Here is a 72,089-nt window from a genome sequence, read left to right as displayed (position 1 = left end):
CATGCCCCATGTGCATTATAACTTTTACATCAGTCTTGGTGCTTTGAAGCCTACAGGCTGAGAGAGGCCAATAACCTTTGACTCGATGGAAGGATTTTGTTGTTATATTTTCTAAACCAAATGTTTGTCAAGGGCCTCCCCAAACAGGAAATGTTGGGAACAATTTGTTAACAAATAAAAGTTTATTAGGAAAACATGAAAACACCATTTTCAGCCTATCCCCTTTAATGTTCTTATAGAGAAAAAGTGCAGGGCAGATTTGGACCATATAAGAAACAGTTTGGAAATGGTTCCATTGATATACCGGGAGAAGCCGCAAATGCAAGAGTCCTAAATGCTATTTTGGAGGAGGAAAAAGATGCCATCAAACTTTGGAATGAACTCTGCATAACCTTAAATAGTCTGATAACATTCTCGACTTCAGAAAGAAACTCAAAACTCTTCTGTTTATGTAGTCACTCCTACGGGAACATTCATTGTTTTAACAACACTGATTAGATGGCAAGGCGCTATATAAATACCAATAGCAATAGCAATCACATCAGGTTAGAGGTCGGAAGTGGGAGAGAAGACACCATGTGAAGTTGGGGATTTGGGGGTGGGTTTGGGAGCCAGTTATGGATAAACATTTTTGGTTTATCAGGGGAAGTTGGCGGGAATCTCACAACATTACAGCAGCAACGTCGCAAAATGAGCTCAGAAAACATGTGTGTCACACAAAGCGATAGGTGATCGGGGCTAATGGAAGAGGGTTAGGGAAGGAAAATGCAATTGAGTGGAGTGAGAGGCCATGGAAAAAGGAAAGTGGCACATGTTGAGTGCCTCTAAGGATGTGTACGAATTTTGAATTATGAGCGATTTGTCCCGTTATCATGAGAATCGGCAACCCGCTACTCCACCACTGGAATTTCTGTTATTGGAAATGATTACTGTGAAATTATTGCAGGAGTAAGGAGTTAGAAAAACATGTTTAACATATGCAGTGCCTACAACTACTGGGCAGGTGGCAGTGGCTATGTCTAATGGGACCTGAAGAAACTATGCAACATGTTCGGCCATGGCCACTGGCCATGGCTAGTGAGCACGAAAGAAAATATTTGGTAGAACATACGCAGTGGCCATGGCCAAAGTTCATGTCTAGTGGGCCCTGAGAAAACCAAGGGATAGCAAAATCCTTGAAATTCAGTGAAAAACCATTTGTTAAGAAACAGTTAAGGTGATAAGATTTAATGCAATAAAAACCCTGTTATTCAGCACTCACATTTCAATCAAGTCCACCTCAGGGAAGAAAATGTGTCATATGAACCATTCAGTGATAGGGGGTAATGGCCAGGAGAGGGCTTGGAAGAGAAAAAGCAATTGAGGGGAATGGAAGAGGGCGTGGAAAAGGTCATTTGGTCAGTGCATGTGAGGACAAGGAAGAGTTTTGGATTTTCAAGCATTATCAGGGGTATAGCAGGGAAATCCTGTGGGCATGGGTAGTTAAATTCCGCTGTATGTGTAGTTTGTTGCCATTATTGGGGGAATGAAGGAGGAACCCCACAGTAATGCGGAGACAGTAAAACAAGTAGTTGTACACCTTCAGTTATCACATATCCTAGGCTGGGGGTTACGGATCCCTATGCCCAAGGGCATGGCTGGAGGCCCCAAAGCAAACTATTGGTGAAATATATACAGAGGCCACAGCCAAAGCCATGGCTAATGGTCACCAATGAAACCTATCGGTGCAACATATACAGTGGCCATGGCCAAAGGCCATGGCTAGTGGGCTCCCAAGATACCTACTGTCGCAACATGTACAGTTCGACAGCTGAAGGCCATGGCTACTGTTCATGGCCAAAGCCCATGGCTATTGGGCCCCAAAGAAACCTATTGGTGCAACATGTACAGTGGCCAAATCTAAAGGCCATGGATAGTGGGCCCGAAGAAACCAATTGGTGCATCACGTAGAGTAGCCATTGCTAGTAGGCCCCAAAGAAACTATAGTATAACAAACCCCTTGAAATTCAGTGAAAAACCTTTAGTTAGGAGAGAATTAAAGTGATCAAATTTAATGTGAAAAATACATAGCAACAAAACCTTCAAAATTCAGTGAAAAGAACCTTGGTTAAGAGAGAGTTAAGATGATCAGATTTATTGCAACAAAACCCCTGAAATTCAGCAATTAAATTTCAAGCAAGTCCACCTTAACTATACGCCCTTGTTGTGCAGCGTATGACCAAAATGATGACATCACAGATGACATCACTGATGTCATCACTTATTACATCATACATGACATCATTGATGGCATCTCTAATGACACCATACATGACTTCACTGATGAGATCAATAATAATTTGGTTGACCTTTAGAGACATATTTTAATTTAATATACTTAACGAAAATAACATGACATGGAACAATACACTGACACAGAAGTCTTGCATGATTGTGTGTGGAGAATTCATTTGTAGGACTTATCAACTTATAAAATTGAAAACAAAGATATGTACGGTTATACAAATGGTTGGAATTTTAGCATTAATAAGCAATTACAATACGTCATTGCAGGAAAGTACCTGATTCAGGTAAATCTTGTCAGGTGTTCCAAACATAATATAATAAGTATATATGGTAGTACAAAAAACGAATACATAGAAGTAGAACCATGTTTTATAGTAAGTGATATGAAAATAGTTAAGGTAAGGTTTACACTGAAATTTGCAATTCCCCTACTGCAAAAATATTGCATGAACATAACCTTTTCAAAATGAATAGATTCATTTTTAAAAATCCCGTATAAAAGAAAGTATGTGCCCGTGCGCAATGTGACAGTATAGAATGTAAGAATTTGAATATTGTTTAATTTACCAAAAAGCAATCACTTACTTATACTACATAATTGTGTACTGTACACCACATTTAAAGAAACAAAAGTTGAATACAATGAACTTTATGAGTATGAAATATGTACAGATATGTTATGTAACAAAACAAAGTTGGCATATTTCAAAATGTAATTAATCAAACCACTGATATCAGGGATGTCATTAGTGACAACATCAGTGATGTCATCAGTAATGCCATATATGATCAAATTAGTGATGGCACCTGTGATGTCATCTATGATGTCCTCATCACCCAGTTCAAACCTAGTCAACAGAAGTTAAGATTGTTTTCTATTTTCAATCTAATACCACTCATTTTCAAAGTGGGGAACAGAATAAACAGTAATCTCATAAACATGTAGGCCCAATTTTTGTTAGGTAACTTTATTAAATATTGAGGTAAAATATGCAAATCTTTTTCTTCCATATGTATGTAAATGAACAGTTTGTACTTGGATATTGTATCCCTAGTAGTGACCCAGTCATACATCCACACTATTTACTTGATCTCATGTGGGTTCAACATCAAATTACTTGGGGATGTCTTCAATATAATTAATACCTGTTTGCATTCAATTCATTCCATCTGGGAAACAGTCCTACCCAGGAAGACCTCAACGAGGTGATACTTCCACTGTGTCCGCTTACTGGAACAGGTCTTTGTGAATTTCTATTCTGTGTGAGGGTGTGTGTGGGTGTGGTTTCATGTGGCTTACTGCAGTTTGTATTCATTTGATTCCATATTGTTGAATCCCCCCTTCTATACTTCACCCTCTCTCCATCCCACTCCCTCTCAGCTTCTATCACATTCTACCTTTTTTACCATCTTACCTCTCTCTCTCTACCGCATGCCCTGTATCAACCACACGCCATCTCTCTCTCTCTACTACACTACACTCTCCCTCTACCGTACTCACCCTTTCTATCTAAAACACTTCCACTCACCCCTACAAAAAACGACTTCTCCTTCTGCCATACTCCTTCTATACCAACTTCTCTCTACCTGTACCACATTTCCAAACTCTCCCCATCAAACTCCCTGTCTCTTTATCTTCCACATTCCATCTCTCTTCCAAGCCCCCTCTCTCTAGCACTCCCCCATATCTGTCATTCTACCACACCCCTCTCTCTTTATCACAATTCCCTTCCTCCACATTCTCCCTCTCTCTTTTCCACACTGCAAAACTAAATCTCTCTCTCTAATCCACTCACTCTCTACCACATTTGCCCTCTTTCTATATGTCACTCTTTTTCTACTGCCTCCCTCTTTCACTCTACTACCACTATTCCCCTTTTACCACACTGCCCACTCACTCTAGTACACCCACTTTGCCTCTCCTGTTTATCTGCCATACCCCACCCGCTCTCTTCTACACCTCCTTTTTTCTACCATACTTACTCCCTGCACACTCACTCTCTGTCACCTTCCCTGTCTACATCACCCCTATCCCTTAACCACAACCTCCTGCTCATTCTCTTGATCCACACTCCCCCTTTCTGTCTCCATGCCGCCTCTATTTACCTGACTCTCTTTTTTTAGCAGTGTTTCTGCCACACTCCCTCATTTGCTTTACCCCTCTCACACCCTTTCTACCACAATCCCTCGGTCTTTCTCACTAGCACACCCATGCCCACCCTCTCTACTAGATTACCTCATTCTCTCACTAGCATAGTTCCTTTCTCTCCCTCCAACACACCACCTCCCTGTGTCTACCACTCTACATTTCTCTGCCACAAACCTTCTCTCCATGGCACACTTCCTCCCACTCATCCTCTCTCCACTACACTGTCATGATTGTTATCATATACTGCTTGCCAGAGTCTAACCTCCTCCCCATAGGTTCACAGCACCTCAAGCTTTGCCACCCTCATTGTAGGTATGCTACAGAGCTCTTTGGAGGGCCCATGTACTGCATTGCTATTTCCTTTTAATTTCTCACCACATCAGCTATCTCACCAACACCCCACCTAAAGACCCCAACACTCCATTTCTACACTCCAACCCACCACTTCATGCCAACACTCCACAAATCCACCAGAACACCCCAACAGGTCTACACCCACACAGCAGAGTACACCTTCACACTGTTCCACACCTATTTGACACTCCAGACCATCAAAATGCTACATCATTGCACCATGATAGCACCACAACCCCATGAAACTACAATTCCACAACTCTCCACCTTCATACAACTCCACATCAGCGCTCCACACCACCATCAACACAACCTCACACCACCACATCGGTACTGCCACACTTCCATGCTCCTCCTCCCCTTCACCTAAGCACCCCAAAACTCCACCACTCCATATCACCACCATACCACTCCACATTACCACTGCATAACTCCACACTACACCACTCCAGACCACCACAAACATCCAAAGTACCACTCCACACCACGGCCAAACCGCTACACCACCACACCCAAACACCTCCACACCAAAACCATCACACGCCAACCACTACACGACCACTACACATCACCAGTTCACATCACCACCCCACACCACCACTCTAGACAACAATTCCTTTCCACCATGCCACACAACTAAGCCACACCACCACTACACTCCTCACCACACCAACAGCACACCAATACCACACCCCTATATCTCACACATCTACACATGCACACCCCTAACCATCACAACACAACTTCACCCTTCCATTTTTCATCAACAATCCACAACGCCACTACACGCCTACACCTCTGCATGACTCCAACTCCAAACCACTATTCCACAACACCACTCCTAAACACACCACACTACCACATACCACCACTCTACACCAACTCCAATGTGCAACAGGACCACTCAGCACCACAACTCTGTACCTCAACTCCACTACACCACTTCCCCACTCTACAACACCACACCACCTATAAACCATCAACCACCACACCACCACTTCAAAATGTCATGCTACCATTCCATGACAATACTCCCCACACATCAAAACAATGCCATCACTCCACCACACCGCTCTACTCCCACCCCCCACTTGAAGTACTGCTCCACTCTACACTCAGCAGTGCCAACTGTACCCTGTCAGCTAGGCTCTACTCCTACTCACACTCTTCCCTCATGCATAATGACCCATTTCTGCTCCCCTCCATGCTTTTGTTCCACTCTCGAGTCCACCACACTGTACCCCCATCACGCATAAGCTCCCACTATACCTTACTTCTCTCTACTCACCCACCCTACACCGCTTCTTTTTTCATACCCTCCACCCACCATACCAAACTCATTCTATCTGAATTCCACACCAGTCACCCACTCCTCGCCTTACCTACTCACCCGTAAACATCTATTCTACCATACTCACCAACACATCCTCCCCCACCCATCCACACCAATGCAGCCACACTAGATCACCTCTTTCTACCGCCATTCATACTAGCACATGCATCTCTACCATGCTCACCCCTGCCTACCATCTCATCTCAAACGTTTTCCCATAGCTCTTTCATACCCCACCAATCTAGCTCACACTAAACGTCGCAATGCATACCTTAAAAGTTCCAAACATATGTGCAAATGGGTTCTATATAAATAAGTCATCAAAGTCTAGTGCTACTGGGCCCATTGGCCTTACAAATCAAATCGTATGGTCTGATAAGGATCTTTGGTCTAATATTTTGGCACTGCTCTTTGGGGACACTATACAAAATAGACAAACCCCTGACACTTGGAATATTTCGATTACTGTCACCATCTATAGGAAGAGTGGTCAGAGTAATCCAGCTATCTATAGGCCAGTCGTCCTTCTGGATGCGGATAGTAAGATTTTTCCAGCAATGTTATTGAATGAGCTGGAGGCTTGGGCATTGAAATTAGGATTGCTGCAGAAATATCAAACCACTGTCAGAATGCGCATGTGTATGAGTTTAAATGGCCTTGTGATACATTGGGTGCAAGCAAATTCATGGAGAAAAGGTAATCCGCATATTTATGTTCCTCTTATAGATTTTACACAGGCATTTGACACCACAAATAGGGGTCGTTTATGGCGCAAGCTGGAAAGTTAGGGTCTACCTCTGTTGGCGATCATCAAATATCTCCACTATGATGCAAGGGTGCAGATAATTCTGGACAGAGGGGTTGACCTGATGAGCCCAATATCACTCATAGATGGATTTGTCAGGGCTATATCTTGGCACCTGTGCCTTTTTAATCTGTATCTAGCTGATATCAGGGATTTTACAGAGGAAGCAGCCTTTGTCACACCTAAGATCGGTGGGTCAAAGGTTTCCTTGCAGGGCCATGCTGACAATGTTGTTTTGGTAGATGTTACTCCGATAGGCCTCCAATTCCCTTTGAATGCCTTGGTTTTTATGCTTCTGCCAATGACCTTGTTATTAATGCAAAACCATCATACACCATCTGTTTTACCAAAAATATGAGAAATTGACATGGTTTTAGGTGGTTTCTCTAATCAATGGAAACAATTCCTTTCAAAGAGGTGTCCTACTTTGGTTTTGAGATTACTGCCCAATCAAACCAGAAATCGATTGTGTTAAGACTGCAATGGCAAATGTAGAGAATTGTGCCTAAATTCTGCAGGTTTTCAATTAAGCCACTAATCTATTTTTATAAAGCAAAGATGGTTTGCAGTACACAGTGGTGTATGGTTTGGAAATCGAGGAACCGGTTTACGACTCAAATTGGTTCTGCCACGCGGGAAAAGTTAGGAAGAAGGTTTGTAACTTCCACCCAGGCCTCCCGATGGCTGCCTTGCACTTTGAGATGGGATTAGTTTTGTGAAAAGCCTGGTTTAAGTAAAGGATGTTGTCATTGTATGGTAATGTCTCTCCTGCAGATTCTTCACTGAATGCAGATCTAAGAGTTGCAATGGAAGGGGCTAAAGTAACATCATTAATGAAATTTAAAACTTTGGCGGATCCACTTCTGAGAAACTGTTATCGTACATTAGATGATCTATAAAGTAATCCAGGGTCAGTAAAAAAGTCAGTTTGGGATATTTATTGGACCAGCACATTTGACAAAATGCATAATTGCTCTCTTTTTTGTTCATTTATCAAAATCGATTAAAGCACTTGAAATACTGCCTAAATATTTATATAGATTTCCCAATGATTCTTGCCAAAATCAATTTTTAAGATTTCGCTTGAATTTATTTCACACCAATGAAATCCTTGCTATGTCCAGAACGAAATCAAGCATTGGCAATGCCAACAGTTTGAGCTTTTGTGTGCAAGTACCTGGAGATCACATAGCAGTACCTGGCAAAAGCTTAAAACAAATGCACAGGACAACAATGCTTGTTTCAAATACGACTTCACAAACTAACGTACAGAATGCTTATGAATCAAGTGGCTGAAGGCAGGCCTGGTAAAGACATTTTTCACTACACCAGTAGCGTGTTTACAACTCCAATTAAGTCATTAACTTTCAGAAGACTCCTTTGAACAAACATTAGCAGGCACTTTGAATATAACGCCTTATGGTAAGGCTTGTTTAAAGCAAGCTGAAAGAGTTCCCAGAAATGAAAAGGAAAAAGCAAGGTGGGGGACATGGACTCTTCAGAGAGATCTGTAGCATACCTACAATGAGGGTGGCAGAGCTTGAGGTTGTGTCCACCTTTGGGGAGGAAGTTAGGCTCTGCCAAGCAGGATATTGGTGGGCGGAGGCAGAAATGGGTGGGAATGGCCCAAACTAAAAATAAAGAAAAGTGCAGGACTTCGGCACCAATGAAGTCCTCTTTCTTAGTCTCCCACAATAATGCTATAAAGGTTCTACCCTGTGCCAAGAGTACTTTCTCTAAGTTTACTATATATAGATGAACGGGCCAGGGAGGATAAAGGAGTGCAGGGCGCAGAAAGGGTTGGGGAAAGTCTGCAGGTAAGAAGAGAGAAGGAAATAATTTATGTCGTTCACAAAGAGGAAAGGAACAAGGAGAGAACTGGACACATTAGCAAGACCCAGATGCAATAAGAGCAGTCATGGTGCATTCATATCTCAGAGTGCAGAAAGGCAACAACTTTGAGATGACTAAGAAAAGCTGTTGCTAACAGCATGTGATACATCAAGGCTAACCAAGCAAGCGCTGCACAACATACATCTTTTATAAACAGTTGCATAGCGTTATGGAGTCCTGAAGAGGTTGAGGGGTTTACCTTTGGTAAAATGAAAACATGTAAAGATGAATTATAAGATTACTTGTTTCGTTTATCAACGATTGCAAACTGACAGAGACGTACACACACATACATGAGCAGACATGCAATCTCACACACACGATCACGGCGAGGCAGAGGTACAGGAGATTAACACCCAGACACATGAAAAATAGCAGAAATTAGAAACACGCATGGCACACTTACAAATACACATGCACAGTCAGCAACGCACATAAACACACACGCACGGGAGAAAAGGGCACACACCTGCACATAAATGTACAACTACAAACAAAGACACGTGAATATATCCACCCTCACAGAAACCACCACAGGCACAGCCACACACAAACACAGGGAAGAGCATTTAGACACATTCCTGACAAGGCTAAACATACACATAGAAGTGTGCACAAATCAACACAATCATTAACAACTGTACTGATACGCCGAAACATGCACACGCAATTGGGAAATACACTAATAGGGAAGAACATGCACACTGACACACCCGGACACATCGACACTAAATACACACACATGCGGAAATCGCAAGCAAGAACATAAATACAGAAATGCATGCATTAAATGCATATATCACTCACTTGGACAGAGGCATATATACACACATGTTATAGGCACAGACAGGGGCAGAGACATTAACACAAATACACGCGCTGTCATCCAAGTTAAACAAAAAAGACAAATATTGTTGCAAAACTATAGTCCACCTGACATGGCTGACATGCAGCACACACCCTTCTTGGCGGGAGATGCGCCTGCCATGAAGTCAGGCGACCTGACAGAAGTGGCAGCCAACCACGGCGATGCTGTGCCTGGCTGCCACTTCCGTCGGTCATAGTAACTGCCTCTGGTGACCCCTCGCGCGGGGATCACCAGATGCAGTTACTGTCCCTTTGTTTCCCCAGGTCGCTGAGGCGTCTTTAACCCTCGTCAAACCTGGGGATTCCTCGACATTTTTGAGATTTATAAAAGATGGCTTGAATAGTACACAATTAAAACCATCTATTATAAAGCTTTGCCGATGGACAATTTTGTCCGTAGTCAAAGCTTTATAAATGATGGCTTGGATTGTGTACTTTCAAAGCCATCTTTTATAAACCCGAAATGTTTAAAAAGATGGCCTGAAAACTAGGAAAACCGTAAGGTATGCACACAAATATATATACATGTTATATACTGTGTGCGTACCTTACTATGGTTTGTGTACTTTGCAAGCCATCCTTTCTAAACATAGAAATATGTTACATCCTTTGCAATGTTCCATATTTCTATGTTTAGAAAAGATGGCTTGCATAGTACACAAACCATAGTAAGGTACGCATACAAATATATAACATTTATATATATTTGTGTGCATACCTTACGATTTGCGTACTTTTTAGGCCACGCCCCTACCCCCACAAGCCACGCCCCCAAATGAGCCCGCCCCCTAGATTTCTTAACCCACTTAAAGCCGGTCAGATAGCACAGCAGTAGAGTGCCTACTTTGACATCCGTGGAGAGCCAATACTTTCGAGGTCAATAAAAGAGCACCACATACTGTGTGCAATAAGAAGCCGCGCTCAGATACCTGAGGGTTCATAGCGCTAAATAAATGCTAATTATAATTATTATTTGATGCAGTACAGGTGTATACTAGCATAGCAAATCACACACACACACATGAAAACACTAACACACGTGTACACATGCACCTGAAACAAACCTAAGCGAGAGCCCCCACAGTGGCATGCATTGAGACTGACCCTCGTGTTCCCAATACGAGGTACACGCCTACACAGAGTCACAAACACGTGTGGAGAATACACAGGTGCACATAACCCCACAGGGACATTAACAAGTACAAACATATTGAGAGGCACACACAAATACAGGCAGACACATAAATATGATAAATTATGATTTGCCCTTGAAATATAAACTATTGATTTGCATTTATATTACATAACGGTCCATCACAGCTGCTTTGCCTGACTTCAGCTCGAAAAGGAAAACAGGGCACAAAGCCTTTTCAGCTAAGGCACCTCTCACCAAAGCCTCTGTTGACGATGAAGGGCCAGACTGCGACCCGTGAAGGTGTTGTGGGGGGTGCCCTGATTATCGAGTCCACTACTACCACTCCGGAGGCCCGGCTACTCAGGATCCCCTAGGCCTGCCAGGGGAGAAGCGGTGCATGGAAAAAAGTGGGGTGCAGAGAAGAGGCCTGTGCACCTTCCGGCCCGCCATGATGCTCTTCCACTGAATCTCTGAGGGGTCACATCCAGGGCCTCATGGAGGAGATGGAGCAGCACCAAGAGAGGGCAGATGAGCAGACAGGATATGGTATGCCGTGCACTGGGGAAGCCACGCACTCTCTGGGTCTCCTACCTGCACTCTTACCTGCTCCATTCAAAGAAAGGCACAATCCATGAGAAAACGTAGTGCCCGCCCATGGTGCCCAGACAGGCAGCAGCAGGAACAGCCATGGTCTGAGTCCATGTGCAATGGAATTAGAAATATCCCAAAACGTGTAATCTCATTACTTCCGAAGCGTCTTGCTGTGCACATCTCTGAACATCATCCACAATGTCCACCAGCATGGAAGAGCTCAGAGCTCAAAGAGTTCCTGTGCAGGGCACTTTTGGGTGGGGAAAGGCAGGAATGGGTGGGATAACTGAAAGGGATTAGCCTAGCTAGTGGCAGGGAATGGGAGTTTCATAACCAAACAATACCGAATACACTGCATTTCCCTCCTCAAATGTCATTTCTCTGTGCCCCCCTCACATGCCATTCCCCACTATGTATACACACATCAGTATTTGAATGCAATAGTGTGGGCTTTATTGCGAACATGGCAACATACATGCATTACATTATGGACTTTTCCATATCAATGTGAAGGATCCAGGCACATGAGGGAATCATGTATGTTGCGTCATGTTAGATTCCCTCAACAATTATAGCTCCTTCCCAAAGTAATATTGTATCTACGTCAACTTTTTATGGAAAATTGTCCTGATTAATATTAAGAGATTATGAAATGTGTTGTCTTATTCTCAAATATATTATACTGTGAGCACTACATTTGGATTAAGTGTGTTGCACTGATATAATTGTAAAATATGTTTTGAATTTTATAATTACTATCTGTCATTTTAACTAGTTTTAACCTGCCTTTTGTACTACGTTTTGATTATGCGTAGTGTGATAATTAGTATTTTTATGAATTCCTGCTAAATGTGTTTTTTTCCTTCTTGATGTATTGATTATTACTATTCTATATGTGAAAGGTCAATGCATTTGACCATACCAGATTAATGGAAATGTTAAGCAATTTAATCAATTTGTTGTGGTTTAAAAATGTGATATCTTGCAGATTTATTTGTGCTGTCTTGTGTTAATCTCCAGCAGCAGAGCAGAAAATAAGCATACCACCTTAAACAGTTAATTGCAGTACATTGTCTCAGAGAGCTGTGTTCAAAGAAAGAAATCTGCAAATTTGGTCATTGCTTTCATAAACAGTCCTAGTGGCAGCTGAAATTCTGTTCTCTGTAAGCTGAAGCAGCATGAATTGTGAAATCAAAACCCGATTGGAATAGGTTATTATACGAATTATAGTGATGTCATGTTCTTATTACAGGTGAGTAGTAATGTCACTACTATCATGAGGAAATGATTTGCAGGCTTTACATTGCAATTGCACACTGCCTTGTATTATAGTCTATAAGCATACATTTGGAGACACGTCATCTCATCTAGTGAATGTAATGTGGAAAGATTGGCTCATTGGCATTCTTGGGGAATCCCACTAGATTTGTGATGAATTTGCAGGTTTTATTTAAAGTGGTGGTGGTGGTGGAGATAGACAGTGGTTGCAGTGCTGGCCAATGCCAAGGGCTTTTTGCATATGTTACTGGTTTTTGTATAGCAGGCTGCTTCTATTTTGATGGCTGCTTGGTGCTTTACGTTATGGTTTGGGGCTTGGCCACACTTGTGGCAGAAGATAAACTGAGGATATTTCTTTGCACTAGGTTGAATATGGAGCCGCCTGATAGGGAAGGAAGTAGATAGAATATTGTTTTGGGGAAGGAGCTTTAACTGTTGAGGGAATCCAACATGACACAACATGCAGGATTCCATCATGCGTCTGGATCCCTCAAATGTATATGGCAAAGTCCACTTAAATCAGAGTAATGCAAAACATTTATCTTGCCATTTTGTCAAATGGATGAGGACACTTTAATAACATGGGGCCTCATTACGATCCTGCCGGTCCGGAAAAACGGTGGCGGTAAAACTGCCACCACCGTTCTTTCTGGACTGGCTGATTAAGAGTCCTGCAGGCGGGAGGTGTCACACCCACCAGGTCTGACCTAGCGGGTTTAACGCCACCCACCTCTAGGTGGAAATGGAAACACCGGCTCCGTCATAGATGGAACCAGTGTTTCCATTGTCCCCATCCCCATGGAGTCCTATGGGATTCCAAGGTAACGAGGACTTACACAATTCCGCCTCTGGAATTCCTGGGTCACCGGGGTCGTAATACCACAGAAATTCTGGAAATTACGGAGGCGGAATGGTAAAACGAGTCCGGCGTTAACCTGCTGGTTTTTCCGGCTCGGTTACCGCCGGACTCGTAATGAGGCCCATAATTTCTTTACAACATCACAGTTGCAATGCAGTCTATCTCGAACTATTTAGATTTTTTAAACATGTTCGCTTAAGAAAACGGGACTGGTACTGCGAAAGGACTTAAGTAAACGCTGACTGGTTTGAATCGGATATAAACTGCTGTTATGGATGTTGTGAATGTATTTTTGAACGTGTGTCTTAAGGGATTTGATAGAAAATGGAAATCGTCTCTGGATTTCCAAAGTTCTAACATCAGAGAACTTGGTACAGATGTCACCGGAGATTGGTATTGATCTGGCCTGTTGGAATTTCGACAGGATGTCTCTTACACTACCTGAGCTCGTTTTGGATGTGAGCGTTGAGGGGTACCTTACCAAAAAGCAATTCCTAAATTGAGAGTGAGTATTATGGTGATATTTCTAAAGCCAGCGGCCCGTCTGTGGTGGTAATTCCAAGTAGAAGTCGGCAATGGGACGTGTGATGAAGTCACATGGCACGACGGCAACGTGCTGCCATCGCAAATTCATATAAATAAAGGGGGCGGTCCTGCGACATAGTTAGCGCACGCCGGGATCCCTTCACAGGAAGGATTTCAGGTACGGGGGTAAGGCCTTCACGCGGGAGTCCTGGGGCAAATTTAAATGTAATATTGGTGACACGGATGCAGCTGGGCAGGGGGGCGGTGCTCCGATGCTTGTCATAGCTCTGGTAGCCCGATCCGATGCCTGTTAGAGGCATTGACCCACTCAGTGAAGCAAAAACCGAAATTTTAGGTCCCTACGGCAGAGGCTCCACATGTGGAGGGCTATTGTGCTGTGAGGGCAATTTTTGGAGCCCACAACCTGCAACAGGGGCACAAGGGCCCTTTCAAAAACAAAAAAAGGAGATCATTTCTTTACCTCTCTTCTCTTTTTCCACTGAACAAGCAATGTATATTTTCAGCCATACTGAAATGCCATCTGGGTGGGCTGACATGCCAGAAGGTGAACACGACACCGCCAGGAGTCTGAGATATACGCCAACAAGTGCAAAGTGCGGCCTTCTTCCACAAAGAGGGTGACTGTACAGTTTGCAACCACAAAAATGCGTAGGTGGGTGCGAATTGCAGCGTTCTTTCTCAGAGAGGATGCCTGTGCAGTTTGCTACCATGGGTGATGGCGGGACCCACAGGGCACCAGTCAGGGTGTGGCAAGGGCCCCGCAAGTGAGAAGGAGACCATGCCAACAAGAGACACTGGCTTTGATGCCAGAATTCGACACTTCAGGCAATCCCTCAAAGCTGGGACCGAAATGGCTGCTCTGGATCAAAAAGTTGGACATGTATTTTAGGGCAACTGGCGAAACGGATGATGAAGCCAAAATTGCAACCCTCCTATACTCTGCTGGGTTGGAGGTGCACAGAATTTTCAAGTCCCTCACTCCCATTGACAACTCCTACCAAGTTGCCAAATACACCCTCAGAGAACACGTACTGCTACCAGCCAATCAAGACTATGAAAGATTTGTTATGTTAAGTGAGAAACAGAAGGAGGAGGAATCCCTGGACCAATTTTATGGCAGGTTCTATCACCTGGCAAGTACATATGAATGGGAGAATGAAGAGGGTATGGTTAGGAACCAGTTGATACAAAGGTGCGCTTCAGGGAAGCTGCGCCGACAAGTACTTTGTGAGCCTGGGTTGTTGTTGGCCCGGATCTCAGAAATGGGAAGATCATATGAACTGGTGGAAAGCTGCGCAACTAAAATGGAGGCTGCGCTTCGCTCACTGAAAGTGGAGGATGCATACGCAATAGGGGGCTTGCAAAACGCTGGTCGGTCAATACCTTGATGGCCGCAAGGAGATTGGAGACACTGCTGCCATGTCCCAAATGTGGCTTTGACCTTCCGCACACGGGGGAATGCCCGGCAAAAGGGAGAGTTTATAGATGCTGTTGAGCAGTGGATCACTTTGCCCGGGTGGCAAAAGCACCCACACCAGTAACTATTCCCAGAGGACCCAGCAGGACACCCAGTGACACTGCACGTCGACAAAGGCAGGTTGCGGTTGTCGAGCAAGGAACACAGAGTCAAGACCTGGTGGAAGAGGAAGAAGAGGAAGAAGAGATATTTTTCATCTCAAGTATAGACTCTCTGAAGAAGAAGAAGAAGAAGAAGAAGAAGAAGAAGAAGAAGAAGAAGAAGAAGAAGAAGAAGAAGAAGAAGAAGAAGAAGAAGAAGAAGAAGAAGAAGAAGAAGAAGAAGAAGAAGAAGAAGAGGCTGCCCATATGCACAGTAGCAGTGGATGGAACAATGACACCCGTCCTTGTAGACACCGGGGCTACGGTGTGTGTGTTGGCGACACGCCATTATGAGACACTGCCTGGGCCTCCAGCACTCATGAAAGCCCGGGCAAAAATATTCACATTTGGTGGTACTCAGCCGATACCTCTTAGACGCATGCTCGTGACCAGGGTTGCCCAACAAGGAAAGGAGATTCGCCCTCAGCGTCTATGCCGAAGACATTAACAAGGTTCTCGAGAGGTTTGCTGCAGACTATGAAAGTGTTGGCAAATTGAAGGGCGAGCCCATTAAGCTGCATTTAGATGAGACGGTGCACCCGACCATGCTAAAACACTGTTGAATCTCCTCATCTCCAACAAAAGGTGGAATCTGATACACCTGGACATCATAGAAAGGGTGGAGTGTCCCACCCATGGGTATCCCCCATCGTCGTGGCAATCAAATGGAAACAACCCACTTCAGTACGAATCTGCATCGACATGAGGCTTACAACCCTGGCCATCAAGCATGAATGACATATCAAACCGACTCTTGATGATGTGGTAGGAGAACTGCAAGGGGCAGGGTATTTTCAAAGTTAGATCTGCATTCCGGATACCATCAGCTAGAACTTCACCTGGACTTGCGCTACATTAACACCTTCACAACCCACCAGGGGCTTTACCAATACAAGCGCTTGAATTTTGGGGTCTCCTCCGCAGCTGAAGTATTTCAGAATGTCATATGCAGAGCTATGGCAGGTCTCAAAGGGGTCATCAATCGAAGCGATGACATTCTGGTCTATGCCACATTGGAAGCCGAACACATGGCTCATCTCGTGAAAGCTCTGTAAAGAATCCAAAGCCTTAGACTCACCTTAAATCGTGAAAAGTGTGAGTTCCTGAAGGACAGCATTGAATTCTTTTGATTTGTTTGCCATGAGAAGAGAATCTCCCCAGAACCGCAGAAAATCAAGGACCTTCAGGAGCAAAACCACCAGGAAGTGTGTCAGAAGTCAGGAGCTTCCTGGGGATGGTGACGTATTGTAGTTGGTTCATACCCAAACTGGCAACCCTCTGCGAGCTACTCAGGATGCTGACGTGAAAGGACAACGTATGGGAATGGTCCGTCAAAGAGCAGGAGGCCTTCAAGTCCATCAAAAAGGAGATCACGGGGAAACAATCAATGGCATTCTTTGACTCGAGCAAGGAGTCTGAGATTATCTTTGACGCCAGTCGGGTTGGGCTGGGAGCAGTTCTGTCACAACAGGAGGCGCAAGGACAGATGAGGCCAATTGCGTATGCTAGCAAGGCGCTCACCAACACAGAACAACACTACTCCCAGATTGAGAGAGAAGCCCTGGCCGTCCTATGGGGAAACCTGCATTTTCGGATAATAATTTTTAGGCAAGCCCTTTACTGTAGTGACTAACCATAAACAACTACTCAACATCATGGCGGGATCCTCATCCAAGCCGCCCCCAAGGATTGAACAATGGATGCTGGCCCTGATTGAGTTCGGAGTAGTGCTGACATATAGACCCAGAGCATATATTTCAGCTGACTACCTCTTGCGAAACCCGAGAAGCGGAGGAGAACGAGAGGAAACAGCACGGGTAGAAGTTGAGGAGCATGTCCGCCTAGCGGTGGAAGCCTCCACTCCGGTAGCTCTCACCATTCAGGAAGTGGCAGACACAGCGAAAGAGGACAAATGTTCCAGGGTGAACTGGACTGCCATGATCAGCGGTGAGTGGAAGACCGTCCAATCCAATCCTAACCACAGGAGCTGAGAGGTGCAGCAGGATCTGGAGCAACTGTGGCGAGTCAGGCATGAACTGTCGGCAATGGAGGAATGTTTAATACTGAGATGGCACCAGCTAGTGATCCTGCAAGGACTGGTGGGACAGGTATTAGAGTTGGCACACTGTGGCCATCAGGTAACAGCAAAAATGTAGGTCAGACTACGACCAAAGATCTGGTTTCCAGGTCTAGAAGCAAAAGTGAATGAACACATTGCCAACTGCATCTGGTGCCAAGCGACCGCCCCAGCCAACAAAGAGTCAAGGATAGAGTCCATGCCCAGGAGTGAACAACCGTGGGACATTGACCACGTTGATTTTGGGTCTACGGGTAAGGGGATACACTTTCTCGTGATGATAGACCAGTGGTCTTGATACCCGGGGGTCGAGTTAGTGGAGTCCAAATCATGTGACCAGGTGATACAAGTCATTGAGCAAATGTTTGCAACACATAGCTTTCCCAGGATCGTCTGCTCGGACAATGGGCCACCCTTTCAGGAGGGGAACTTTGCTAAGTTTATGGGGGACTGTGGGATCAACACCAGAGGGTCATACCCATATGGCCTAGAGATAACGGGTAGCCCGAACACTTTATGAGAACACAAAACAAAGTATTCTGCATAGCCCAAGGCCATGTAAATGAGCGGAGGAGAACTCTATACCAATTCCTCAGGGAATGTAGAACAACACCTCACCAATCAACGGGCGTGGCCCCTGCAGTGGCGCTATTCCAAAGGTGCCCTCGATGATTACCCCCAGAGGTGAAGCATCAGTCCCCAGGGGTCATTGATAATGACAGGACGTCTGAGGATCGAACAATACTTAACGATGAGGAGTACCTCCAACAACATCTCAAACCACCGGACATAGTGAAGGGTGCACTGTACTGGTGCGAAATCGTCACCCCGAAGGGAAGTTGTCCCTCACCTATGAGCCCTCCCCCATGGGTGTGGACCAGGTCAAAGGCTTGATGGTAACTGCCACTGATCAGCGGGCAAAGTAACTTGTAACTCCAGTTTCTTTGAGAAACTGGCAGGAAAAGAAGGGCTGTGAGACCGAGAGGAAGAAGGTCCCTTGACAGGAACCACAGGTGTGCAACAAACACCGGAAGACAATGCGGAAGATACAGGGCCTGCACCAACCGGGGCGGAAGGAGATGCCATGAAGGAACCAGCACGAGGAAGATACCCCCGTTGAGAGAGCAGACGATTCCCTGTCTGGTTCTGAGACTATATAATGGGTGAGTGGGAGTGAAAGAATCTGTATCAGACCCAGTCACCTCAAGCTGCCCACATTGGGCCCAACCTAGTTTGGTATGTTACCATGCTAATGTCTGTCCTGTTCACACTGACTGGATTATGTAAAGTTGTGTTTTTCAATTGTTCTGGAAAAGGTGGAATGTGATGAAGTCACGTGGTGCGTTTCACATTCATATAAATAAAGGGGGCGGTCCTGCGACACAGTTAGTGCACGCCAGGAGCCAGTGACAGGAAGTTCTGTGTCTCTGTGCTTATTTCAGGTACAGGGGGCAAGGCCTACACCTGGGAGTCCAGGGGCAAGTCTAAATGTAGCAGGACAGGCATCAGAGGGTGCAATGTATTGTGTTTAGCTAAAATAGGCTTTCTGAGAGTGGGTACTGGGAATTCGAAGTTCTCAGTCAGACAGGGCACAAGGCTAAATTGCTCCCTTAAATATTCATATTAGTATATAATCACATTCATCAAGAATGACGTAATAAGGACCTGTCCCCTCCACATGCACACTGTTGTCTATATAGATGAGCGACACTATTGCCCCACGTTTGAATTATCTACAGAGTGAATGGGATGCTACAGTACTGGGACCCTCATCTGTATTGATAACAGTGCATATGTGAAGGCGGGATGGACTCTCAAGCCTTCCATTTTTCATTTGATTGTATAAATAACTTAATAAAAGCAGAGCCTTGTGAAACATCTAAGGTTTACATTCACAGTGTGCAGGCTCTGTCTGAAGTTGCTCAAAAGTTCTGTTTAAGAACTTTTAGTCAATATTCCAAGGTTCGGTTTGTTGCTTGAGGCAATCTTATGCAATGGCTTAACATCTCGCACTTTTTGCATGGTTAACATGCGCCAGTGCTGTTAAGTAGCCGTTTCATGTTCAATTCCACTTAACAACCTTAAGGCTGACGTTTTGTACTTAATTACGAGATTGCTGTTTTCTGTGTAAGAAAGGATATACTGCGACGTTCAAAAGGCATTTGAAAAGCAGTTAGACACTGACAGGGCGCACTGCCTTTCGCCTGGAGACGAGAGATGCTAATGCCGATCACGTGGCAACATGGCTTCTCAGTTCCGTTGTCCACGAGCCTGCACTTACCTTAATTGATGTCATGGAAAGATACAATACAACCCTGTTTGGGTTTATACATTCAGCATTAAAATGATGCACGAATAGTTACCTAAACACAATTATGTGTACTTCCTGCAAACAAGGAAATTTTTTCTAGGATTACCTAACGGTAATCTTCATTAATCCTAGTTTTGGTCTTCCTCGTCAGAGTCATTGATCTTGTACTGCAACGAGGAAGCGGAAGAGAGGGTAGTGTATTGTAACACTTCCCTCCTCAAAATGTGCCAGTCTCCCGAATTTTCGTAAAAAGTATTTCATTGAGGATATGTGATGGATCCTGCAAGAACGACAAATTCTGACTCACCTCAGCCACTGCTGAAACACGCACTGGCAACGCCAGAATGTCTTGTTTCGCTGGCAGGCTGGAGTTTATGTTGTAGTGTAACAAAGGGCTTGTTATGTCTTAGCCCTGGGGGATACCATGCCCCCAGGAGCGGTGACACACCACAGGGATGCGTGTTTTACAAAGGGTGTCTCAAGAGAATGTGTCCATGAGCGTTCCGTTCCAGCACAGATAGCACTCCTTGAATGGGCGTAGCGCGCATCCTCAGCAATTATAAATAAGTTTTCAGAAGTGTGGGAAGCGGCCATAAATTTTGGTCAGAGCTACTGTACTTCTGTACCGACATGGCTGTTGTATATTTCTTGGCTAATTCTCTGCAGAGTTGCTGTATTTCTAATGAAACATTACCACAAATTTGCAATGTTGCTGCCAATGTTTTAATTGGTCAATCCAGAGGCAATATCAGAATCAGAAATCAATTTCTATCACAAAAGCAAACAATCGGAATGCAAACTACGTTGATAAACATGTAATACAAGCATGCTGTAAAATGATTTATGAACTGCACACATGAAACAATCTCTCATGAGAGTGAATGTTACCACTACGTTCCTTACAAGTCCACAAAATATTTAGAAGTGAACAGTTGATCCATGTACGGTAGGTGTTGGCGTTCAGGATTGTTGCCTTTTTTATGGCGAGTAACATGAATTTTCTGAGCCAAACATTGCCAATTGATTATTCATTAACAACAGAAATATACAAAATAATTCTAAATATACGAACAGTGTTCTTTTGAAGTAGCAGTGATAGCAATGCACCTCTTAGTTCATTCGACTGTTGGCACAAAAGAATAATGTGCCTGTGTGTATCAAATTCTCAGCGGCCACAACATGTTGGGATGCAGGTACAGCGTCCCAGCCAGGCAAACAGGTTCATGCAGAGATAAACCAATTGCACATACCAATCGTGTGAACAGACAGAGGTTTGTGCTGCAGAAGCACATTGGTTGTTTGTTGGGTTTGACACATATTATATACTCACATATATCAACACGGAAAGAGCAACAGATGTATTAATGTTGTGGTTGTAGAGATCATAGATAGGGCAGCCTGATGGGCCCTGTGTTTAGTTGTATCCCTAGCTATGTTGTGCAGTGAGATGTGCGGGAAGAGCTGAAACAGGTGGAAGATGGAGTCAGAAGGGTTTTGTGGTAGAAACAAGGTCAGTGTGTTAACATGGCAGAAGTATTGCCATATAGGATGCTGAAGGTCTAGTACACGATGAATATAGTAGAACACAGGCGCTGATGCGGAGCTGTGACTCCGCTTTAACTCATTCCCCAAACAAATCCCCTTTCCCATTCTTCAGCAGAAAAGCCGAGGTCAGAGACACCCTTGGTGCACAGATATGCGCTAATCGTATCCAGCAGCAGGGTCTGTATGTGGTAGCAATGGATTGTTATTTGAAGGAAGAGCATAAATGGAGTTGCCCTTTGAAGAACAAATTCATGAGAATTGGGCATGAGGCCTTTTGATGCCAAGAGGCCAGATAAAGAGTTAGAGCATTACTGCCCACACCCAAGAGCGGTCATCCCATTTGTATTACAATCACACATACAACCAAACATCAATAAATCCCTCAAACTCAGGCTCGATAGTGGAACCCTGGTCACATCATTGCCCAGCAGCTGGGGTTGGAAGGAGATAAGGGGGAGCCGTGCCTGGAACGTTCCATAATTTAGCAAAGGAGGAGCACAGGTGATTCCAATACATTTAGTACAAGGTCGGGGTGTACCTTGTGTGCGCAGCCACCACTGGTATAATGAGAAGGCCTATTGTCATGTCAAAGCAGAGTTGGCCTTACCAGTTCACTTTGAACGTGTCTGGAACGGAGAGGTGCACATCACGTGATCGTCTCAATTTATGAATATGTCAATAAGTGTAACGGAGCAATCCCATACCTGGATTTTCTATTAATGATGTATCGGGCCACTCTAGGAGAATGGGATTAAATATGGTGTGGCCAATTGGTCAGGGGACTGTAGGGGGTATTACCATGTTCTATAGGTGTTAGATAAGGAGGGTGTTAGGGAGAATTCTCTTATAAGGCTAATTTCCCAAACCTTGTGAGTCCCCCAGCAGCTTTGCTGGATTTTTGGGGTTTGTTTTTTTGCTCCTGCTAAGAGTGAGACTCTTTTCCTCCCACTCTTAGGCATGATTTGAGGTATGTCTTTGACTTTGTATGTGCTTATGGGCTACCGGGTCTTTTAATCCATAGGGTATCATCTGTTTTTCATGTGTGTTTCACACATGGGCGTAAATTTAGGGGGGACGGGGGTGTTTGTCCCCCTAACTTTCATGGCACACGATTTTGTCCCCATTCATTTGGCTGGGGCACATTTTTTTCAGACGTCATGCCCCCCCCAACATTTTCAGCAAAGTTGCTCCACTGGTTACACAGCACCCTCAGTGCAGTAACACAGGGGTGTCATAATGACCCCCAAACATAGACTCCATACCCTGGGACTAACTACTGTATCCCAGGGCATGTAAAGTCATCATTGACTTTACTAGTCCAAAATTGTGAACAGAACCAGTAAAAACTATCATATTGTGGAAGTACTGGAAGGGGTTAATTCGATTGCCCCTGGGTCTGTTTTCTAGGGGCCACTGTTCAGTCCCCCCTTGTCTAGTTTCTGGCTGGTGGCAGTGGTTACCACGCAAAATATTCCACCAGAATATTTCCAATGGGATTTTCCCATTGATTTTAAACGCACCACTTTTTGGAGCAATGTTAAAGATACCACCGGTTTATTTATTTAATATTAAATCAACGGTTGGGTCTTTTTGCCAGAACTCTTTTCTGAAATGGTGTTTGTGTCCGTCTCTGTAGCTCCAACCAAGGTCGGGCCCTTTGTTCCACTTTTTGGCGTGTTCTCCACAGAAGCCCTCCAAATGCTGCCACTCTGTCTGGGTTCCACAGGATGTGTGGAGAGGGGAATTGGCACCCTGGACTGCGTTGCCTTAGCAACCCAAGTCGCACTCTATTCTGATTGGCCCAGTGGTGACTGCTGGATGAGTCTTCTTCCTTTGAGCTGGTGGGATCAACCAGTTCGCCCCTTTCGCCTTTCAAAGACGTCTCTTGTTCGAATCGCACGTGCCAAGCACCCCGGCGGCCGTATATCCAAGCTTCACCACTTTGACCGTGAATAAAAGGAATGCACCTTTTAACCGATGAACTCCACATTCTGCAAAGACTTTTAGTGCATTTTAAACTGTGTGATCTTGGGCACATTTCGCCTTGCTCCATTTAAAGTGGGCCTGGCCTATGAACTTTGGCTCTACAGTGTCTACTGCCTTTAATCCCTTGCTTTGAACTTCTAAAAGTGTTGGGAACTGTTTTATTTTGATGCCCTGCCTTTTTCTCTCCCTTTAACTTAACTATTGGAGTGCCATCTAGGTTACACGCTCACATCTGTTTTAACAAAAAATGGTGTTTTAACTCTGACTTGTCTAATAGTTATCAAGGGAGGTGTTTATACTTTACCTGACTGTGTTTTAACTTGCTTTTGATTTAGAGTGCTAGTGGATTGCCTAAAGTGTGTTTTAAATCAATAATTATATACTTTTGATACAAAGCTCTGGTCAGTGTTTGTTTGCTCTACTGTGTTCTTAGCACTATTGTGTATACTCTATATACTGCCCTACTCTTCTTGAGAGAGGTCTGACTGCTCAGCCACAGCTACCAGGTAAATCTGGGTGGTGCAGACTGCTACCAATTGGGTTTACTGCTTACTCCTGTAGTCTTAATCTTTTTGCAGTGTTCCCCAAGGGAACTGCACAGGATTCCTCCTAACAGAGGGTAGTGGGATAACACTGTAACCTACATATTCAGATTCTGTGGTTTTCCGCTATATAACCTGTAACTTCTTGAGATGTGATGAGCTCTGTGTCAGTTCGGTTCTACGTGACCATCTGAGACAGCTTTGCATGTAATCAACCTTATTTTCACCTGCAAAATGGTGCAGTGATTATTTGGCCTTTTGGGTTCTTTTCATCATCAGTTTCATTTTTATAACAGTGGAATATTGTTGATATTAAAGGTAATTGTGTATAGTATAGACCTGTTATTCGCACTGGTGGGGGTAGGGAGCATTTAACCAATTAGTGGCTAGGAGTAGAGACATAATCTGCCTGTAAATGCCTGTGTTACCTAAGCCACACGTGCTTGTCACCCGGGTGTCTGCAATATTTTGTGGCTGGTGAAAAAAAGAAACATTAAAACTATAGCAATCACCCCCACGTTTGGGAGTGCTCAGGGCCAATAGCAGCCTCAGTCTTTCTTGAGGTCTTTGCTTTGTTCTGGCTTGACTTCCGCCTTGATTGGCGGGCTGTTACCAGCGCGTATGACTTTGAAAATGGCGGTGATAGCTATGATAAGGAACCCGCCCATCTGCTTTTCACAGGGTTCTAGACTTCAGTAATTATCTTGGCCTTTCTGCAGCTGAAGAGGGATATGACTTTACCATTGATTTACTCAGTGCAAAGCTATCTCTGTGCTCGCTAAACCTTTTTGATCTGTCTTTTCAAGTAACATTTCCCATTTAATGGGAGTGAGTGTGGGTGGTAGAGCCGGTTTTCATAAAGAAATGAAATGATTCCACTTAAAAACAATCGAGCAACAGAATGAATTTGTTTTTATAAATGAGCATATAGATGTCTGAAATAATGATTAAGAACCTGAAACCTGAAAGACGCAGGGAGACCCTACACTCTGGACCAGAGTATTACTGTGCCACGGAATGCTGAAAAAATTGTCCAGAGGACATATTTATTTTACAAATGTCATATCAAAATGTATTTGCCATGATACAAAATTTCCAAAAAGTGTCAATCAATGACATATTACTATACAGTTCATAATTATATAACATAGCAGGAAAGCAGGAAATTACCTAAAAAGCTAAAAATGTCATACCACTTTTTCATTCACAGTGCAACATTCAAACATTAATCTAAACTCAGTGTCAATCATACATCCAAAAGTTACTAAAAAACATACCAACACAATACAACATTAAGAAGTGGGATTTACAAATTGTCACCACAAACAATCTGGTTATTTTTGTATTAGAAACAGCAATATAATTATTACATATGATCTATCGCAAAGGTGGATCTAAACAACAACAATTCAAAAAGATCACATCCCTACGTCTTCATCAGGAGCATAATACGAACATATTTATATGTGTGGGCCACTATTACAACAACAATTCAAAAAGATCACATCCCTACGTCTTCATCAGGAGCATAATACGATCATACTTATATGTGTGGGCCACTATTACAACAACAATTCAAAAACATTGCATCCCTTTTAAAATTTCTCAACCTGTTTTGAACTAAAAAGCTGATTTTGTCAACGTCTTCATCAGGAGGATAATACGAACATACTTATATGTGTGGGCCACTACATCCAAGGTATAGTAAATATACAAGAACTGACCAGTGTTATATCGTAAGGGCGGACTTGTTGAATAAACGGGGCCTAAATCCAAGCGAAGCCATTTATAAAGCCCGTAGGCGACCTTCCAATAGAAGGACAAATGGCAGCAACTCGACACTCAATCAACAGAGGTATCCAAAGAATGCTCCATAATTGTATAATTGTAGAAAAATTAATATCTACATGAATCGTACGGCAACTCGTACGGAACTCGTACTAGAACGCCAGCTGGAATCAAAATGTAGTGTCAACGAAGGGATTCAGCATTCTGTAAAATAATGAAATATTGTGTAGATTAGGGAACTCCCACCAGTGTTCAATGAAACATATTTTATTAACCACATACTGACCACTTTCCACTGATTGAATGTGATAATTATCAATCAAGCATTCCATCAACTTGTTAACCAATATGGTACTAAGTACATCTGTACATTCTGTTTGTTGATTGTGTGACATTGCTTCTGCTCAGAAGGATGAGTAGTGGCTAAACCATCTGCTCATCACTCACACTTCTCCGAATCGTAAAGGTTCAACAAGCACAGACAACATATATACCTCCTTTCCTTTTGTGTTATTGTATTGGGAAAGCTTTACTCTCAAGAGAGGTGTGAATGTGATTCAGTAGCAACCCAATCAGCAACGTATAGCAATCCCAAATAAAGGGAATATCAAATAAAAGCTCTATAAAACATATCCTTTGACAAAACAGATCATCTGCAAGAATAACTAGATAGAAGAACACTGTACAAAACTCATCCTTGTGGAAGAACTGATAATATTCAAAGAAAGAGAGATGCAGCACTACAGGGGTGAAAGGTAATTCAAACCAAAATATGTCTGAAAAATGATATGTCTTTGGGGAAAAAGGTGCAACAGTAACCAGTCTATAGGGATCAAACAGTCCACAAGCTGTTATGAGTCAATAGTATCATTCTGGTGGTTTGACAGAATTGAACCAGTCTTTAAGCTGTTGTGTGAGTGGGTTGAATCCAGTTTGGTGATAGTCATGTTGGCCCAAGCATCCATTTGGTGGCAAGTCGTCGATTCCAATGCAGTTGCTCCGAGTGGTTTAGATGTGACATTCATCAATGCAGTTAGGAGTGCTGAACAGGATCGGTTCAGACTGAAACCAGTTTGAACTTGTGGTAACCACTGGGTAGCATCAATGCATGATGATCCAGTGGTTCAAGATGAAGGGTTCGAAGTGGTGAACCTGATGTTACATTGTGCAGTTTGGCAAAGCAGCAATTCGAGGTGGATCCAGATCAGGTTGTTCAGTAACTGCTGGTGCAAGTCGATGAGTGACTCTCCAGGAGTAGGTGTTGGTTCAAAGGATGAGAGGCTGATTTGTGCCGGGCTCTTTGGGAACATGGTGCAGCATCACGCTGTTTTCAAAGTTTCAAGCATATAGAATTGAAGGTTTGGTTGAGCGCCAAAAGCATCCTGTCTCTTAGGCGTCTGTAAGTGCCACTCTGATGTCTCAGAGACAAGTTCAGAGGGTATTCACAGGCTCTCAAGCAATGGAGGCTGGCCCACACATTCTGGAATGCTTCACTACAATGAGGTCCTGTGCCACAGTGTTTGCTTGTTAGGCGCGTATACAGCAAATACATTTTGTTTCAAAGCATCCACAGTGCAACAGGGAGGGAACATGGGATTACAGTACAATTAAAATATACAAGAAATATACAAGAAATACAGTGGAGGGAGGGAAGGTTACACCTACTATGCCTTGTGGGTATTCAGAATGTGCAAGGGCAGCAAGGAAGAGGCAGTGGGGTAGGCGCTGGGGTTTCTAAACTCGAGGGTGAGCCACAGATGAAGTGCAAGGTATGGTCAGTACTATGCACACAGGAGCCATGTTATGTGGAAAAGTGCAAGTCTCCAGTGCAAAGGGTGTGCAACAGCAAGTGCTGAGGGTAGGCAGAAGCTGGGGAGATTCGGTGTGAGTGTTCAAGGGCACAAGGATGCCAAGACACCAATCACTGCAACTGTGAGATTAGCAGAAAAGGGGAAAAGGGAAGGAGGAGGAAAAGAGGAAAGTCTTGAGGGGCTTTCGGAACTTAAAGAAGTTCAAGACACAGATGGATGGGGCAGTTGTTCCATAGGAGAGATCCAACTGAGGAAAGCGAACAACCGCCTGATCTCTGTTTAGCAAAACGCTTTACGAACAAGGATTTGGTGCAAAACGGAATGTAGAGGTGGAGATGGAGAATGTATTGTAAGAGAGAGTTGCAGATAATGTGATCCCCGGCTCCGACAGCCTTGTGGATGATGCAGAGGGATTTGAATTTGATCAGTGCAGCAACCTGGAGCCAGTGGGAACCTTTATGGGCAGGAGAGATGTGGTCCATGGGCTTCAGACCAAGGATAAGTCGTGCTGCTCTATTCTGGGTTAGCTGCAAAGGTCGCAGAGAGGAAGAAGGTAGGTTGAGGAGGAGGCTCTTGCAATAGTCAAGCCTGGAGAAAACCAGGGCTCCGGAGTCATTGAGCTTCTGGGGGAAAGTGAGAAAAGGCAGAATTCCTTCGAGAATGAAGAGTTGAAAGTGAGACGTTTTTAGCAATGTCCCTAGTATGAGGGGGGAAGGACAGAGAGAAGTCAAAGATGACTGCCTCAGACAATCAATCTTCTGGCTTGGACACTCAATCTTCATCTCACTTATGAAAGGCTTTGGATAGTTAATCCTCCCAACAGAGGTCCAGTGAATTTGTTTTTAGGTCTTTGCTCCAAAGTGAATGAAAAGAGGAGCAGGTGCCCCCTTCTTATGAAGATAAAGGTCTCCACGTGATTGCATTTAAGCATGCCTGCTTTAGAGACCTGAACTCTGGCCTTGGAACTATTGGGCTTTGTCTTCTGACATCATACCCACAGGGATTTGTATTAAAGAAAGTGGAGGGGACAGAAAGGACGAGATGTATGCAGAGATTTAAACAAATTAAATTACAGAGAATGCTGTAATAATGAAAATGTTATAAAGAAAAAATATCGATTTTTAAAAAGAAATGTATATGGGGTAAGGGGTTAAAAGGGGTGGGGAGAGGTTTGGGGCAGGTTTAAAAGCACAGGGAAATGGACGGTTCGGGGTGTACCTCCAAAATAAAACACAAAAAAATATATATTTTTGTTATACAATCTCCGTTATTACAGCATTCTCTGTAATTTAATTTGTTAAAATCACATGTAACCGGAAGAGATTTATATAGAGAAAACAAGCTGGTGGAATCTCCCTCTTGCTGGTCTGAGCTCCATCTAGCTACACTAACTCAACCTCCTTACCTTGTCAATAGCATTAACAGCCTTTTTGAAATGCAGTATGAGGCTAGTCCATTTGTGATGTGTGTTCCCTTTGATTCCTGTTTTCCAGGCCAGCTCCTGCTGGAAGGATAGCTCACTGGGGAGAGGTGCTAACTGACCTCACTTAGGATCAAAAGGAGAGGCATAGCTGCCCAGTAAAATGCCCTGTCACTTGGCAGGGCCAGGCTGTATTGCCAGAATGCACATAACCCTTCCTCATTTGAGCTGAGCTTACAGTGCAGACAAAGCTATGATATCAAATTAATGTTTCGGCAATAAGTATGAGAGATAGTATCCACCATACCCTAACTTTAGTATGGCTTTCATGTAAAGTTTACCACTGCCACCAAGATAGCAACTCTCATAGTCATTGCAATAGCTTGCCTATCAGTGCATCTGTCAGTTAGTGTTTTAAAATATTCAGTGGGCACTGAAGGCCACGACCACAGAATATAACAATGGTATAACAAAACCATTGAAATTCACAAAACATTTTTTAGTCAAAGTTTAGTTAAGATGACCAGATTTATTGCGACAAAACCCTTGAAAATCAGTGCATTGGGAAAGTCAAGACCACATTAACTCGGTTCATTACCGTTGTAAAGCACAAGAGCAAATATATATGATTAGAGAAGGGATTCACCAAAGTATGCAGAACCTAAGAATATGTTACACTATGGACAGAAATCGAATATAATTTGGAAAATTAAAAATAGAATCATTTGTTCAACCAAGTTTGTGGTATAAGCCATAGTTAGTCCTTGTAATCTTATGTATATAGGATCGATCATATGCCATTTGAAGTTGTGAATATTGCAACATTATAGGGCTATCCTAAATAAGGATTTGGCATATCTGCTGGCAGTGCATTTTGCAGAAAAACACTTGCAGGATGCTAGCCAAATGAAGTTCTTTGCACTAGCTCATGTACCGGTACACAAAAGAGATGGTAACAGAGAACGTAAATTCAGAAAACTAGAATCTAGACTTATTATCACATTCAACACCAAAATGCATAATGGGCACAATTCAGGGGAAGAACTGTGTGTCCATCTTGTGGGATACTGAGAGTAGGCACAGTCCTATACTGTAGGTAAATGGGATGTGGAATCTCCAGGAACAGTGTATTTGACGTGTTAAAACTGGATACTAGATGATGGTAGATTGTATAACGGAACTGCTAGAACTATGAGGCTTTGACAATCTGCACCATCACGTTATATTGGAATTGGAATTGGGCAAATACTGTAGGCGTTGTTAAATATGTCACTCTGCCCATTAAGGCGGTATCCAGTTTGCATAAGTGAGACAGCAATAATACTTTAGATTGCTAACAAGCATATACAATATTGTCTGCACTTTATACTTAGTATATGGTGGTAAGAAGTTGCACTGACACTTTAGTTGCATAATATAGCTGCTAGATTTCTGTAACGTTTGTACAAATATATTTTTACTAGTATGTGAAATTGCCCACTCTCACTTAATTGAGTTGATATGAAGTTTAGAGAACACAAGTGCATTGATACAAATGTGTTTGAATTTAAAGATTCTAAATTACTTAGGGCGTTTTAATCAATACTACATGGTCCATGATGCACTAGCACTTTATACAAAAAACATGGTTGTAAGGGGCTGCACTGGCACTCTTTCTTATGTATACTTAGAATATGGTGGTAAGACGTTGCACTGACACTTTAGTTGTATAATATACCTGCTACAATTCTGATAATTTTGTACTAAGATTTTTGTACTAGAATGTGAAATTGGGAATGGGTCTGTCTTTTGCCCACTCGGGCTTCATTGAAATTGTACAAAGTTTAGAGGACACAAATGTGCATTGATGCAAATGTGTTTGAACTTCTAAATGCTTTAGGGCGTTGTAGTCAAGACTACATGGTCCATGATGCACTAGCACTTTATGCAAAAAACATGGTTGTAAGAGACTGCACTGGCACTTTTTCTTGCTGTTGGAATTATGACATCTCTGCATCAGCAATTTGTATTGAGAATAGTAATCTCTCTTAGCCCACTTGGGCAACATCATACTTGTATGAGGATTGAAAATCACCCATGTATTCACTTTGGTAATTGCACGTAATGTGTTATCGGAATACTAGAGACACGTTATGGAGGAGGCGTAGCTGCCGCGGCCTTAACAGCCTTCAGAAGGAGCGGTTTTCCAACCACTGCCATGCAGGATGGACTGCATAGAAATCATCATTTAATAATGAAAAATTATATTTTGTAATTGCGGCCAGATTTTTTAGACCATTATAAGTGCAACAAACAGAAATGTAAAATAAATGCTAACGAATAATGTGAAATGTTGAACTAATATTTATTAGAACATGACCGAGGAGAAATCAGCCAATAGTGACTAGCACAATATGGCCGCTCAGCGTAACCATAATATATGGTACTAAGAAAGTCACATGACTGGTTGCATTACAACTTCCTGTTTAAATGCTAGATAAATAGCTGCAGAGCTTTTAACTGCAAAACTAGCCTGAAGAAATCCCTGAGTGGGGACGGAACATGTCTCACAGAGCAGTGGCTATGGAGCCCTGCTACAAGTTTGTAAGTCCATGCTGAATTGTATTATTTTAAATGTTGTTTAATACTGAATAAAAGTTACATTTTAGCACTATTGTGTGGGGCTGACTGCTTGTGTTTAAAGTTATATGGTGTTAGAGTGTCTAACAAAAGGCATTTTTTCACAACATTACAGCAGTGCGTGCATAATATTGTTTTTCTCTAAACTTACACGAGTACCCGCTGAATGGAGGTTGAGCACCACTAGAGAAAGTGTTTGAAGTACTAAATATATATATATATATATATATATATATATATATATATATATATATATATATATATAAAACACACATGTGTTGAGGAAGGTTGTAGCACTTCAAAAAAAAAAAAAAACAACATGTAACACAATAATCCCTGCGCACACGACTTTAATGTTTGTGTTTCAACAATGCTCTGCTGTTGGACTAATTGCTGCTTGATGTGTACTATGCACTTTTCTGCTTATTATTTATTGTGCACTTTATTTGACAATTTTGTCAAAGTATGATGTGCTAAGATTTATGTAGATTAAAGATATCTGCCTTTTTCCTGTAGAAAATAGGAAGAGGTTCCTTTAAGGCACATCATATACAAAGGAAGGTCATGTGATGATATCCCTAAGAAATAGATGTTCTGCGCTTAACTCTGGCTTTTTAAAAAAAAACACTCAGAGCCATGGGGTGATATGGTTGGTCGTTTCATCATGTAGGATGAAACTGAACCATGCAATGAATTTTGCGCACTCGCGCTCATAAACACATTATTATTTTAAACATGGTTTCAGGTTGCAGGATCTGGCATTTGGTAGGCAGCTTCTCCCCTGCGCCTCTTTAATTCTCCAACACTGAATTGAGCAGCGAAGGGGAGAGTATTAACTTCGATCTTGGGTATCTTGAATTCATTCATAGATGGCCGTGGCTTTTCGCGCTAGTGTGAACAGCCCTTTGCGATCACGTGATCGGAAAAACGAAAGCTAAGGGGAGGAGCCTAATACTAATGCCGGTCCTCTTCCTGTTTTTATAAATGAAGGTGTTTTCACGTATATGGGAAGAAAAAAAGCCTGAGGAAGCTTGTAATACAAGCGGAACGCGTGACAGTTTTCACCCTGGTGGGGTGAGTGTTTTTACAACCTGTATGTCAGTAAGGGAGATGTGGGAGGGATGCGTACCCTTTTTTAAGCCATTAGGCAGTGTTGGTTGCATGAGATTTTTTGTAATTAAATAAAATGTTTTTTTGAGACAGCGGTTTGGTCGTGTGTGCAGGGATTATTGTGTTACATGTTGTTGTTGTTTTTTTTTTGAAGTGCTACAACCTTCCTCAACACATGTGTGTTTTACATATTTAGAAATCTGGCCATGATTTCTTTCCCTAGCACCAGCTACATGCAGGCTGAGCACTATATTGGCATATTTGTTGTTCCCTTATATATATATATATATTCAGTGAAAAAACTTTGTTAAAGGGACGTTATGGTTAAGTTGTGCTACTAAAAACCTATGAAATTCAGTGAAAAAAACTTTGTTAAAGGGACGTTATGGTTAAGTTGCGGTACTAAAAACCTATGAAATTCAGTGAAAAAACTTTGTTAAAGGGACGTTATGATTAAGTTGCGCTACTAAAAACCTATGAAATTCAGTGAATACATTTTGTTAAAGGGACATTATGGTTCCAAGTAAAACTGAAAAACCCTTGAAATTCGCCAGTTATGGTAAGCTAAGCAACCATAACTCGTGCCACCACCATGCACTGCTAAGCCTAACACCCAGGACATCAAAGATGACATCACAAATGTCATTGATGACATCCCTGATGAGATCACATGTGCATTTACCTTTCATGAAAAGTCTGTACAAGGGATTCTTAGTGTAATGTTAATAAAAAAAGTGTCAAGGATTATTGGAATAAATATCAAGTGCTAATCAGTGCATTAAGCTATGCATTGATATAAATAGCATTCTATTATTAACTTCAATCTAGTATACTAAGGTACTCATGTAGAAACATAGGCATTGTGTGCAGCATACATGATGGAGATGTAATATTCATAAACTTGCCATGTTGAATAGTGAAATTATAACTGTTTTCATATTAGAGTTTTGTGTACAGTGAAACTTGTGACAAGTAGGTAATAAAACCCACTTGCTACATAATTGTATTATTATAGACAAATGACAAAGAGACAACACCACATACAAATATAGTAGCTGAAAGTGTTCATAACCTAACTGATTACCTTTATGCAGAGAAATGATTGCTCTGTTTCAAAGCTGTTACTTACCCTATCTATATATAGCACATGATGTGTCTGGACCCTAAGGAAAATAGTGTGAGTACAACATATAAAAATATGAGCATATACAGGGAAAGTACAGAAATAAAAAAACATCAAAACTATCAGAAAGTGCTGATAATTCTACTGATAATTTTAATGCACAAAAAGGATTGCTGTCTTTCAAGGTTGTGTCTTCACCTATGTATATGTTTCATATGATATGACTGGACCATAAGGGAATTATTGTAAGAACGTACTTGGAGGATAAGTCTACGAATATAGTACATTTACAAATTTTAGTTCCTGACTGTTACTGAAGAAAATCATGTGGCCTAGATATGTCAGGAAAGGAAAAAAGGGGGTGTCAGACATGTGATGTCATCAGTGATGTCATCAATGACATTTGTGATGTCATCTTTGATGTCCTGGGTGTTAGGCTTAGCAGTGCACAGTGGTGGCGCGAGTTATGGTTGCTTAGCTTACCATAACTGGCGAATTTCAAGGGTTTTTCAGTTTTACTTGGAACCTTAACATCCCTTTAACAAAATGTTTTCACTGAATTTCATAGGTTTTTAGTAGCGCAACTTAACCATAACGTCCCTTTAACAAAGTTTTTTCACTGAATTTCATAGGTTTTTAGTACCGCAACTTAACCATAACGTCCCTTTAACAAAGTTTTTTTCACTGAATTTCATAGGTTTTTAGTAGCACAACTTAACCATAACGTCCCTTTAACAAAGTTTTTTCACTGAGTTTCATAGGTTTTTAGTAGCAAAGCTTAACAATAGTAACTTTGACTTTATGTACATGTAATATGGAACATACTGAACCACTTCTACTGAATGTGATGTCTGCAAACTTTTTTGATGCCGGAGGACATGTTCGGACAACAGTACCACTAACTAAAAAGTCTGGGGTGGGGGTATGTTTAATTGTTATATTACAACATGATAACATTAAAAAAATTCACAAAGTAGTACACATACATATTATATGTAGTAATACATAAGAAATGTAACCCATATATGTACCACACTAACCATTCATTTAAATACAATATGTTCTAAAATGGAATATACCAAGAGAAGATAAATTGGCTTCCAACATAATTACCTCACAGACACTCCACAACTAAGACCAAGACCAGACCTACAGAGTACTCAGAAGATATCTTACCTCAAATAGTAAGTGTGCATCATTTTACTCATATCTTTATAAACTTTCTGTATTAGATTAAAAAAAAATATTATATATTTTTTTTTTCTCACAGAAATGTCTAGTACTCTGAAATGGCTAGAGGAGCACTTCCCACATGACGAAATGTCAGAAAATAGTGAAGCTAATGCTACACACTTTACAATATAAACCATTTAATTGTTATTATTTTATATATATTTAACATATATATTTCTTTTTGTACAGAGCATACCAAAATAGAAAATATATCTGAAGAAACTGTTATGGAAAACACGCTTGACAGCTTAAAAGAAAAAATAGATTTATTATTGAGCAATTTTAATAATTTGAAAACTTTTGTTGAGGATCATTTTAAAACAAAAACCTCATACCATTGTCCCACATGTACTTGTCCCCCCTCACCATATCCCAGTCAATTATCCCCAAACCCTCTCCATAATCCAAAACGTTTTGATGAGACTTCCATCCCTTCTTCACCTGATACCAATCATGTTGAAACCCCTAATTCTCCTGTTTTTGTTTCTGTTTCTGCCTCACCTTCTCTGTCATAAATTATTAATATATGTGAAATAAAGTAACATTTTTATATTATGTTGTAATTAGTTCCCATTTTTTATTTTTTAAAAAACAATGTAGATGTCCGCGGACAGCACGGGTGTTCTGAAATGTTCGTAAATAAACGAAAATGGAGGTGTCCTGAAGAACACTATACCTGTCCGTACTGTTCGCTAGCAAGTTGAAACTGTTCTAAGAACCCAATTGGTGTCCTGAAATGTTTGTAATTAAAGGAAAATGGAGGTGTCCTAAAGAACACTATACCTGTACATACTGTTCGATAGCAACTTGAAACTGTTCTAAGAACCCAATTGGTGTCCTGAAATGTTCGTAATTAAACGAAAATGGAGGTGTCCTAAAGAACAATATAAATATCTGTCCGTAGTGTTCGCTAGCAAATTTAAACTGTTCTAGAACACACGAGATGTCCAGAAATGTTCATTTGATGTGTGACGCACTTTTAATTAATTCAGGACCCGAACACTGTCGTAGAACATCAACGCGCATGCGCAAACCAATGTCCGTGGATTTGGTGTCCTGCGGACAGCCACTTCCTTCGCGAATATGTTCGCGAAGCGATTATGTGACCGCGCCCATGCTGATCGCGTGTTCTGAATGCGGACACTGTTCGTGTCCCCGAACAAATTAAAAGTACATTTTCGAGTAATCCACAATAAAAACTCATCATGGCACAAGTCCAACATAGTAATCCTGAGTTTCTACATATCTTTTGAAACTTTTTGAACCCTTTTTTGTGTTGGATCTGTCCGCCGACAGCACGCATGTCGCCGAACTGCGTACAAGCACCCCTATAAAAGACCACGCCCTAGAGCTTATTCTCATTGTTTTTCTGGCTATTCTTCAGAGCACAGCTATTTCTCGTGCAACTTGCTGATTACAGCATCGAGATGGCATCCCTGGCTGCAGAACTGCCACCTGGTGCTGCACCTGCTTCAGTACCAACTTCACCCCCTCCGCCGCCACCACCTTCCCAAGGGCCTGAAGAGGGGAACATGAGTGAGGATGCAGAGGAGGAAGAATAGGATGACGAGAATGAGGTAGAGGAAATCCCTACTACCCACACTAGACGTGAGTCTTGGGTGTGGCGGTTATTTTCCATTTATGGGAATGGTCCTAAGGCTCGTGCGAACCGTGTTATCTGCAATGAGTGCAGAATGATACTCAGTCGTGGGAAGCAAGCTTTGTACAGCTTTGAAAGCACGACTGTGAAGCGACACCTGAGGTCATTTCACTCTGGGGCTATTCGCAAGGTTGTACCTTGCGAAGAACGTAGTAGATTGATTTCCTCTACTTCATCCTCCGTTTGTGATCCTGTCACCACAAGGACCACCTCTGTGGGACAGAGTCTTCCTCAAGCTGCCTCACAGGCCATACAGAATTCTGATGACCCTTACCTTTCGAGGGTCACAGTTGTATGTATGTACTGTGACACAGTACTCTGCAGGGGGGAGTGACTTCGGAGTGCTTTTGAGACTATCGTCTCAGAGCATGAGAAGACCTGCTCACTACCCAAATAAAACCCACTCTACATCTTCCTCTCTCAGCTCGCCCTTTCTTATCCCTATGGTTGGTGTGCCCCCCTTTACCCTCCTTTCCCCTCCTCTCCTAGTGTGTTGTGTCTAAAAAACCAAAATAAAATACATAATTACAAAAATCAAAAAAAATAAGGCTCTTTTTAGAGCCGCCTTTCACAGTTAAAAAATAGAAGTGAAAATAAATGAAGCAGGGCCCTTTGTATTTTTGAGAAGTCTGCGGACAGTTTGCGGACATCAAAAAAATTGGGTTGGTACCCTATCATAACCATTGCAATTTTCTCTGGTAGGAAGTAGTGGCTCTTAAAAGAGCCTTTGGGAGGTGTTTGTATGTCAAAAATTATAAATACTTAACACCTACTTCAAAATAGATGCTGTAAATCTAAAAAAGGTTGTAATGCATTTTGTATATTTGTCAAAAAAATCTGATTGCCAGCATAAGTAAGATGGACTCCATCTCTGCGAAAAATGTATGTACTACGAAACATAATATTTTCATTATGAGAATAGGACATGCCAAAATCTCTTAGAAAGGCACAAACAGCCTTATTAACATTGTGCCTTGCTTTTTCCATTCATGGACCAAATGAAGAAGGACAAATCCACATTTGTCTCTGTGCAATCCGTAAAATATTACTTGAGAATTAGGAAACATGTCCATGACCTTCCCACGTCCTTCCTTCATAGAAAATTGCAAAGAAATTCCAAACACATGTCCTAAACTCTTCCCTCCACAATGAATTACAATTATGTCTGGATGTTGCTCTGTCTCCAAAGTAGCACAAAGAGGTAGCAAGTCCAACCACTTCATTCCACGTACTCCATGCCAGTGTAGTTCGACATGTGGAAATCCAAGATCTACAGCTACTGCACAGCTTTCTGCATGCACCTTCAACCAGTGTATCCAGGAATCTCACAAAATCCAAACAATCTGTTTTCTGAAACACAAAGCCATAGCTATCTGTTGTTCTCTCAACAAAAAGAGTATCTGAGAAACCCTCTCCTGGCACAACAAAAAAAGGATAGGACACTCAACACCTCGATTCCTTCTCTTCAAAGACATGTTGTATGTATGCAGAGAACAATTTTCTCTAACTCTTGCATACGCAGTCACAATTCATGAATCACAAGGTCTTACCCTAGACAAAGCAATGATAAATATTGGAAAAACAGTCTTTAAAAAAGGCATGAGCTACGTAGCACTGTCATGCTTATGTACACTTGATGGACTAATTCTAATCAACTTTGATGCAAGTAAAGTAAACACTGATATTCCTTCCATTTTAGAATACAATAGACTTCGCTCACTATACACCCCCCATCTAAACACATATTCTGTTCCACAAAAAGTAAAACATTATAAAAGAAAAATAAATCAAACAGAAATGCAACAGGATGTCAATGCAAATCCTCCAAAGAGAATAAAAGAAACTAATACTTCATCAAGTACCACAAGCAAAAAAGAATCAATTAGGGAAAATAAAGCAGGTACTTCTTCAAAGAAGGAAGTCAAACTCCTAAGAAAGCAGTCAGATACAGAACTACCTGGTCCATTTAAACTCTCAAATATAGTTGGTGTAAGTTGCTACGCAAATGTAGCAATGAATATTCTATTTCAACTACCACCAATTATTGACAACATTTACTTACACAGTACAGACCAATTGTGTTTGCAAATCTTTTGTACTTCACAGAAATGCAGCAAACAATCCTGATAACACATAAAGTGTTTATGGAATAAGACAAGAATTGGACTACTGTGCTGGAATGGTTAAATTCACTATAAACTCACAGGAAGATCCACAAGAATTTCTAATGTACTTATTACAAGTACTAGAAAACAAAAACATACCTATAAATGAAATATTCCAGATTTCATACATGTGGAAACATACATGCACTCTCTGCAATAATGTGACACAAGAAGAAATCCCCAATGAACGCTTCATATATATATCAATACCTAATTGTGAATCCATTCCATTTCAGCAACTTGTACAAAATGCAAACCATGGTAGATTATGTTCTACCTGCATTTCAAATAATCACTCCACATTAGTAATACAAACACATAGTAAATACGTAATACTAATGTTTCTACATTACAATGCAGATGGTACCAAAAACAACTGCAAGCTGACTGGAGTCACACATTGTCAAATATCACTTGGCAAGAAAACCTTCACAACAATAGGTAAAATCTACCGCGCAGGAGCCACAGCCAATGCAGGTCACTACACGGCATATATAAAGAAGAAATGTGGATGGCTTGAATGTAATGATAGTACCATTACTCTCAAGCAGAGATTATCAGCGAATCTTACAAACGCTTATTTAATGTTTTTAAAACCAACATTTGATAAATAAATTGTTCTTAAACCTTAACTAAACTTGTAGTAAAAAATATAAACTGTAACAATATTCCAAAAGCTATATAACTGCCCAAAGATTCTACAACAACTAATCAGATAAATGAATACCACTAAATTAGAGTAAAAAATAACAGTTAGAATACGCCAATTGGTATCTAACTGTCCCAAAATTTAAAAATATCCAAACAAATAAATCAATACCACTGAAATATATCAATAAATAGACAGTTGGAATACGCCTACTGGTATCTAACTGCTCCAACATTTTATAATATCCAAACAAATAAATAATATGTTACTGCTCCAAAATAATGCAACAACCCAATGTATAAACCATTAGCCAGAAGCAACAAGTGAACACTGAAAACAAACATACAAATAAACTGTAGCATAACAGACAGAAAAAGATTTTTTTTTAATCCAACATGGATTGTTTTTTCTCCCACAGACCCAATGATTTTAGCAACAAACACAGAAACTGAGCAAATTACACAGTACTCTGGTTTGTAATATACTAAATATGAGGGTCCAACAAAAAAAAAATGTTGATGATACAATGTAATAAGTCATTACAAAATACTAATACTAACATGCTATTTTCTTTTATCACAGAAATCAACAAGTAATACATGTACTCCAGTTACTAAACCAAACAGTAAGTATATTATACACTCTATGCCATAGCCACAACTATTGCAGAATATCACACCCATAATATCTTATAACTTTGTTCCTTATAAATTTGTTTTTGACCCAAGGTTATAAGCAACTATAACTGTGATATGCTGCAGTGGTTGTGGCCAGGGCATAGAGTATTGGGTGCATGATGGTCATGCACCCAACACTCTATGCCCTGGCCACAACCACCGCAGCATATCACACCCATACACTCAAACATTTCAACTATGGCCTATGGAAACTTTTAATGTCCGCGGACATTACCAGTGTTCTTAGAACACTTTCAATTTACCAACGAACAATACGAACAGCGTCTTCAGGACACCCCCTACGAAAATTTCAGAACACTGCAAGAGTTCTTAGAACACTGTAAATTTGACAACGAACAATACGGACAGCGTCTTCAGAACACCCCAATTTTGTATATTTGCGAACATTTCAGGACACAGCGAGAGTTCTTAGAACACTTTCAGCTTGCCATAGAATAATACGAACATTTCAGGACACCGCGTGAGTTCTTAGAACATACCCCCATTTTGTTTATTTGCAAACATTTCAGGACACCACGAGAATTCTTAGAACACATTCAGAACACATATGTGTTGAGGAAGGTTGTAGCACTTCAAAAAAAAAAAAAAAAAAAAACATGTAACACAATAATCCCTGCGCACACGACTTTAATGTTTGTGTTTCAACAATGCTCTGCTGTTGGACTAATTGCTGCTTGATGTGTACTATGCACTTTTTCTGCTTATTATTTATTGTGCACTTTATTGGACAATTTTGTCAAAGTATGATGTGCTAAGATTTATGTAGATTAAAGATATCTGCCTTTTTCCTGTAGAAAATAGGAAGAGGCTCCTTTAAGGCACATCATATACAAAGGAAGGTCATGTGATGATATCCCTAAGAAGGAGATGTTCTGCGCTTAACTCTGGCTTTTTTTAAAAAAAACACTCCGAGCCATGGGGTGATATGGTTGGTCGTTTCATCATGTAGGATGAAACTGAACCATGCAATGAATTTTGCGCACTCGCACACATAAACACATTATTATTTTAAACATGGTTTCAGGTTGCAGGATCTGGCATTTGGTAGGCAGCTTCTTCCCTGCGCCTCTTTAATTCTCCAACACTGAATTGAGCAGCGAAGGGGATTAACTTCGATCTTGGGTATCTTGAATTCATTCATAGATGGCCGTGGCTTTTCGCGCTAGTGTGAACAGCCCTTTGTGATCACGTGATCGGAAAAACGAAAGCTAAGGGGAGGAGCCTAATACTAATGCCGGTCCTCTTCCTGTTTTTATAAATGAAGGTGTTTTCACGTATATGGGAAAAAAAAAAACCTGGTGGGGTGAGTGTTTTTACAACCTGTATGTCAGTAAGGGAGATGTGGGAGGGATGCGTACCCTTTTTTAAGCCATTAGGCAGTGTTGGTTGCATGAGATTTTTTGTGATTAAATAAAATGTTTTTTTGAGAAAGCGGTTTGGTCGTGTGTGCAGGGATTATTGTGTTACATGTTGTTGTTGTTTTTTTGAAGTGCTACAACCTTCCTAAACACATGTGTGTTTTACATATTTAGAAATCTGGCCATGATTTCTTTCCCTAGCACCAGCTACATGCAGGCTGAGCACTATATTGGCATATTTGTTGTTCCCTTATATATATATATATTCAGTGAAAACACTTTGTTAAAGGGACGTTATAGTTAAGTTGTGCTACTAAAAACCTATGAAATTCATTGAAAAAAACTTGTTAAAGGGACGTTATGGTTAAGTTGCGGTACTAAAAACATATGAAATTCAGTTAAAAAACTTTGTTAAAGGGACATTATGATTAAGTTGCGCTACTAAAAACCTATGAAATTCAGTGAATACATTTTGTTAAAAGGGAAATTATGGTTCCAAGTAAAACCGAAAAACCCTTGAAATTCGCCAGTTATGGTAAGCTAAGCAACCATAACTCGCGCCACCACCGTGCACTGCTAAGCCTAACACCCAGGACATCAAAGATGACATCACAAATGTCATTGATGACATCCCTGATGAGATCACATGTGCATTTACCTTTCATGAAAAGTCTGTACAAGGGATTCTTAGTGTAATGTTAATAAAAAAAGTGTCAAGGATTATTGGAATAAATATCAAGTGCTAATCAGTGCATTAAGCTATGCATTGATATAAATAGCATTCTATTATTAACTTCAATCCAGTATACTAAGGTACTCATGTAGAAACATAGGCATTGTGTGCAGCATACATGATGGAGATGTAATATTCATAAACTTGCCATGTTGAATAGTGAAATTATAACTGTTTTCATATTAGAGTTTTGTGTACAGTGAAACTTGTGATAAGTAGGTAATAAAACCCACTTACTACATAATTGTATTATTCTAGACAAATGACAAAGAGACAACACCACATACAAATATAGTAGCAGAAAGTGTTCATAACCTAACTGATTACCTTTATGCAGAGAAATGATTTCTCTGTTTCAAAGCTGTTACTTACCCTATCTATATATAGCACATGATGTGTCTGGACCCTAAGGAAAATAGTGTGAGTACAACATATAAAAATATGAGCATATACAGGGAAAGTACAGAAATAAAAAAACATCAAAACTATCAGAAAGTGCTGATAATTCTACTGATAATTTTAATGCACAAAAAGGATTGCTGTCTTTCAAGGTTGTGTCTTCACCTATGTATATGTTTCATATGATATGACTGGACCATAAGGGAATTATTGTAAGAACGTACTTGGAGGATAAGTCTACGAATATAGTACATTTACAAATTTTAGTTCCTGACTGTTACTGAAGAAAATCATGTGGCCTAGATATGTCAGGAAAGGAAAAAAGGGGGTGTCAGACATGTGATGTCATCAGTGATGTCATCAATGACATTTGTGATGTCATCTTTGATGTCCTGGGTGTTAGGCTTAGCAGTGCACAGTGGTGGCGCGAGTTATGGTTGCTTAGCTTACCATAACTGGCGAATTTCAAGCGTTTTTCAGTTTTACTTGGAACCTTAACATCCCTTTAACAAAATGTTTTCACTGAATTTCATAGGTTTTTAGTAGCGCAACTTAACCATAACGTCCCTTTAACAAAGTTTTTTCACTGAATTTCATAGGTTTTTAGTACCGCAACTTAACCATAACGTCCCTTTAACAAAGTTTTTTTCACTGAATTTCATAGGTTTTTAGTAGCACAACTTAACCATAACGTCCCTTTAACAAAGTTTTTTCACTGAGTTTCATAGGTTTTTAGTAGCAAAGCTTAACAATAGTAACTTTGACTTTATGTACATGTAATATGGAACATACTGAACCACTTCTACTGAATGTGATGTCTGCAAACTTTTTTGATGCCGGAGGACATGTTCGGACAACAGTACCACTACCTAAAAAGTCTGGGGGGGGGTATGTTTAATTGTTATATTACAACATGATAACATTAAAAAAATTCACAAAGTAGTAATTAATTATATGTAGTAATACATAAGAAATGTAACCCATATATGTACCACACTAACCATTCATTTAAATACAATATGTTCTAAAATGGAATATACCAAGAGAAGATAAATTGGCTTCCAACATAATTACTTCACAGACACTCCACAACTAAGACCAAGACCAGACCTACAGAGTACTCAGAAGATATCTTACCTCAAATAGTAAGTGTGCATCATTTTACTCATATCTTTATAAACTTTCTGTATTAGATTAAAAAAAAATATTATATATTTTTTTTTTCTCACAGAAATGTCTAGTACTCTGAAATGGCTAGAGGAGCACTTCCGCCATGACGAAATGTCAGAAAATAGTGAAGCTAATGCTACACACTTTACAATATAAACCATTTAATTGTTATTATTTTATATATATTTAACATATATATTTCTTTTTGTACAGAGCATACCAAAATAGAAAATATATCTGAAGAAACTGTTATGGAAAACACGCTTGACAGCTTAAAAGAAAAAATAGATTTATTATTGAGCAATTTTAATAATTTGAAAACTTTTGTTGAGGATCATTTTAAAACAAAAACCTCATACCATTGTCCCACATGTACTTGTCCCCCCTCACCATATCCCAGTCAATTATCCCCAAACCCTCTCCATAATCCAAAACGTTTTGATGAGACTTCCATCCCTTCTTCACCTGATACCAATCATGTTGAAACCCATAATTCTCCTGTTTTTGTTTCTGTTTCTGCCTCACCTTCTCTGTCATAAATTATTAATATATGTAAAATAAAGTAACATTTTTATATTATGTTGTAATGAGTTCCCATTTTTTATTTTTTAAAAAACAATGTAGATGTCCGCGGACAGCACGGGTGTTCTGAAATGTTCGTAAATAAACGAAAATGGAGGTGTCCTGAAGAACACTATACCTGTCCGTACTGTTCGCTAGCAAGTTGAAACTGTTCTAAAAACCCAATTGGTGTCCTGAAATGTTTGTAATTAAACGAAAATGGAGGTGTCCTAAAGAACACTATACCCGTACGTACTGTTCGTTAGCAAGTTGAAACTGTTCTAAGAACCCAATTGGTGTCCTGAAATGTTCGTAATTAAACGAAAATGGAGGTGTCCTGAAGAACAATATAAATATCTGTCCGTAGTGTTCGCTAGCAAGTTTAAACTGTTCTAGAACACACGAGATGTCCAGAAATGTTCGTTTGATGTGTGACGCACTTTTAATTAATTCAGGACCCGAACACTGTCCATAGAACATCAACGCGCATGCGCAAACCAATGTCCGTGCATTTGGTGTCCTGCGGACAGCCACTTCCTTCGCGAATATGTTCGCGAAGCGATCATGTGACTGCGCCCATGCTGATCGCGTGTTCTGAATGCGGACACTGTTCGTGTCCCCGAACAAATTAAAAGTACATTTTCGAGTAATCCACAATAAAAACTCATCATGGCACAAGTCCAACATAGTAATCCTGAGTTTCTACATATCTTTTGAAACTTTTTGAACCCTTTTTTGTGTTGGATCTGTCCGCCAACAGCACGCATGTCCACGAACTGCGTACAAGCACCCCTATAAAAGACCACACCCTAGAGCTTATTCTCATTGTGTTTCTGGCTATTCTTCAGAGCACAGCTATTTCTCGTGCAACTTGCTGATTACAGCATCGAGATGGCATCCCTGGCTGCAGAACTGCCACCTGGTGCTGCACCTGCTTCAGCACCAACTTCACCCCCTCCGCCACCACCACCTTCCCAAGGGCCTGAAGAGGGGAACAGGAGTGAGGATGCAGAGGAGGAAGAATAGGATGACGAGAATGAGGTAGAGGAAATCCCTACTACCCACACTAGACGTGAGTCTTGGGTGTGGCGGTTATTTTCCATTTATGGGAATGGTCCTAAGGCTCGTGCGAACCGTGTTATCTGCAATGAGTGCAGAATGATACTCCCCATCGCGGGAAGCAAGCTTTGTACAGCTTTGAAAGCACGACCGCGAAGCGACACCTGAGGTCATTTCACTCTGGGGCTATTCGCAAGGTTGTACCTTGCGAAGAACATAGTAGATTGATTTCCTCTACTTCATCCTCCGTTTCTGATCCTGTCACCACAAGGACCACCTCTGTGGGACAGAGTCTTCCTCAAGCTGCCTCACAGGCCATACAGAATTCTGATGACCCTTACCTTTCGAGGGTCACAGTTGTATGTATGTACTGTGACACAGTACTCTGCAGGGGGGAGTGACTTCGGAGTGCTTTTGAGACTATCGTCTCAGAGCACGAGAAGACCTGCTCACTACCCAAATAAAACCCACTCTACATCTTCCTCTCTCAGCTCGCCCTTTCTTATCCCTATGGTTGGTGTGCCCCCCTTTACCCTCCTTTCCCCTCCTCTCCTAGTGTGTTGTGTCTAAAAAACCAAAATAAAATACATAATTACAAAAATCAAAAAAAATAAGGCTCTTTTTAGAGCCGCCTTTCACAGTTAAAAAATAGAAGTGAAAATAAATGAAGCAGGGCCCTTTGTATTTTTGAGAAGTCTGCGGACAGTTCGCGGACATCAAAAAAATTGGGTTGGTACCCTATCATAACCATTGCAATTTTCTCTGGTAGGAAGTAGTGGCTCTTAAAAGAGCCTTTGGGAGGTGTTTGTATGTCAAAAATTATAAATACTTAACACCTACTTCAAAATAGATGCTATAAATCTAAAAAAGGTTGTAATGCATTTTGTATATTTGTCAAAAAAATCTGATTGCCAGCATAAGTAAGATGGACTCCAAAAATGTATGTACTACGAAACATAATATTTTCATTATGAGAATAGGACATGCCAAAATCTCTTAGAAAGGCACAAACAGCCTTATTAACATTGTGCCTTGCTTTTTCCATTCGTGGACCAAATGAAGAAGGACAAATCCACATTTGTCTCTGTGCAATCCGTAAAATATTACTTGAGAATTAGGAAACATGTCCATGACCTTCCCACGTCCTTCCTTCATAGAAAATTGCAAAGAAATTCCAAACACATGTCCTAAACTCTTCCCTCCACAATGAATTACAATTATGTCTGGATGTTGCTCTGTCTCCAAAGTAGCACAAAGAGGTAGCAAGTCCAACCACTTCATTCTACGTACTCCATGCCAGTGTAGTTCCACATGTGGAAATCCAAGATCTACAGCTACTGCACAGCTTTCTGCATGCACCTTCAACCAGTGTATCCATGAATCTCACAAAATCCAAACAATCTGTTTTCTGAAACACAAAGCCATAGCTATCTGTTGTTCTCTCAACAAAAAGAGTATCTGAGAAACTCTCTCCTGGCACAACAAAAAAAGGATAGGACACTCAACACCTCGATTCCTTCTCTTCAAAGACATGTATGTATGCAGAGAACAATTTTCTCTAACTCTTGCATACGCAGTCACAATTCATGAATCACAAGGTCTTACCCTAGACAAAGCAATGATAGATATTGGAAAAACAGTCTTTAAAAAAGGCATGAGCTACGTAGCACTGTCACGCTTATGTACACTTGATGGACTAATTCTAATCAACTTTGATGCAAGTAAAGTAAACACTGATATTCCTTCCATTTTAGAATACAATAGACTTCGCTCACTATACACCCCCCATCTAAACACATATTCTGTTCCACAAAAAGTAAAACATTATAAAAGAAAAATAAATCAAACAGAAATGCAACAGGATGTCAATGCAAATCATCCAAAGAGAATAAAAGAAACTAATACTTCATCAAGTACCACAAGCAAAAAAGAATCAATTAGGGAAAATAAAGCAGGTACTTCTTCAAAGAAGGAAGTCAAACTCCTAAGAAAGCAGTCAGATACAGAACTACCTGGTCCATTTAAACTCTCAAATATAGTTGGTGTAAGTTGCTACGCAAATGTAGCAATGAATATTCTATTTCAATTACCACCAATTATTGACAACATTTACTTACACAGTACAGACCAATTGTGTTTGCAAATTTTAGTACTTCACAGAAATGCAGCAAACAATCCTGATAACACATAAAGTGTTTATGGAATAAGACAAGAATTGGACTACTGTGCTGGAATGGTTAAATTCACTATAAACTCACAGGAAGATCCACAAGAATTTCTAATGTACTTATTACAAGTACTAGAAAACAAAAACATACCTATAAATGAAATATTCCAGATTTCATACATGTGGAAACATACATGCACTCTCTGCAATAATGTGACACAAGAAGAAATCCCCAATGAACGCTTCGTATATAAATCAATACCTAATTGTGAATCCATTCCATTTCAGCAACTTGTACAAAATGCAAACCATGGTAGATTATGTTCTACCTGCATTTCAAATAATCACTCCACATTAGTAATACAAACACATAGTAAATATGTAATACTAATGTTTCTACATTACAATGCAGATGGTACCAAAAACAACTGCAAGCTGACTGGATTCACACATTGTCAAATATCACTTGGCAAGAAAACCTTCACAACAATAGGTAAAATCTACCGCGCAGGAGCCACAGCCAATGCAGGTCACTACACGGCATATATAAAGAAGAAATGTGGATGGCTTGAATGTAATGATAGTACCATTACTCTCAAGCAGAGATTACCAGCGAATCTTACAAACGCTTATTTAATGTTCTTAAAACCAAAATTTGATAAATAAATTGTTCTTAAACCTTAACTAAACTTGTAGTAAAAAATATAAACTGTTACAATATTCAAAAAGCTATATAACTGCCCAAAGATTCTACAACAACTAATCAGATAAATGAATACCACTAAATTAGAGTAAAAAAAAAGTTAGAATATGCCAATTGGTATCTAACTGTCCCAAAATTTAAAAATATCCAAACAAATAAATCAATACCACTGAAATATATCAATAAATAGACAGTTGGGATACGCCTACTGGTATCTAACTGCTCCAACATTTTATAATATCCAAACAAATAAATAATATGTTACTGCTCCAAAATAATGCAACAACCCAATGTATAAACCATTAGCCAGAAGCAACAAGTGAACACTGAAAACAAACATACAAATAAACTGTAGCATAGCAGACAGAAAAAGATTTTTTTTTAATCCAACATGGATTGTTTTTTCTCCCACAGACCCAATGATTTTAGCAACAAACACAGAAACTGAGCAAATTACACAGTACTCTGGTTTGTAATCTACTAAATATGAGGATCCAACAAAAAAAAAATGTTGATGATACAATGTAATAAGTCATTACAAAATACTAATACTAACATGCTATTTTCTTTCATCACAGAAATCAACAAGTAATACATGTACTCCAGTTACTAAACCAAACAGTAAGTATATTATACACTCTATGCCATAGCCACAACTATTGCAGAATATCACACCCATAATATCTGATAACTTTGTTCCTTATAAATTTGTTTTTGACCCAAGGTTATAAGCAACTATAACTGTGATATGCTGCGGTGGTTGTGGCCAGGGAATAGAGTATTGGGTGCATGACCGGATGGTCATGCACCCAACACTCTATGCCCTGGCCACAACCACCGCAGCATATCACACCCATACACTCAAACATTTCAACTATGGCCTATGGAAACTTTTAATGTCCGCGGACATTACCAGTGTTCTTAGAACACTTTCAATTTACCAACGAACAATACGAACAGCGTCTTCAGGACACCCCCTACGAAAATTTCAGAACACTGCAAGAGTTCTTAGAACACTTTAAATTTGACAACGAACAATACGGACAGCGTCTTCAGAACACCCCAATTTTGTATATTTGCGAACATTTCAGGACACAGCGAGAGTTCTTAGAACACTTTCAGCTTGCCATAGAATAATACGAACATTTCAGGACACCGCGTGAGTTCTTAGAACATACCCCCATTTTGTTTATTTGCAAACATTTCAGGACACCACGAGAATTCTTAGAACACATTCAGAACACATATGTGTTGAGGAAGGTTGTAGCACTTCAAAAAAAAAAAAAAAAAAAACATGTAACACAATAATCCCTGCGCACACGACTTTAATGTTTGTGTTTCAACAATGCTCTGCTGTTGGACTAATTGCTGCTTGATGTGTACTATGCACTTTTCTGCTTATTATTTATTGTGCACTTTATTGGACAATTTTGTCAAAGTATGATGTGCTAATATTTATGTAGATTAAAGATATCTGCCTTTTTCCTGTAGAAATTAGGAAGAGGCTCCTTTAAGGCACATCATATACAAAGGAAGGTCATGTGATGATATCCCTAAGAAGGAGATGTTCTGCGCTTAACTCTGGCTTTTTTTAAAAAAAACACTCCGAGCCATGGGGTGATATGGTTGGTCGTTTCATCATGTAGGATGAAACTGAACCATGCAATGAATTTTGCGCACTCGCACACATAAACACATTATTATTTTAAACATGGTTTCAGGTTGCAGGATCTGGCATTTGGTAGGCCGCTTCTTCCCTGCGCCTCTTTAATTCTCCAACACTGAATTGAGCAGCGAAGGGGAGAGTATTAACTTCGATCTTGGGTATCTTGAATTCATTCATAGATGGGCGTGGCTTTTCGCGCTAGTGTGAACAGCCCTTTGTGATCACGTGATCGGAAAAACGAAAGCTAAGGGGAGGAGCCTAATACTAATGCCGGTCCTCTTCCTGTTTTTATAAATGAAGGTGTTTTCACGTATATGGGAAGAAAAAAAGCCTGGTGGGGTGAGTGTTTTTACAACCTGTATGTCAGTAAGGGAGATGTGGGAGGGATGCGTACCCTTTTTTAAGCCATTAGGCAGTGTTGGTTGCATGAGATTTTTTGTAATTAAATAAAATGTTTTTTTGAGAAAGCGGTTTGGTCGTGTGTGCAGGGATTATTGTGTTACATGTTGTTGTTGTTTTTTTGAAGTGCTACAACCTTCCTCAACACATGTGTGTTTTACATATTTAGAAATCTGGCCATGATTTCTTTCCCTAGCACCAGCTACATGCAGGCTGTGCACTATATTGGCATATTTGTTGTTCCCTTATATATATATATATATATATATTCAGTGAAAAAACTTTGTTAAAGGGACGTTATAGTTAAGTTGTGCTACTAAAAACCTATGAAATTCATTGAAAAAAACTTTGTTAAAGGGACGTTATGGTTAAGTTGCGGTACTAAAAACCTATGGAATTCAGTGAAAAAACTTTGTTAAAGGGACGTTATGATTAAGTTGCGCTACTAAAAACCTATGAAATTCAGTGAATACATTTTGTTAAAAGGGAAATTATGGTTCCAAGTAAAACCGAAAAACCCTTGAAATTCGCCAGTTATGGTAAGCTAAGCAACCATAACTCGCGCCACCACCGTGCACTGCTAAGCCTAACACCCAGGACATCAAAGATGACATCACAAATGTCATTGATGACATCCCTGATGAGATCACATGTGCATTTACCTTTCATGAAAAGTCTGTACAAGGGATTCTTAGTGTAATGTTAATAAAAAAAGTGTCAAGGATTATTGGAATAAATATCAAGTGCTAATCAGTGCATTAAGCTATGCATTGATATAAATAGCATTCTATTATTAACTTCAATCCAGTATACTAAGGTACTCATGTAGAAACATAGGCATTGTGTGCAGCATACATGATGGAGATGTAATATTCATAAACTTGCCATGTTGAATAGTGAAATTATAACTGTTTTCATATTAGAGTTTTGTGTACAGTGAAACTTGTGATAAGTAGGTAATAAAACCCACTTACTACATAATTGTATTATTATAGACAAATGACAAAGAGACAACACCACATACAAATATAGTAGCAGAAAGTGTTCATAACCTAACTGATTACCTTTATGCAGAGAAATGATTTCTCTGTTTCAAAGCTGTTACTTACCCTATCTATATATAGCACATGATGTGTCTGGACCCTAAGGAAAATAGTGTGAGTACAACATATAAAAATATGAGCATATACAGGGAAAGTACAGAAATAAAAAAACATCAAAACTATCAGAAAGTGCTGATAATTCTACTGATAATTTTAATGCACAAAAAGGATTGCTGTCTTTCAAGGTTGTGTCTTCACCTATGTATATGTTTCATATGATATGACTGGACCATAAGGGAATTATTGTAAGAACGTACTTGGAGGATAAGTCTACGAATATAGTACATTTACAAATTTTAGTTCCTGACTGTTACTGAAGAAAATCATGTGGCCTAGATATGTCAGGAAAGGAAAAAAGGGGGTGTCAGACATGTGATGTCATCAGTGATGTCATCAATGACATTTGTGATGTCATCTTTGATGTCCTGGGTGTTAGGCTTAGCAGTGCACAGTGGTGGCGCGAGTTATGGTTGCTTAGCTTACCATAACTGGCGAATTTCAAGCGTTTTTCAGTTTTACTTGGAACCTTAACATCCCTTTAACAAAATGTTTTCACTGAATTTCATAGGTTTTTAGTAGCGCAACTTAACCATAACGTCCCTTTAACAAAGTTTTTTCACTGAATTTCATAGGTTTTTAGTACCGCAACTTAACCATAACGTCCCTTTAACAAAGTTTTTTTCACTGAATTTCATAGGTTTTTAGTAGCACAACTTAACCATAACGTCCCTTTAACAAAGTTTTTTCACTGAGTTTCATAGGTTTTTAGTAGCAAAGCTTAACAATAGTAACTTTGACTTTATGTACATGTAATATGGAACATACTGAACCACTTCTACTGAATGTGATGTCTGCAAACTTTTTTGATGCCGGAGGACATGTTCGGACAACAGTACCACTACCTAAAAAGTCTGGGGGGGTATGTTTAATTGGTATATTACAACATGATAACATTAAAAAAATTCACAAAGTAGTACACATACATATTATATGTAGTAATACATAAGAAATGTAACCCATATATGTACCACACTAACCATTCATTTAAATACAATATGTTCTAAAATGGAATATACCAAGAGAAGATAAATTGGCTTCCAACATAATTACCTCACAGACACTCCACAACTAAGACCAAGACCAGACCTACAGAGTACTCAGAACATATCTTACCTCAAATAGTAAGTGTACATCATTTTACTCATATCTTTATAAACTGTCTGTATTAGATTAAAAAAAATTATTATATATTTTTTTTTTCTCACAGAAATGTCTAGTACTCTGAAATGGCTAGAGGAGCACTTCCCACATGACGAAATGTCAGAAAATAGTGAAGCTAATGCTACACACTTTACAATATAAACCATTTAATTGTTATTATTTTATATATATTTAACATATATATTTCTTTTTGTACAGAGCATACCAAAATAGAAAATATATCTGAAGAAACTGTTATGGAAAACACGCTTGACAGCTTAAAAGAAAAAATAGATTTATTATTGAGCAATTTTAATAATTTGAAAACTTTTGTTGAGGATCATTTTAAAACAAAAACCTCATACCATTGTCCCACATGTACTTGTCCCCCCTCACCATATCCCAGTCAATTATCCCCAAACCCTCTCCATAATCCAAAACGTTTTGATGAGACTTCCATCCCTTCTTCACCTGATACCAATCATGTTGAAACCCCTAATTCTCCTGTTTTTGTTTCTGTTTCTGCCTCACCTTCTCTATCATAAATTATTAATATATGTGAAATAAAGTAACATTTTTATATTATGTTGTAATGAGTTCCCATTTTTTATTTTTTAAAAAACAATGTAGATGTCCGCGGACAGCACGGGTGTTCTGAAATGTTCGTAAATAAACGAAAATGGAGGTGTCCTGAAGAACACTATACCTGTCCGTACTGTTCGCTAGCAAGTTGAAACTGTTCTAAAAACCCAATTGGTGTCCTGAAATGTTTGTAATTAAACGAAAATGGAGGTGTCCTAAAGAACACTATACCTGTACGTACTGTTCGTTAGCAAGTTGAAACTGTTCTAAGAACCCAATTGGTGTCCTGAAATGTTCGTAATTAAACAAAAATGGAGGTGTCCTAAAGAACAATATAAATATCTGTCCGTAGTGTTCGCTAGCAAGTTTAAACTGTTCTAGAACACACAAGATGTCCAGAAATGTTCGTTTGATGTGTGACGCACTTTTAATTAATTCAGGACCCGAACACTGTCCGTAGAACATCAACGCGCATGCGCAAACCAATTTCTGTGCATTTGGTGTCCTGCGGACAGCCACTTCCTTCGCGAATATGTTCGCGAAGCGATCATGTGACCGCGCCCATGCTGATCGCGTGTTCTGAATGCGGACACTGTTCGTGTCCCCGAACAAATTAAAAGTACATTTTCGAGTAATCCACAATAAAAACTCATCATGGCACAAGTCCAACATAGTAATCCTGAGTTTCTACATATCTTTTGAAACTTTTTGAACCCTTTTTTGTGTTGGATCTGTCCGCCAACAGCACGCATGTCCACGAACTGCGTACAAGCACCCCTATAAAAGACCACACCCTAGAGCTTATTCTCATTGTGTTTCTGGCTATTCTTCAGAGCACAGCTATTTCTTGTGCAACTTGCTGATTACAGCATCGAGATGGCATCCCTGGCTGCAGAACTGCCACCTGGTGCTGCACCTGCTTCAGCACCAACTTCACCCCCTCCGCCACCACCACCTTCCCAAGGGCCTGAAGAGGGGAACAGGAGTGAGGATGCAGAGGAGGAAGAATAGGATGACGAGAATGAGGTAGAGGAAATCCCTACTACCCACACTAGACGTGAGTCTTGGGTGTGGCGGTTATTTTCCATTTATGGGAATGGTCCTAAGGCTCGTGCGAACCGTGTTATCTGCAATGAGTGCAGAATGATACTCCCCATCGCGGGAAGCAAGCTTTGTACAGCTTTGAAAGCACGACCGCGAAGCGACACCTGAGGTCATTTCACTCTGGGGCTATTCGCAAGGTTGTACCTTGCGAAGAACGTAGTAGATTGATTTCCTCTACTTCATCCTCTGTTTCTGATCCTGTCACCACAAGGACCACCTCTGTGGGACAGAGTCTTCCTCAAGCTGCCTCACAGGCCATACAGAATTCTGATGACCCTTACCTTTCGAGGGTCACAGTTGTATGTATGTACTGTGACACAGTACTCTGCAGGGGGGAGTGACTTCGGAGTGCTTTTGAGACTATCGTCTCAGAGCACGAGAAGTCCTGCTCACTAACCAAATAAAACCCACTCTACATCTTCCTCTCTCAGCTCGCCCTTTCTTATCCCTATGGTTGGTGTGCCCCCCTTTACCCTCCTTTCACCTCCTCTCCTAGTGTGTCGTGTCTAAAAAACCAAAATAAAATACATAATTACAAAAATCAAAAAAAATAAGGCTCTTTTTAGAGCCGCCTTTCACAGTTAAAAAATAGAAGTGGAAATAAATGAAGCAGGGCCCTTTGTATTTTTGAGAAGTCTGCGGACAATTCGCGGACATCAAAAAAATTGGGTTGGTACCCTATCATAACCATTGCAATTTTCTCTGGTAGGAAGTAGTGGCTCTTAAAAGAGCCTTTGGGAGGTGTTTGTATGTCAAAAATTATAAATACTTAACACCTACTTCAAAATAGATGCTATAAATCTAAAAAAGGTTGTAATGCATTTTGTATATTTGTCAAAAAAATCTGATTGCCAGCATAAGTAAGATGGACTCCAAAAATGTATGTACTACGAAACATAATATTTTCATTATGAGAATAGGACATGCCAAAATCTCTTAGAAAGGCACAAACAGCCTTATTAACATTGTGCCTTGCTTTTTCCATTCGTGGACCAAATGAAGAAGGACAAATCCACATTTGTCTCTGTGCAATCCGTAAAATATTACTTGAGAATTAGGAAACATGTCCATGACCTTCCCACGTCCTTCCTTCATAGAAAATTGCAAAGAAATTCCAAACACATGTCCTAAACTCTTCCCTCCACAATGAATTACAATTATGTCTGGATGTTGCTCTGTCTCCAAAGTAGCACAAAGAGGTAGCAAGTCCAAACACTTCATTCTACGTACTCCATGCCAGTGTAGTTCCACATGTGGAAATCCAAGATCTACAGCTACTGCACAGCTTTCTGCATGCACCTTCAACCAGTGTATCCATGAATCTCACAAAATCCAAACAATCTGTTTTCTGAAACACAAAGCCATAGCTATCTGTTGTTCTCTCAACAAAAAGAGTATCTGAGAAACTCTCTCCTGGCACAACAAAAAAAGGATAGGACACTCAACACCTCGATTCCTTCTCTTCAAAGACATGTATGTATGCAGAGAACAATTTTCTCTAACTCTTGCATACGCAGTCACAATTCATGAATCACAAGGTCTTACCCTAGACAAAGCAATGATAGATATTGGAAAAACAGTCTTTAAAAAAGGCATGAGCTACGTAGCACTGTCACGCTTATGTACACTTGATGGACTAATTCTAATCAACTTTGATGCAAGTAAAGTAAACACTGATATTCCTTCCATTTTAGAATACAATAGACTTCGCTCACTATACACCCCCCATCTAAACACATATTCTGTTCCACAAAAAGTAAAACATTATAAAAGAAAAATAAATCAAACAGAAATGCAACAGGATGTCAATGCAAATCATCCAAAGAGAATAAAAGAAACTAATACTTCATCAAGTACCACAAGCAAAAAAGAATCAATTAGGGAAAATAAAGCAGGTACTTCTTCAAAGAAGGAAGTCAAACTCCTAAGAAAGCAGTCAGATACAGAACTACCTGGTCCATTTAAACTCTCAAATATAGTTGGTGTAAGTTGCTACGCAAATGTAGCAATGAATATTCTATTTCAATTACCACCAATTATTGACAACATTTACTTACACAGTACAGACCAATTGTGTTTGCAAATTTTAGTACTTCACAGAAATGCAGCAAACAATCCTGATAACACATAAAGTGTTTATGGAATAAGACAAGAATTGGACTACTGTCCTGGAATTGTTAAATTCACTATAAACTCACAGGAAGATCCACAAGTATTTCTAATGTACTTATTACAAGTACTAGAAAACAAAAACATACCTATAAATGAAATATTCCAGATTTCATACATGTGGAAACATACATGCACTCTCTGCAATAATGTGACACAAGAAGAAATCCCCAATGAACGCTTCGTATATATATCAATACCTAATTGTGAATCCATTCCATTTCAGCAACTTGTACAAAATGCAAACCATGGTAGATTATGTTCTACCTGCATTTCAAATAATCACTCCACATTAGTAATACAAACACATAGTAAATATGTAATACTAATGTTTCTACATTACAATGCAGATGGTACCAAAAACAACTGCAAGCTGACTGGATTCACACATTGTCAAATATCACTTGGCAAGAAAACCTTCACAACAATAGGTAAAATCTACCGCGCAGGAGCCACAGCCAATGCAGGTCACTACACGGCATATATAAAGAAGAAATGTGGATGGCTTGAATGTAATGATAGTACCATTACTCTCAAGCAGAGATTACCAGCGAATCTTACAAACGCTTATTTAATGTTCTTAAAACCAAAATTTGATAAATAAATTGTTCTTAAACCTTAACTAAACTTGTAGTAAAAAATATAAACTGTTACAATATTCAAAAAGCTATATAACTGCCCAAAGATTCTACAACAACTAATCAGATAAATGAATACCACTAAATTAGAGTAAAAAATAAGTTAGAATATGCCAATTGGTATCTAACTGTCCCAAAATTTAAAAATATCCAAACAAATAAATCAATACCACTGAAATATATCAATAAATAGACAGTTGGAATACGCCTACTGGTATCTAACTGCTCCAACATTTTATAATATCCAAACAAATAAATAATATGTTACTGCTCCAAAATAATGCAACAACCCAATGTATAAACCATTAGCCAGAAGCAACAAGTGAACACTGAAAACAAACATACAAATAAACTGTAGCATAACAGACAGAAAAAGATTTTTTTTTAATCCAACATGGATTGTTTTTTCTCCCACAGACCCAATGATTTTAGCAACAAACACAGAAACTGAGCAAATTACACAGTACTCTGGTTTGTAATCTACTAAATATGAGGATCCAACAAAAAAAAAATGTTGATGATACAATGTAATAAGTCATTACAAAATACTAATACTAACATGCTATTTTCTTTCATCACAGAAATCAACAAGTAATACATGTACTCCAGTTACTAAACCAAACAGTAAGTATATTATACACTCTATGCCATAGCCACAACTATTGCAGAATATCACACCCATAATATCTGATAACTTTGTTCCTTATAAATTTGTTTTTGACCCAAGGTTATAAGCAACTATAACTGTGATATGCTGCGGTGGTTGTGGCCAGGGCATAGAGTATTGGGTGCAACACTCTATGCCCTGGCCACAACCACTGCAGCATATCACACCCATACACTCAAACATTTCAACTATGGCCTATGGAAACTTTTAATGTCCGCGGACATTACCAGTGTTCTTAGAACACTTTCAATTTACCAACGAACAATACGAACAGCGTCTTCAGGACGCCCCCTGCGAAAATTTCAGAACACTGCAAGAGTTCTTAGAACACTTTAAATTTGACAACGAACAATACGGACAGCGTCTTCAGAACGCCCCAATTTTGTATATTTGCGAACATTTCAGGACACAGCGAGAGTTCTTAGAACACTTTCAGCTTGCCATAGAATAATACGAACATTTCAGGACACCGCGTGAGTTCTTAGAACATACCCCCATTTTGTTTATTTGCAAACATTTCAGGACACCACGAGAATTCTTAGAACACATTCAGAACACATATGTGTTGAGGAAGGTTGTAGCACTTCAAAAAAAAAAAAAAAACATGTAACACAATAATCCCTGCGCACACGACTTTAATGTTTGTGTTTCAACAATGCTCTGTCATCTTGTGATGTCATCTTTGATGTCCTGGGTGTTAGGCTTAGCAGTGCACAGTGGTGGCGCGAGTTATGGTTGCTTAGCTTACCATAACTGGCGAATTTCAAGCGTTTTTCAGTTTTACTTGGAACCTTAACATCCCTTTAACAAAATGTTTTCACTGAATTTCATAGGTTTTTAGTAGCGCAACTTAACCATAACGTCCCTTTAACAAAGTTTTTTCACTGAATTTCATAGGTTTTTAGTACCGCAACTTAACCATAACGTCCCTTTAACAAAGTTTTTTTCACTGAATTTCATAGGTTTTTAGTAGCACAACTTAACCATAACGTCCCTTTAACAAAGTTTTTTCACTGAGTTTCATAGGTTTTTAGTAGCAAAGCTTAACAATAGTAACTTTGACTTTATGTACATGTAATATGGAACATACTGAACCACTTCTACTGAATGTGATGTCTGCAAACTTTTTTGATGCCGGAGGACATGTTCGGACAACAGTACCACTACCTAAAAAGTCTGGGGGGGTATGTTTAATTGGTATATTACAACATGATAACATTAAAAAAATTCACAAAGTTGTACACATACATATTATATGTAGTAATACATAAGAAATGTAACCCATATATGTACCACACTAACCATTCATTTAAATACAATATGTTCTAAAATGGAATATACCAAGAGAAGATAAATTGGCTTCCAACATAATTACCTCACAAACACTCCACAACTAAGACCAAGACCAGACCTACAGAGTACTCAGAACATATCTTACCTCAAATAGTAAGTGTACATCATTTTACTCATATCTTTATAAACTGTCTGTATTAGATTAAAAAAAATTATTATATATTTTTTTTTCTCACAGAAATGTCTAGTACTCTGAAATGGCTAGAGGAGCACTTCCCACATGACGAAATGTCAGAAAATAGTGAAGCTAATGCTACACACTTTACAATATAAACCATTTAATTGTTATTATTTTATATATATTTAACATATATATTTCTTTTTGTACAGAGCATACCAAAATAGAAAATATATCTGAAGAAACTGTTATGGAAAACACGCTTGACAGCTTAAAAGAAAAAATAGATTTATTATTGAGCAATTTTAATAATTTGAAAACTTTTGTTGAGGATCATTTTAAAACAAAAACCTCATACCATTGTCCCACATGTACTTGTCCCCCCTCACCATATCCCAGTCAATTATCCCCAAACCCTCTCCATAATCCAAAACGTTTTGATGAGACTTCCATCCCTTCTTCACCTGATACCAATCATGTTGAAACCCCTAATTCTCCTGTTTTTGTTTCTGTTTCTGCCTCACCTTCTCTGTCATAAATTATTAATATATGTGAAATAAAGTAACATTTTTATATTATGTTGTAATGAGTTCCCATTTTTTATTTTTTAAAAAACAATGTAGATGTCCGCGGACAGCACGGGCGTTCTGAAATGTTCGTAAATAAACGAAAATGGAGGTGTCCTGAAGAACATTATACCTGTCCGTACTGTTCGCTAGCAAGTTGAAACTGTTCTAAAAACCCAATTGGTGTCCTGAAATGTTTGTAATTAAACGAAAATGGAGGTGTCCTAAAGAACACTATACCTGTACGTACTGTTCGTTAGCAAGTTGAAACTGTTCTACGAACCCAATTGGTGTCCTGAAATGTTCGTAATTAAACGAAAATGGAGGTGTCCTAAAGAACAATATAAATATCTGTCCGTAGTGTTCGCTAGCAAGTTTAAACTGTTCTAGAACACACAAGATGTCCAGAAATGTTCGTTTGATGTGTGACGCACATTTAATTAATTCAGGACCCGAACACTGTCCGTAGAACATCAACGCGCATGCGCAAACCAATGTCTGTGCATTTGGTGTCCTGCGGACAGCCACTTCCTTCGCGAATATGTTCGCGAAGCGATCATGTGACCGCGCCCATGCTGATCGCGTGTTCTGAATGCGGACACTGTTCGTGTCCCCGAACAAATTAAAAGTACATTTTCGAGTAATCCACAATAAAAACTCATCATGGCACAAGTCCAACATAGTAATCCTGAGTTTCTACATATCTTTTGAAACTTTTTGAACCCTTTTTTGTGTTGGATCTGTCCGCCAACAGCACGCATGTCCACGAACTGCGTACAAGCACCCCTATAAAAGACCACACCCTAGAGCTTATTCTCATTGTGTTTCTGGCTATTCTTCAGAGCACAGCTATTTCTCGTGCAACTTGCTGATTACAGCATCGAGATGGCATCCCTGGCTGCAGAACTGCCACCTGGTGCTGCACCTGCTTCAGCACCAACTTCACCCCCTCCGCCACCACCACCTTCCCAAGGGCCTGAAGAGGGGAACAGGAGTGAGGATGCAGAGGAGGAAGAATAGGATGACGAGAATGAGGTAGAGGAAATCCCTACTACCCACACTAGACGTGAGTCTTGGGTGTGGCGGTTATTTTCCATTTATGGGAATGGTCCTAAGGCTCGTGCGAACCGTGTTATCTGCAATGAGTGCAGAATGATACTCCCCATCGCGGGAAGCAAGCTTTGTACAGCTTTGAAAGCACGACCGCGAAGCGACACCTGAGGTCATTTCACTCTGGGGCTATTCGCAAGGTTGTACCTTGCGAAGAACGTAGTAGATTGATTTCCTCTACTTCATCCTCCGTTTCTGATCCTGTCACCACAAGGACCACCTCTGTGGGACAGAGTCTTCCTCAAGCTGCCTCACAGGCCATACAGAATTCTGATGACCCTTACCTTTCGAGGGTCACAGTTGTATGTATGTACTGTGACACAGTACTCTGCAGGGGGGAGTGACTTCGGAGTGCTTTTGAGACTATCGTCTCAGAGCACGAGAAGACCTGCTCACTAACCAAATAAAACCCACTCTACATCTTCCTCTCTCAGCTCGCCCTTTCTTATCCCTATGGTTGGTGTGCCCCCCTTTACCCTCCTTTCCCCTCCTCTCCTAGTGTGTCGTGTCTAAAAAACCAAAATAAAATACATAATTACAAAAATGAAAAAAAATAAGGCTCTTTTTAGAGCCGCCTTTCACAGTTAAAAAATAGAAGTGGAAATAAATGAAGCAGGGCCCTTTGTATTTTTGAGAAGTCTGCGGACAATTCGCGGACATCAAAAAAATTGGGTTGGTACCCTATCATAACCATTGCAATTTTCTCTGGTAGCAAGTAGTGGCTCTTAAAAGAGCCTTTGGGAGGTGTTTGTATGTCAAAAATTATAAATACTTAACACCTACTTCAAAATAGATGCTATAAATCTAAAAAAGGTTGTAATGCATTTTGTATATTTGTCAAAAAAATCTGATTGCCAGCATAAGTAAGATGGACTCCAAAAATGTATGTACTACGAAACATAATATTTTCATTATGAGAATAGGACATGCCAAAATCTCTTAGAAAGGCACAAACAGCCTTATTAACATTGTGCCTTGCTTTTTCCATTCGTGGACCAAATGAAGAAGGACAAATCCACATTTGTCTCTGTGCAATCCATAAAATATTACTTGAGAATTAGGAAACATGTCCATGACCTTCCCACGTCCTTCCTTCATAGAAAATTGCAAAGAAATTCCAAACACATGTCCTAAACTCTTCCCTCCACAATGAATTACAATTATGTCTGGATGTTGCTCTGTCTCCAAAGTAGCACAAAGAGGTAGCAAGTCCAACCACTTCATTCTACCTACTCCATGCCAGTGTAGTTCCACATGTGGAAATCCAAGATCTACAGCTACTGCACAGCTTTCTGCATGCACCTTCAACCAGTGTATCCATGAATCTCACAAAATCCAAACAATCTGTTTTCTGAAACACAAAGCCATAGCTATCTGTTGTTCTCTCAACAAAAAGAGTATCTGAGAAACTCTCTCCTGGCACAACAAAAAAAGGATAGGACACTCAACACCTCGATTCCTTCTCTTCAAAGACATGTATGTATGCAGAGAATAATTTTCTCTAACTCTTGCATACGCAGTCACAATTCATGAATCACAAGGTCTTACCCTAGACAAAGCAATGATAGATATTGGAAAAACAGTCTTTAAAAAAGGCATGAGCTACGTAGCTCTGTCACGCTTATGTACACTTGATGGACTAATTCTAATCAACTTTGATGCAAGTAAAGTAAACACTGATATTCCTTCCATTTTAGAATACAATAGACTTCGCTCACTATACACCCCCCATCTAAACACATATTCTGTTCCACAAAAAGTAAAACATTATAAAAGAAAAATAAATCAAACAGAAATGCAACAGGATGTCAATGCAAATCCTCCAAAGAGAATAAAAGAAACTAATACTTCATCAAGTACCACAAGCAAAAAAGAATCAATTAGGGAAAATAAAGCAGGTACTTCTTCAAAGAAGGAAGTCAAACTCCTAAGAAAGCAGTCAGATACAGAACTACCTTGTCCATTTAAACTCTCAAATATAGTTGGTGTAAGTTGCTACCAAATGTAGCAATGAATATTCTATTTCAATTACCACCAATTATTGACAACATTTACTTACACAGTACAGACCAATTGTGTTTGCAAATTTTAGTACTTCACAGAAATGCAGCAAACAATCCTGATAACACATAAAGTGTCTATGGAATAAGACAAGAATTGGACTACTGTGCTGGAATGGTTAAATTCACTATAAACTCACAGGAAGATCCACAAGAATTTCTAATGTACTTATTACAAGTACTAGAAAACAAAAACATACCTATAAATGAAATATTCCAGATTTCATACATGTGGAAACATACATGCACTCTCTGCAATAATGTGACACAAGAAGAAATCCCCAATGAACGCTTCGTATATATATCAATACCTAATTGTGAATCCATTCCATTTCAGCAACTTGTACAAAATGCAAACCATGGTAGATTATGTTCTACCTGCATTTCAAATAATCACTCCACATTAGTAATACAAACACATAGTAAATACGTAATACTAATGTTTCTACATTACAATGCAGATGGTACCAAAAACAACTGCAAGCTGACTGGATTCACACATTGTCAAATATCACTTGGCAAGAAAACCTTCACAACAATAGGTAAAATCTACCGCGCAGGAGCCACAGCCAATGCAGGTCACTACACGGCATATATAAAGAAGAAATGTGGATGGCTTGAATGTAATGATAGTACCATTACTCTCAAGCAGAGATTACCAGCGAATCTTACAAACGCTTATTTAATGTTCTTAAAACCAAAATTTGATAAATAAATTGTTCTTAAACCTTAACTAAACTTGTAGTAAAAAATATAAACTGTTACAATATTCCAAAAGCTATATAACTGCCCAAAGATTCTACAACAACTAATCAGATAAATGAATACCACTAAATTAGAGTAAAAATAACAGTTAGAATACGCCAATTGGTATCTAACTGTCCCAAAATTTAAAAATATCCAAACAAATAAATCAATACCACTGAAATATATCAATAAATAGACAGTTGGAATACGCCTACTGGTATCTAACTGCTCCAACATTTTATAATATCCAAACAAATAAATAATATGTTACTGCTCCAAAATAATGCAACAACCCAATGTATAAACCATTAGCCAGAAGCAACAAGTGAACACTGAAAACAAACATACAAATAAACTGTAGCATAACAGACAGAAAAAGATTTTTTTTTAATCCAACATGGATTGTTTTTTCTCCCACAGACCCAATGATTTTAGCAACAAACACAGAAACTGAGCAAATTACACAGTACTCTGGTTTGTAATCTACTAAATATGAGGGTCCAACAAAAAAAAAATGTTGATGATACAATGTAATAAGTCATTACAAAATACTAATACTAACATGCTATTTTCTTTTATCACAGAAATCAACAAGTAATACATGTACTCCAGTTACTAAACCAAACAGTAAGTATATTATGCACTCTATGCCATAGCCACAACTATTGCAGAATATCACACCCATAATATCTTATAACTTTGTTCCTTATAAATTTGTTTTTGACCCAAGGTTATAAGCAACTATAACTGTGATATGCTGCGATGGTTGTGGCCAGGGCATAGAGTATTGGGTGCATGACCGGATGCACCCAATACTCTATGGTCATTGGGTATTGGGTGCATGACGGATGGTCATGCACCCAACACTCTATGCCCTGGCCACAACCACCGCAGCATATCACACCCATACACTCAAACATTTCAACTATGGCCTATGGAAACTTTTAATGTCCGCGGACATTACCAGTGTTCTTAGAACACTTTCAATTTACCAACGAACAATACGAACAGCGTCTTCAGGACACCCCCTACGAAAATTTCAGAACACTGCAAGAGTTCTTAGAACACTTTAAATTTGACAACGAACAATAAGGACAGCGTCTTCAGAACACCCCACTTTTGTATATTTGCGAACATTTCAGGACACAGCGAGAGTTCTTAGAACACTTTCAGCTTGCCATAGAATAATACGAACATTTCAGGACACCGCGTGAGTTCTTAGAACATACCCCCATTTTGTTTATTTGCAAACATTTCAGGACACCACGAGAATTCTTAGAACACATTCAGCTTGCCACAGAACAATACGGACAGCGTCTTCAGGACACCCCCTACGAACATTTCAGGACACCGCGAGAGTTCTTAAAACACTTTCAACTTGACAACGAACAATACGGACAGCGTCCTCAGAACACCCCCATTTTCTTTATTTGCGAACATTTCAGGGCAAAGCGAGAGTTCTTAGAACACATTCAGCTTGCCACAGAACAATACGGACAGCGTCTTCAGGACACCCCCTACAAACATTTCAGGGCACCGCGTGAGTTCTTAGAACACACCCCCATTTTGTTCATTTGCGAACATTTCAGGACACCGCGAGAGTTCTTAGAACACATTCAGCTTGCCACAGAACAATACAGGCAGCGTCTTCAGGACACCCCCTATGAACATTTCAGGACACCGCAAGAGTTCTTAGAACACTTTCAACTTGACAACGAACAATACGGACAGCGTCCTCAGAACACCCCCATTTTGTTTATTTGCGAACATTTCAGGACACCGCGAGAGTTCTTAGAACACACCCCCATTTTGTTTATTTGCAAACATTTCAGGACACCGCGAGCGTTCTTAGAACACTTTCAACTTGCCCGACAACAATACGGACAGCGTCTTCAGGACACCCCCTACGAACATTTCAGGACACCGCGAGAGTTCTTAGAACACTTTCAACTTGACAACGAACAATACGGACAGCGTCTTCAGGACACCCCCTACGAACATTTCAGGACACCGCGAGAGTTCTTAGAACACTTTCAACTTGACAAAGAACAATACGGACAGCGTCCTCAGAACACCCCCATTTTGTTTATTTGCGAACATTACAATCCCCTTTCCATGCAAGGCATCCTTAGAGGACCCGGACAGATGCCACATGCCGTGTCCGTGCAATACTGTGGCTTCTGCGGACACAATAGCACAGGGCAGCCCTACTACCCTTTCTACACTACATTGGTTGTTTTCAAACAGTCACACATCCATCCACCAATCACATCCAAAAACTTTACATGTAACCCTGAAATCCAGATCAACACTTCAGATGTACTCTTGAACTCTCAGAGTAGATATCTCCGGTTACTCACTACCACCTTTATCAAAGACGACTGTAAAGCTCTCCAAGATTTCTATTTGCAGATTCAACAATATCTGCATCTAACAAGACATAGTGCAGGTATGCTTATATTTTTTTATGGATTTTTTTACAACTCTTTTACAAATGTATTTATACAGGGTTCCTCCCACTTACCCTGTATTATGCTTCTCAATACTCATATTCTCTTTTTTAACCACTCTACCAAATGCCATGTATTGCAGCATTCAGCACCTGCTCATATCAGGTGGAGGATAATTACAATGCTTTTTTTTAATGTTTCTTTTATGGAGTATTTTCATGAAAGTTAAAAAAGCATATGTGCATTTATAGCAGCACTGTGTGTAATTTATTTCTAAAAGAAAGGAGGAACAGAATGAAAAGATGTTTACAACATTTTTAAATGACACTTGGAGGTTGGACGTTTGATATGTTGACAGTGCATGCATACTAGCCAACATGATCGATTCCAATCAATAGGTGGTCATCAAGTCTTGTTTTTTCCTTTGCATTCTGTGACTTGTAATACCACTTATCCCATTACACAACTCATACTACAAGGCCGAGAATGCAAATAAAAAAAAAAAACAAGACTGGACTGGAAGATTCGAAAGTGTGACATTTATATGGAATACAAAAATGGAAAATGCTGTGTGTTTAAAAATATTTATTTTTAGGAGTATTTTCATGAAATGTAAGAAATGCATATATGCATTTATAGCAGCACTGTACATAACGTCTTTATAATAAAAAGAAAGGAGATACAAAACATTTGAACAACATTTTTAAGTGCCACTAGGTGTGTGCATGTTTAATATCTTGCCAATACATGCATACTTGCTACTGTGACCCATTGAAATCTGTAGATGTTTATCCAGTCCTAGTTTTGTCTCTGCATTCTGGGACATGTAGTCCAATTTCTGTAAAAAAGTACAACTACAATTCCCACAATGCAAAGAAAATAATAAGACGTAATTTTCACCTACATATTGGAATGCATCATGTTGGCAAGTATGTATGTACTGCCAACATATTGAACTTCCACACAAGCGGCACTTAAAAATGTTCTACACACCTTTTCGATGTGCTTCTTTTCTTTTACAAAAACGTTTCACACAGTGCTGCTATACATCCACATATGCATGTTTTAGCTTTCATGAACATGCTCCTAAAAATATATTTTGTTTAACTGTCAGCACAATAATAACCTATACATGCACCTTTTTCTCACACCCATTTTTGCCCTGTCCTTCTCATGTCCCAAACAGCACGATGCATACTCCAAATGTTCTAACAACATAATTAACATACTTTAATATACCACCCATAACTTAACTTTATTAACCTTTTCTCCCAACAACTCCTCCTACCTTCAAAAATAACATTCTCGTGTACTAAAAGTACTGCACCATTACCACATATACCCACTAACCTTCTTTTTCAATAACAGGAAAGACGATTATTTCCTAAAACAGCTACCAAAAAAAACACTCTTCACACCCAACAAAATAAGTACACTAATATAGAATATATATCTCTCTAATTGTAACAATGTACTTTCAGTATATGTAAGCCTAGAGTATTATTTTCAAATCAACAATATTCATTTCACTGTTACTCATTATATTGCAACATTCACACTCGCTTATTCCCATCTAAACACCACCATTATAACACCCACTGTTTTCCTCAAAACATCATAATGTCCCTACTTAGTCAATCAAAACATCACTCCCTTAATCAGCAATCCTAACCCATCACACCTGTATAGACTCTTGCAACCTGTGACTTTGTGGCTTGCTTTTGTCTTATTTGCTATATGTTTTCTTGGTTTTCTACAGAGTTGGTTTTTAGTAGGCATTTTGTCTGTTTGGAAAAAAGTAAGTTTGGGTTGAAAGTGGTGGAATGTATTTTCATGTATGGTGCATAAGTGTGTGGGTGTGATGTAGAGATGAATAGAATGCTTTGTGATTGTGTAGTGGGATAGTAGGTTTATTGAAAAATACATTACCTGCGACATCCTTTCAGAAATCACACATAGTCACCTAGATACACAAATCTTATGTTTCACAAAACAAAAGTGTGGCAAATACTGCCGACATGGATATAAAAACAAAGGTAAATATTATACCAAATGTTTCTTTGGCTTCCCTAGATCAGTTTGCAAAAAAGGACAAGTAAATAGCTTGATGTCTTATATTAGACACAGTGTTAAAGGAAAATCCCCAAAAAACACATACAATATTAAAAGGGACGAAGAATCCAAGTACATCAATGATTACAATGCAATCATTACCCTCTTGTGGAAGGCAAATATAAACATACAATACTTTGCAGACAATTCCACTGCAGTTGCAAGATATGTCATAGCCTATCTCACCAATGCTGAGAGAACAGAGCTAAAAGACTCTGGTGTGACATTTCATCTGACAAAACACTGTCACAAAAGTTGTATATCTTTGGTATAAAAATTGCATTCAGTAGTTCTTTAAAAACGGGCAAAAAGTAGGTAAAAAAATTAGAGATATCTGGGCTCGGATCGCGGACTCCATTCCCTGTTCAGTTCATGGACGGGCCTCTGATTGGTCCAGAGAATGGTGTGATGTCTGCGGACATCTGACTCAACCACTGTTTGCATGGTGAAAAGCGTAATGTGTGTCATATTTCCTGAAGGCCCGCCATGTTGTATCTGCAGACTGTCGCAGCTGACCGTGGACCTCGCTGTGGGGAAACAGTTCAGAAAACACATTTGGGGTTGTTTGGTAGTGGTAAGAGAGGTTGGGAAGGGTGGGGGAATGTAAAAAAGATAATATGGGGCTATTTTTATAGGTGGAAAAAGGGCATGCAGGTGGCGTGGTAGTCTGCGGACACCGCAGTAGACCCACAGACAGTGCCGTGAAAGGACAGCTTGGACAACACATTTGGGGTTATTTGGTGGGTGAAAGAGGGTTTGGAAAGGGTAGGGGAGTGGAATAAAGTTGATATGGTGCGGTTTCTATAGGTAGAAAAATGGGTTTCCAGATGCCGCTGAATCTCTGCTCAATTTTGATGTCCGTAGATATAGTTTGCATTGGAAGGGGGTCCTGGGCGAGTTTAGGTATTTCAATATGTATTGTATGTACATGGTATATTGTTTCATTATATTGTGGTGGCTATGGCCAGTGGCCAGAACCACTATAGTAATATGTGTATAGTAATTATCCGTACTGTAGGGGGAGTATACAGTATTTGTAATATGGTGGCATAATACAATTGAAGTACAGTGCAATTGAAGGTAGTGGTTATCAAATTTGTATTTGTTTGTAAACTTAACAAATAGGATTACTTTTGGTAGGTTTATTTAGTTGCAGATGGTGATAAAGGAGAAATTGCTGGTTCTTTCTATGTGAAGAAAACACAGTAAAATATGTTAAGCAGTATAGTTTAAAATGTTTAATTGCATACATATTCATGTACTTTATAGACCCTCATAAACTGTGCATTCTATGTACTATGTTTTGTACAACATTAGTGTGTGCTAAACTTGTGTTGTACTGACATTAAATAATCATTGGGTTATTGGAAAAAACAATCCATACAGGATAACAAAAAACTACTACATTTATGTGAGTGTAAGTTGGACAGTATGTTTGTTTGGTTCTATGTCATATCATCGACAGTCATTTTACAAAAGCATTTTGCTGAAAAAAGTCATTGAAATTTGTATTTTTTATTTTTTGGTGGTTTCCCCCCAATGCTCCTTCTGCCCACCTATTTTTAATTGTTACTGACTCCATACCCCTTATCTGCCCTTTGCAACCCCCCAAAACTTCGATGAGTTTTTTCAGCAAAGTGTTTTGGTGAAAACACCTGCCAAAAAATTGACTGTCGATGAATCAACATCGTACCATTTGTTTGAAGTTTGTTGTACTTAAGGGAATGATCAAACTGCTTAGATACCTGTTGGTGTATTCTAAGTATATTTCATATTAGAAGAATTGTTGTAGTAAGAAGAATTGTGATGGCGTATTTTAAGTGTAGTGCAATGAATGGTATTTTTAAAGTAGTTACATTCCTGTTGGCATATTCTAACTATATTGACTTTTAAAAGTAGTATTGTAGCATTCTGGATGTAGTTAGATACCAGTTTGCGTATTCTAACTGTTGATAGTGTTACAGTTCAGTGACTAAAGTTGGGTTGAAGGAATATTAATTGGGCATTTGTTAGATTTGCTGGTAACCTATGTTTTGGAGTAACAGAAGTGTTGTTGCATTTAAACCAACCACTTCTTTTTTTTGTAAGCATAGGTGTGGTCTGCAGACTGACACACTCTGTACTGAAAATGTTGCCAGCTATTTACATTTCTTATGCTGCTCAGTGTTTTGTGGCATTGTTTGTGTCCTAATGTTTTGAAAATAGGTTGACCTTTCTACTGTTGAGACCTCCAAAAACAACAACTTTATTTTTTCCTCAAAACAGTTGTTCATAGTTGGTTTTTAGGGCTTCTTGCATTCTGCATTCTGAGGTCAATTAAAGCCAACATTACTTTGAAAACCATGCTTACTTCATGTATTAGGAGCACTTTCATTTGTTTCAGAATTCTGTGAACTTCAGTAGCAGCTTCTGCTGATCATTTTTAATATTCTTATTTGCTTTGGTGTTCTACTGGAAGAAGCAGTAGTAGGTGTAAAGTCAATCGAGTCAACTAGAGGTGCCTCAGCGATATATCAATTTAGGGGTATTGAATAAAAGTAATCCTTGCAAACATTTTCACTGCACTAATATACGGTTGAAGGTGCTGACAAAAATGTCTCCTTCTCCAAAGGATCATGTATACAAATGTGGCAATAGTATTGAGGGTCTCATTAAGGTCTACACAAGTAGCATCATCCCCTGTATAACCTCTGCACTTGCAACAATACCTGAATCAAACTAGAAGTTATCACTATATTAGAGGCCACAATTATATGCACAGTGCTAAATATCCCAAAATCAGTTCCAGTGACGGCTTTATGTATAGAGCTTGGTATTACATCAAATAAAGCCATACAATTAATACAAACATGTGCTGTATATTTTAAAATTATCCTGATGTCAACAGAGGAAATATGGGTTATTGGCAGATCAATATAAGAGAAACTGCACTAATCCTTTTTTGAGTAGTTTGAAAGAAGGTGTAGGAAAATATTTGAGATTACTCAACATAGATTCTGATACAGTATTAACTACAATATTATTTTTCCCTAATAGTATGAATCTTATTAAGAAGAAAGCCAAAGAACAGGACTCTATTACGAATACTGAATATCTGTCGAATTGCACCATCTATAAGGAATACAGCGCACAGTTGTTCACTATGGGTGTTCCTTATTTGTATCTCACCAAAATCTGCTCCCAAGAGATCCAAAGGTTTATTAAATATCTACAATTTAATATTCTTCCGACCCATGAGCACACAGGACGATGGACTAAGATTCCCAAAGAGACAAATCTAGAGGCCACCAGACACATCTTAACACAATGCTCACAATTAATAACGGAGTATGGTAATGGTTACAGAAAATGTGTAACTACTTTTATATCTATTGAAGGGAATAAATTCTGGGCTGGAATCTTTTCAGGCAAATCTATTGTTATATCTGCAGCCACATATTTTTTT

This window comes from Ambystoma mexicanum, chromosome 4p, assembly GCF_040938575.1.
Source record: "Ambystoma mexicanum isolate Mex_15411 chromosome 4p, UKY_AmexF1_1, whole genome shotgun sequence".
Taxonomy (NCBI): Eukaryota; Metazoa; Chordata; class Amphibia; order Caudata; family Ambystomatidae; genus Ambystoma; species Ambystoma mexicanum.
This window is presented reverse-complemented; position numbering follows the sequence as displayed.